The sequence below is a fragment of the Henckelia pumila genome, chromosome 4 (assembly GCF_033568475.1).
Source record: "Henckelia pumila isolate YLH828 chromosome 4, ASM3356847v2, whole genome shotgun sequence".
In the NCBI taxonomy this organism is placed as follows: Eukaryota; Viridiplantae; Streptophyta; class Magnoliopsida; order Lamiales; family Gesneriaceae; genus Henckelia; species Henckelia pumila.
In genome coordinates this window covers 216,548,649-216,620,737 of record NC_133123.1, presented here as the reverse complement: position 1 = coordinate 216,620,737, position 72,089 = coordinate 216,548,649, and the positions used below count along the sequence as shown (strand labels likewise).

The 72,089-nt window shown below is 35.1% G+C and overlaps 1 protein-coding gene across 1 annotated transcript; it reads left to right on the top strand.

Moving 5' to 3' along the window:
- Nucleotides 1–23,924: 23,924 nt before the first annotated feature.
- Nucleotides 23,925–55,828, top strand: LOC140894632 (uncharacterized). The gene is made up of 4 exons (XM_073303195.1): nucleotides 23,925–24,064; nucleotides 24,658–24,799; nucleotides 27,170–27,222; nucleotides 55,600–55,828. Exons 1-4 carry the CDS (start codon nucleotides 23,951–23,953, stop codon nucleotides 55,711–55,713), a joined length of 423 nt encoding a protein of 140 aa, XP_073159296.1. The 5' UTR covers nucleotides 23,925–23,950; the 3' UTR covers nucleotides 55,714–55,828.
- Nucleotides 55,829–72,089: the final 16,261 nt, after the last annotated feature.

Here is a 72,089-nt window from a genome sequence, read left to right as displayed (position 1 = left end):
TTGGATGAGATTCCTCGATTTCCTCCAATTCGTGAGATCGAGTTCACCATCGAATTGATGTCAGGTACTCAACCGATATCGAAAGCTCTTTATCGAATGGCACCTGTCTAACTGAAAGAATTGAAAGAAGCTTAATTAAATAAATCAAGAACATTACAAGAAACTAATTTTTTTTTTAAAAGTAAGCATCTCGCTCGCTTTGTAGTGACCCTTACCGAGATCACCTACTAAACAGAACTTAGGCATGCAATTAACTTAATCAAACAATAAACAAGAATTAAGCTGCAGAAACAATATTCAAAATACAATCCCAAGGAAAGGAATCTGAAAATACCCAAAGTTAAACAACCAAATCGAAAGTTGTATCAACTCAATACAATAAGAATAAACCCTAGGCGAAGCTTCCGCTGGCCAACCACTGTCTAGCCCCTCTTGGATCCACCCGCCTCATCCAATCGCAAACCTGCCCCATGGAAAAGGGTGTCCAGAAACACAGAGTACGAGACGTGAGCATAAAACGCTCAGCACGAGAGTATGAGTATACATGAATGCAAGTGTACCGCCTGAAAGAGTGGGTGCCCGGTTAGCCAACTTGTGGCTAAGGGCTTTTATGACTCTATGTATAAACAATCTTTGTTTAATATAATTTACATTCATTAATGGCATTTTCTTTGTCTTTCTTCATATTGTTATATTGTGATATACTATTGTTGCTTTGATAAAGACCTTGAATATACTATAGTGTAAGTAAGATGAGATAGTGAATAAAGAGAGATCACTATTATGAAACACATCTGATAGTCACTGTATATTCTAAACAGTTCCTAGTCAATTGAGTCGTCCGCTAATAAGGATAAGGATCGCTCGAGATTGAGACTATCATTTGTGATGCCAAGTACCACGTTTCATTGGTAATGGACATGGAGATGTTCAAAGCATGCAAATGGATATTCATATGATGAATGATCGAACTACCCTATTCGGATCCAAGTGGTTATCACTTATCGAGTGGATAAAGTCCGCGGTTTTGGTTGTACATCATTAGTCCTTACTACTTGAAACATCATTGAGACTCTATATGCTAGTACTATACTTTAACTCGTTTACCGACTCTATTGGGGTCATCAGGTGTCGGGATTGGGTACAGTTACAACACATATAGGAGTCGATGCTTTGTTGTCAAGGATTCACCACATACTTGCGAGTGTGGATATCCTATGTGATCTGAGGAGATATTAGTGTGACGAATCTCTGGCCAGAGTACATGATGTGTTTTAGGTTACTCGGTTTTCCTAGTAACACATGCGATGTCACTATTTGATCTCCAAGATGTAATGCATAGTTATCGAATCTCGAACGACTCTCGATGCACCAATGGTTGTTGATTCGATCGGGATATATGGATGAAGGGACCGTACTGTACGCTAACCAAAATCTACTGGTTCTTGCAGGCACTATCAGTGATACCTAGGGAATCATGGGGCGATGTTTCTAGGCGCTCTTACCATGATTTGATGGATAAGTCGGAAATTGTTGTGAGTCACAAGGAGTTGTGAGCCCACGACTAGCTGTATCCCTGAACCATTGAGGGTCACACAAGTAATGGATTACTAAACACCGTTGAGATAGTTAAATTTAAAGAGTTAAATTTAATGAAAGAGAAGTTGGACTTCTTAACTAAAAGGGAGTGGAATTTCCTAAAATGACATAGGGATGGGCATTTTTGGAAATCACTGAATTCGGATTCAGAAAAATTATCTTGACTTTAAAAGGTGCAGAAATGGTTTCTGTGCACATTGGTGAAATCGATTTATCAATCGGAGTCATGATGAATTTTATATTAATTTCAATAATAACGGGCTTGGCTTGTTGGGCTTAAGTTATGGATTATGGGCCCTAAGGAGTTAGAGTCCTAACATAATTATAACTTAATCTAGTATATAAATTATATATATATACGTATGTAGGGTTCGAAATTCTCACTAATTCCTCCTTGCAATTTTCGAGCACTACATAAAATTTCTAAGGGATTTTTCGAAAATTCCCTTCTCCCTTTTGAGAAAATTCGGTCTGTGATTTTTCCGAAAAATCACTTTTTGAATTAACAGATCAAATCTGTTTATTCTCTTCGATAAACATCTGATTGATTTCTAGTGCAATCAATCAGATGGTTTTTGTTTTCTGTTCGTGGACTTAATTCCGGAGGTTGATCGTGATAGTCATCGGTTCCTGGATTTACAAGAAGAGCAGATTAAATTCTGTTGGAGTCCATAATCAAGCCTTTGCTTGAATAGGTAAAATATTTAACTGTGTTTATTATTTTACTTGCAACAATTTTAATCGTTTGGATTTGATACCCACGATATGGAATCGTTCCATATCGAAAAATAAAATTTTTTAAACTTCCGCTGCTTCGGGTATCACATCCGTGTGATCAGAGAACGCATGTTCCAACAGTGGTTTCAGATCCAGGTCGTACTTTGATCAAACGATTAAAATTAATCGATTGTACAAAATTTTTAGCCTCGATTTTTGAAACAAAACAAAAAATTTTAAAATTAAATTTGAACAGGATCGCTGCCCAAAAGGGCAACATGATCGCTGCACAAAGGAAGCGAGATTGCTGCCCAAGGGCAGCGAGATCGCTGCCCAGGGCAGCCAAGGGGCTGCCCTACACCCCACGTGGGGGCTGCCCTGCCCCACGTGGGGGCGGGGCTGCCCGGGAACATCCCGGGAAGCCCGGAAAATTAAATTTTTTTATTTTTTCTAGAATTTTAAATTTTTGAAATTTTAGTTTTTGGTCCGAACGAAAATTGTTTTTGATTGGTCCGCGAGGCATCGGATCAAATTGTTAGAGTCCGAAATTTTTAAAATTGATTTTTGGATAAATTTGAATTTTTGGAAAATTTATAAATTTTATCCGTTAAATTAGATTTTATAAAATTAATTATTTTGGTACAATTGATGATAAGATATGATTTTATGAAAGGATAAGATAAAATTTGATTTTATCTTTTTAATTATGATGTCATTGCATGTTATCCAATTATTTAATTATTGAATTAATTATTAAATAAAAAGATGATCGATTGTCATGACCAATTTGGTAGGTATATGTTAGGTTATTTACATTTGGTTTTATTGTTGTTGGGTTTTATTAATGGGCTTGGTTTATAGCCCAATTTGAATTGTCATTTGTAATAAAAAGTGGGCCTGGTTTATGGCTCATTCCCATCCTTAAATATGTATCCCCTACTTGTCATCGAAATTTATTGTAAATTTATTAGACTTAGTGGGAGATAAAGATTTGAAGACAAAGGTGGGCCCAGCAGACAATAAAGACCAAAGAAATGTAAATTGAAAGCTCAATGTAATAGGATTGCATTGCATACTTGCATATCACCTAGGATTGGACTTAGACTCATGATTGGCAACCACTGGTCGATTAGTGATTGGGATCGATCATCCTTTAAATAATATATGATATTATTATTGTATGCATGTTTAGACTAAATTGTATGAATCCCGCAAGCATACAAATATTGCATGATGAGACAATTTTCAAAATTAAAAATCCCTCATTTTAAATATGATTTAAAATTGATATCAAGATAAACAAAAGGGAATTTAAATATTGTTTAAATGTTCCTACCTTTCATCAACGATCAATGTATGAGATGCTACCCACGGGCACGGTCCGTCTCATATTATTGGGGGGGGGGGGGGGGGGGGGGGGCGTTCGTCGAAAAGTTGTACATTGGATTGACACATGTTGTAAGTTGGGTGGAACTCCCATGGGATTGGCTCATATTATTGGGGATCCACATGGCGACTGTCCATCACAACTTAATATTGATGGGTTATCTTGACATGTCACAATAAACGACGTCATATTATTGGGCCCTTATTGGACATGAGGTAAAAACATGGGGATTGCTTTGGAAGCAATTGGGCTCTACCTTTTGAAAATTATGGTTGGCTGATATTATTCGGGACTATATTTTGTCAATTGAACTCCATGTTCCCACTAAGGAAAATAGTTTTCCGTTTTCACTAGAGGGTAGTGAAATCGTTAAAATAGTTGGAGTGAAATTCATAAAATAAATTTCTCCATATTTTATGTCTTAGTAAATTAATTAATCAATCATCGATTATTGTCTGTTTCATCTCAGTATATCATTATCATGAATCTTCGTAATCCACATGTTTCAATTCTCGAACAAAACAAACATTCTGGCGCAAACTATACGGAATGGTTCCATAAGTTAAGATTGTCCTAAGCTCGGAAAAGATTTTCTAAGTGTTAGAAAAGGCTCCTCCGAAAACAGCCCCGGCTGAGGTAACCTCGGAAAGGTTGGCCGAACTAGCGAAATGGTAGGACCATGATCTCAAGGCCAAATGTTACATGTAAAGATGGACAAGTCTAAATAAGTTTGCCATCACTGCAAGAAACCCGGTTACTGGAAGCGCAACTGCAAAGAATTTATATCGAGTAGTTACGAACTACAAAGGATATATTTTATAAATGTTTCACTTAATACTATTTCTTGGGTACCAGATGTAGATCTCACATTTGCAATGAGTTGCAGATGATGACAAGAAGTAGTAGGCTAAGGATGGGTGAGACCCAGTAAAGGCTCGGGAATGGTTCCAGAGTTGAATCCAAAGCTATGGGAAACATTTGTTTAATTTTGCAAAACAATTTTAAGCTATATTTTGAGAGATATGTTTTTTATTTGTGCCAAGATTTCATTAAAACATTATTTCTGTTTCTATGCTTGATAGAGATGGTTTTTCTTGTAATTTTGCGAATGGGATTTGCAATATTTACAAGAATGAATGTTTGATTTTAAATGGACAATTTAAAACGATCTATATAACTTAAAATCAAAAGACGTTCCAGTTGATTATGTTGATAAACCGGTAACAACAAATAAAAGGAAAAACGATAGTCAAAACCCAGCAAACCTTTGGCATGCTAGGCTAGGTCATATTTCCTCAAGGAGAATGAACAAGTTAGTGGGAGAGTGCATGTTTGATATTTCTGATATTAACTCTCTACCTACTTGTGAGTCCTGCCTAAAAGGAAAAATGACTAAATCTCCTTTCAAAGGGAAGCCTGAGCGTAGTCAAAATCTGTTGGATTTGATCCATACAGATGTTTGCCGACCGTTTAGTATCGGTACTAAATTTGGTCACACCTACTTCATTACCTTTACTGATGATTATTCTAGGTATGGATATTTATATTTAATGAAATATAAGTCTGAATCATTTGAAAAGTTCAAAGAATTCAAGGCTGAAGTAGAAAATAAACAAGGTAGAAGTATTAAAGCACTTTGATCGGATCGAGGTGGAGAATACTTAAGTACCGAGTTTTTGAGCTATCTAAAAGAAAATGGGATCCTCTCTCAGTGGACTCCTCCTATGACACCTCAGCTAAATGGTGTCTCGGAGCGTCGCAATCGAACTTTGTTGGACATGGTTCGATCTATGATGAGCTTCACTGAGCTCCCACCTTCGTGTTGGGGCTATGCGCTTGAAACGGCGGTATTGTTGTTGAACAATTTCCATACTAAAGTAGTAGATAAAACTCCATACGAGTTATGGAATGGCAAAGCACCTAAGTATTCGTACTTAAGAATTTGGGGATGTCCTGCTTACGTGAAGCAGACAGTGACAAAAGTGTTTGTTTTGAGGAATGCCACCTTCATGGAGAAAGAGTTCTTATTAGATAAGAAAGGCAAGATTATGGAACTCGAAGAAATTCGAGAAGAACCCGAGATACAAAATAACGACCACACACCTCAAGAACCTTCAACGGACATGCCTATATCTAGGAGATCCGAGAGGACTTCTAGACCTCCTGTTCGATATGGTCTTATTCTTGAAGGGGATCAAAGTGAACCCGAAATTGGATGTGATCCAAGAAACTTCAAGGAAGCAATTTCTGATGCGGATTCTAATTTATGGCTTGATGCTATGCAGTCGGAAATAGACTCGATGCATACAAACCAAGTTTGGTCTTTAGTAGATCCTCCCGATGGAATTGTTCCAATAGGGTGTAAATGGATCTACAAGAGAAAAATTGGGCCTGATGGCAAGGTACTAACCTACAAGGCACGATTGGTAGCAAAAGGTTATACTCAAAGACAAGGAGTTGACTATGATGAAACCTTTTCACCAGTCGCAATGTTCAAGTTCATAAGAATCCTTATTGCCATAGCAGCATGGTATGACTATGAGATATGGCAAATGGATATGAAGACTGCATTTCTTAATGGAAACATTAAGGAAGAAATCTATATGATGCAGCCCGAGGGATTCACATCCATGGGAAGCGAGCATAAGGTATGCAAGCTTCAGAGATCAATTTATGGTCTCAAACAAGCATCAAGAAGTTGGAACCAGAAATTTGATGAAAAAACAAAGGACTTTGGTTTCATCAAAAACCCGGAGGAACCGTGCGTGTACAAAAATGTAGTTAAGGATGCGGTGACGTTCTTAGTGCTTTATGTTGATGACATCCTACTCATTGGGAATGATGTAGGGATGTTGCAGTCAACAAAGATATGGTTATCAGGCAGATTCTCGATGAAGGATTTGAGTGAGGCATCCTATATTCTAGGGATACAGATCAATAGAGATAGATCTAAGAGAATGATAGGACTCACTCAAGCAACATACATCGACACCATATTGAAAAGGTTTTCTATGGATGAGTCCAAGAGAGGACATCTACCTATGTGTCATGGAGTTTCTCTATCCAAGTCTATGTATCCCAAGACTGACGAAGAGATAGAGAAAATGACACACATACCATATGCGTCAGCCATAGGTAGTAATATGTATGGGATGATATCTACCAGACCGGATGTAGCATTTGCTCTGAGTGTCACGAGCAGATATCAGGCCAACCCCGGTCAAATGCATTGGAAAGTCGTGAAGGATATTCTTAAGTACTTGAGAAGGACTAAGAATATATTCATGGTTTATGGAGGAAGAGAATTGAAATTGGAAGGCTATACCGACTCTAGCTTCCAAAGCGACGTGGATGACTCGAAGTCAACCTCTGGATTTGTATTCATGCTCAATGGCGGTGCTGTCTCTAGGAAGAGTTCCAAGCAAGACACCACAGTGGATTCCACCACTGAGGCAGAATACATTGCAGCATAAGCTGCTGCTAAAGAGGCCGTTTGGATGAGGAATTTCGTCCAAGAGTTGAGCATAATTCCTGAAGCTGTTGGTCCAGTTCCGATGTACTGCGACAACACTGGTGCCGTTGCTCAGGCAAAGGAACCAAGGTCTCATCAAAGATCCAAACATGTACTGAGGAAATACCACATCATCCGGGAGATTGTGGATAGAGGAGACATCACTGTCGAGAGAGTGGCCTCTACAGACAATATCGTTGATCCACTTACTAAGCCTTTTCCAGGACCATTGTTTGACAAATATTGCGAAGCAATGGGATTGCGTAGTATGACTAGTTGGCTTTAGGGCAAGTGGGAGATTGAAAGAGTGGGTGCCCGATTAGCCAACTTGTGGCTAAGGGCTTTTATGACTTTATGTATAAACAATATTTGTTTAATATAATTTACATTCATTAATGGCATTTTCTTTGTCTTTCTTCATATTGTTATATTGTGATATACTATTGTTGCTTTGATAAAGACCTTGAATATACTATAGTGTAAGTAAGATGAGATAGTGAATAAAGAGAGATCACTATTATGAAACACATCTTATAGTCACTGTATATTCTAAACATTTTCTAGTTAATTGAGTCGTCCGCTAATAAGGATAAGGATTGCTCGAGATTGAGACTAGCATTTGTGATGCCAAGTACCACGTTTCATTGGTAATGGACATGGAGATGTTCAAAGCATGCAAATGGATATTCATATGATGAATGATCGAACTACCCTATTCGGACTTTCCAAGTGGTTATCACTTATCGAGTGGATAACGTCCGCGGTTTTGGTTGTACACCATTAGTCCTTACTACTTGAAACATCATTGAGACTCTATATGCTAGTACTGTACTTTGACTCGTTTACCAACTCTATTGGGGTCATCAGGTGTCGGGATTGGGTACAGTTACGACACATATAGGAGTCGATGCTTTGTTGTCAAGGATTCACCACATACTTGCGAGTGTGGATATCCTATGTGATCTGAGAAGATATTAGTTTGACGAATCTCTGGCCAGAGTACATGATGTCTTTTAGGTTACTCGGTTTTCCTAGTAACACATGCGATGTCACTATTTGATCTCCAAGATGTAATGCATAGTTATCGAATCTCGAACGACTCTCGATGCACCAATGGTTGTTGATTCGATCGGGATATATGGATGAAGGGACCGTACTGTACGCTAACCAAAATCTACTGGTTCTTGCAGGCACTATCAGTGATACCTAGGGAATCATGGGGCTATGTTGCTATGTGCTCTTACCATGATTCGATGGGTAAGTCGGAAATTGTTGTTCCGAGTCACAAGGAGTTGTGAGCCCACGGCTAGCTGTATCCCTGAACCATTGAGGGTCACACAAGTAATGGATTACTAAACCCCGTTGAGATAGTTAAATTTAAAGAGTTAAATTTAATGAAAGATAAGTTGGACTTCTTAACTAAAAGGGAGTGGAATTTCCTAAAATGACATAGGGATGGGAATTTTTGGAAATCACTGAATTCGGATTCAGAAAAATTATCTTGACTTTAAAAGGTGCAGAAATGGTTTCTGTGCACATTGGTGAAATCGGTTTATCAATCGGAGTCATGATGAATTTTATATTAATTTCTATAATAACGGGCTTGGCTTGTTGGGCTTAAGTTATGGATTATGGGCCCTAAGAAGTTAGAGTCCTAACATAATTATAACTTAATCTAGTCTAGAAATTATATATATATACATATGTAGGATTCGAAATTCTCACTAATTCCTCCTTGCAATTTTCGAACACTACATAAAATTTCTAAGGGATTTTTCGAAAATTCCCTTCTCCCTTTTGAGAAAATTCGGTCTGTGATTTTTCCGAAAAATCACTTTTTGAATTAACAGATAAAATCTGTTTATTCTCTTCGATAAACATCTGATTTATTTCTATTGCAATCAATCAGAGGGTTTTTGTTTTCTGTTCGTGGACTTAATTCCGGAGGTTGATCGTGATAGTCATCGGTTCCCGGGATTTACAAGAAGAGCAGATTAAATTCTGTTGGAGTCCATAATCAAGCCTTTGCTTGAATAGGTAAAATATTTAACTGTGTTTATTATTTTACTTGCAACAATTTTAATCGTTTGGATTTGATACCCACGATATGGAATCATTCCATATCGAAAAATAAAATTTTTTAAACTTTCGCTGCTTCGAGTATCACATCCGTGTGATCAGAGAACGCATGTTCCAACACCGCCTACTGACTAGAGGTCAAGAATCAGATAACAAAGATAGACCGGACCCTGTTATGTAGCACGTTGTGCCGTCGCTTCAGGAGGTGGCTCATATATCGAAAATACCAGTGGATACGCCGGACCCAAATCGATGGAAGTCCATCCTCTAACAGGATAGGGTAAAACCCTACTAACAGACATCTCAAAAGAGATAGATCAAGATGAAAATGTATGCAGCATATAATCATGTCATATAAATCATGCAGTCACATAATACATGCATACTTAGTCAGGATATCTCGAACAGTACTTTCGTACCTCAAATACTAGGCAAGCTCTACCAGCTCTAGGTTCACGCCTACAATCCGCACTACACTGCCAAATGATACTAATATCATTAAAGTGCTCTAAAAGCCTTAACTAAGCTATTGCATACTCCAAAATATTTTTAGGAAGCAAAATCTATACATGCGTCAGTCGTCAGCCCGTTGTTGTCGCTTGCCTTAAAACTAGGCCATAGCTCTGCTGCGACGCCTAGATCGCTACGCCACTTCCGAATTCCCAATGGGACACCTAGAATGCCCTAGATCTAAGCTGGAAGACCAAGTAATTGAGAGAAGAGAGGAGAAATGTGCATCTGAAACTGAATCTCGGCACCTCTATTTATAAACACGAAACGGAACGTCCGTTCCTCATCGTTGCGTTCGTTTGTCTGACGAACGTTGCATCCTTTGTTGCTTCCGATGTCCCATCAAGTGCGTAAGCAATGACGCATTCTGATGGCACGAACGTTGCGTCCGATCCCCGGATGTTGCGTCCGTTCCTCCTAACCCTCCGGACCATTTCTGATCATTCTGGGTCTATTTCTGAACTCTGCTAATCCATTAGGAGTCCCTTTAATCATGTTTAATCTAAACTAACATGATTTGTTGAATTAAATAACAATTATTTACTAATTCTTGGTACGGGCTACTACACGATTAGTCAAAGATCACCGATCGAGCGAGCAAAAAATCACATTTCTTGGGTTTGAGCAAACATAGCCTCGCTCGATTGGTCAATCTCTACCGATCGAGCGAGCAGAAACATTTCAACTTTCTGTTTTGAACATAACATGTAGTAGCCCGTAACCAAAATCAGTGATTAAGAGATTAATCAACGCTAATTAAATAGATTGGGTACCAGACGAATCGGATGTTTTGATCGAGATCGGAAGCTCCGATGGTATTACGTCAGGCATGACATGTGGCAGGATCGGAAGCTCTGATCACCCCTATCCGAAGTCAACCAGTGATATTTTGACACATGGCAGATGAGGATCTTCGGAAGCTCCGATGGCAGAATCGGACGTTCCGATCGAGGAACGGAAGTTCCGATCGAGGATCGGAGGTTCTGATCATGGTTTATAAATAGAAGGCCGAGGCTTCATTTTGATTTTCCAAATCCGAGAATTCCCTCTCCTTTTAGACGTTTTCGAGTTGTTCTAGTCTTCTTAGGCTTGGCCCGGAGGTCGGAGAGGCATTCGGAAGTCTTAGCGGAGTTGTGCCCAAGTTCTGGAGGCATCGACATCAAAGGGCTAACGACGGACGAAGGTATAGCTTTTGCTTCCTAAAAATAGTTAGGAATATGCAATAGCTTAGTTAAGGTTTTTAGAGAACTTTAATTATAGTAGTATCATTTGGCAGTGTAGAACAGACTATAGGCGTGGACCTAGAGTTGGTAGAGCTTGCACTGATTTGAGGTACGAAAGTACTGTTCGAGATATCCTGACTGAGTATGCATGTATTATGTGACTGCATGGTTTATATGTCATTGATTTATGCTGCATTCATTTGCATACTGAGCTATCTCCTTCGAGATGTCTATTAGTAGGGTTGTACTCTAACCTGTTAGTGGATGGACTTCCATGGCTTTGGGTTCGGTAAATCCACTGGTATTATGGTATGGGAGCCACCTCCTGAAGCGATGGCACAGCGTGCTACATACCAGGGCCCGGTCTGTCTTTGTATCTGATCCTTGACCTCGAGTTATAGGGAGTTCACTTTGCATGCATGTATACTCATACTCTCGTACTGAGCGTTTTATGCTCACGTCTCGTACTCTGTGTTTCTGGACACCCTATTCCATGGGGCAGGTTTGCGATTGGACGAGGCGGGTGGATCCAAGAGGGACTAGGCAGTGGTTGGCCAGCTGGGGCTTCGCCTAGGTTTTATTCTGTTGTTATTGAATTGATACAACTATTCGATTTGGTTGTATTATATTTGGGTATTTATAGATTCCTTTACATGGGATTGTATAATGTTTTTGGTTTCCGCAGTTTTATTCTGATATCCGTTTAATTAAGTTAATTGCATGCCTAAGTTCTGTTTAGTAGTTGATCCAGGTAAGGGTCACTACATAACAAGCCTCGCTCGATAGGTGAAACCTTACCGATCGAGCGAGCACATTCTGCTCGAAAAACTGCAGAAATCAGTTGCTATCAAAAGCTATGCAAATCCTGTTTTTGTCTTCCTATTCAATACCAAAACATGCTAACTCAAAATCAAAATCATGTATAGACATATGAGTCAAGTCTAAGCACAAGACTCTAGCTTTCTTACAACCAACTACAAGTTCAAAGTCTAGCAAATGCATAAAATACAAAACATGTCCAAATTAAAATCAATTAAAACATGTCATAAGTTCTTTAACAAGTTTGATACTATCTCAAGTTCATCTTTCTTCTACAAACAACCCGATTCCACACCTCTAGACTTTCTCTCGAGCTACCCACGTCGATTCTGGCTAGCTCCTGCCCCATTTGTTGTCATGCACACATACAAAATAATACAATAGCCGGAAACATCCGGTGAGAATACAATTCTCAGTATAATCAACATATACATGCGTTAAAATAAAATCATGTCGACTCTAAACATCTCTACTCAAGAATAGAGTAAAATAATTCATATATAAAGAATTGATTCCTATCACACTCTTTGCCATCAACATTTGTATACGATTTTGATATGGATATCCATCTATCTTCGTCTCATCCGACTCGAAAATAAGGTCGTATCAGACCTTGGCATAAGAATCAATTCATATCTCATATCATATCATATCAAATAAAGATCCACTACCTGAAAAGTATCGACAAAATCAATAATAAATAATAAAGCAAGTATGTGGTTTATCGGGATAACTCAAGAAGCTTTATTCTTGAGTTTCAAATCTCTGACTCTCGATGTTGTCTTATACCTATCAATCTCTCGATTCTGAATGCTTCAAATTTCTTCTTCGAATAGAATCTGAAATATCGAGCTCGTCAACTTCAAGAACAAACTGAAATACAGTGATCACAAGCTGGAATTATCAGAAATGAACTCAATACATATTCCTCTCAATCACAAGACATCAAAAACGGCTTCAAATCGTAAACCGGCGGCGTAACAACTGAAAATAGACAATCCAAACTATATCTAAATCAAGATATCACCTCATACAACTCATAAAGATAATCATATCAGCATAAACACGTCCCAAACCAAAATTCAGAAATGCATATTTTCGAAAATAGCTTCAATAAATCATAACAAATTCAATCGACGTTCTTTCTTCAATTCGTCTTCGAATAAACAATCGATGCTTGCTCATATACATAATTACGCAATAATATTCAAATCCCATCTTTATGTCACAATTCAAAGTATCATAGAGCTTCAGAAAATATATACCAGAACGAAGCTCTCAGCTCCGTGATCCTAGATATATAAGCGATTCTGAATTCTGACGATCGGATATCGAAGAATCAGAGTTTTCACGGATCAAAAATGGTGTGAAGGTGTGTCTCGGCTTTCTTCTTCCCTTCTTCTCTAATCCTTACACGTTGAAATGGTGATAAATATAATAATACACAAGTTGAATATGATATATACAATCTATTTGCAGTTTAGTCCTTGACAACTTTAGTGATTTGCAATTCAGTCCTTAGCAAACCTTTAAATTAAATTTCAATCCTAAATAATTTAAGAATATTAGAATTTAAATCTAAACTTTATATATTCTCAAATTAAATAATCTTGGATCAAAATTAAATAATTTTGGGACATTACACTTTATTTGTGAATAATCATATTGTTGTGCCAGATGTTTCCGAGTTCATACAGCGAATCTTGTGAGAGGCACATTGCAGTCGATTAAGCATTCATCCAGGTGGTCAAAAGATGTACAACGATTTGAGAAATCAGTTCTGGTTGAAGAAGATGAAGAGCGATGTTACAAAGTTTGTGTCCCGATTTTTGAACTGTCAACAAGTGAAAGAAAAGAGAAAGATACCAGGTGGTCTGTTGCACAGTTTATCTATTACTGAGTGAAAATAGGATCACATTTCGATGGATTTCATGACGAAGCTATCACGATCAGTTCGAGGTTGCGATGCCATCTGGGTAGTGATTGACCAATTGACGAAATCTGCTTGCTTTATTCCGTACAGGATGAAGTATCGACACGATCAGATGGCCGATATATATGTCAGAGATGTTTTTAGATTGCATGGTGTGCCGAGATCTATTGTTTCATACCGAGACCCTCGGTTTACTTCTCACTTTTGGCACAGTCTTCAAGAGGCTCTTGTTACGCGATTGCATCTGAGTACGACATATCATCCTCAGATTGACGGACAGTCAGAGCGGACGATTGAGAATTTCGAGGATATGTTGCGAGACGTAGTGCTAGACTTTGGCACTAGTTGGCAAGATTGTTTACCTCTTGTTGAGTTTTCGTACAACAAAGGCTATTAGACGAGTATCGGTGTAACACCCCAAAATTAGCCTAATTGAGATTTTAGAAGATTAAGATTGATAATGGAGATTAGGGAAATTGAGGTTTTAATTGATATGACTGAATTGCAAATTTTGAAAAATTCAGGGACCAAAGAGCAAAATTGGGATTTAATATATATTCTTGGCCTTGACTTAGTCTCCACTTCTCCTTCCTTCTTCCCTTCACGTCTCTCCTCCATTGAAGATGAGAAAACTCCTCCCAAGCTTTCCAGATTTCATCCCGAGCTCGATCCGTCCAGTAGAAAATCAATCTGAAGGCATAATCCCGATCACGGCTGCGAGAGCTCTGTTATACCGTAAGTTATTCTTCGATCCAGCATGCTTCGATTTTTTGATGTCGTTAGAATTCAATGATTTCTGGATATGTTTTTCTTGAGCTAAGATAGATCGTATATTTGAAGTCGGATCGGAAAAAGAACGACGTTTGGATTTGTTAGGAATTTTGGAAGCATAATTAAAAATTTGGGTTTCTAGAATTGTTGGAATTGTGTTGTTTTAGATGAATTATTGATGTTGGGAGTTGTATTGGATCTATTTATTTCTGTCTGTGGTTTTCGGTTGATCATATTATAGCCGTTATGCCGCCGGTTTGAATTCAGATTTTGGGGATTTCGGATTTGATTTGAATTGATTGGTTGATATTGTACTCATTTATATCTTCGTACATATTGGTTGAAGATCGTGGAGTTCAGAATTTGCAGAATTCGAATCATTGAAGATTTGATCGAAAACGGTAACGAGTTGAATTTAATCGTTGAATTTCGATTGAATGGATTCTGATTTGAATTCTTACTCTTGTAGCTTATCCGGATTGCAGCTACGTCGAATCAAAGAAGAGGTAAGAGACGACTTAGACTTGAATGGAACGAGTGACTCGAATCCGACTTGATTCGAGTGTTCCGAAGAAATCACATACTTGTATGTCACTTGAAATATAAGTTTGATTGTTTTTCTGAATTGCACTTGCATTCATATTGAGCCTGAATTCTTGATTTGAAAGGGGATAGACGGCCCCGGAGAATTAGACGTTCTGGGGATTATAGCTGAGTGTCATTGGTAGGCAAATTACTACATTGACCGACTTTACTCTCTATAGTTTCCCCGGAGTCTAGAAGATTGAAATATGCAGCATAAATTGGTTTCAACATTTTACTCTCAGTCATTTGTTTATTCACAGTTTTTTCGAGTTCACAATTATCTCTCCTGCCTCATTGTTCCTTCGAAACCAGAAGCAACAACTACAAAAATAAATAAATTAATGAAGAATGTTTTTTTTTCTAAAACATGAAATAAAGGATGCTACTCAAATTACCTTGTTGTCTAACAAGTTTTTCTCCTCCGAAAAGGGATATATCGACAAAACCTGATCCGAAAATAAATATATAATGCTCTAGCATTCGAAATAGGATAAGTAATATAGAAGATACCTTGGTTGAAGATATGACATCAAAAACCGCTTCAGCTTTCACAGCATCCAAATGGATCTTGCTTTTTCCGAAACGAAACAGGCGGGGAAAGATATGGACACCACGTGGTACAGCTAATGACGGCACTCTTTCATACAACGATGCCTAAGCTAAAAATCATATAAGTAAATAAATTCAACAAATTAATAGCACAATAACTCATATAACTATATACTCACCATCAATCCAACCATGCAACCATCCAGATAAAGTTTAATTGCTTGATTATCTAACTATCGGTATAGAAATCGAAATGCAGCATCTCCCCAACCAAACTCAAAAAATGTGCTCAGTTCATCAATATAAGGAAAGATAAAACGAGGAGTAATGTAATTACCAGTCGAGAATATTATAGAATTAAATATGAACAAAATAAAAATTCAAACAAAATCATCAATGTCAGCTTGGACATTACTCCTCGCAAGTGAAACAAGCTTCTATTTGATAAAAATCATGTGAGTATTGCTTATTTTCCCTCCAAAGTGTCGAGACAGGAAGCTTGATTCCAACTTCAGTTCCAAATCAACTTGTTTCCCTCTATGATGCAAACCAAGCACGATGGAGAAGTCTTTTAAAGTGAAAGATATGGAAATATCACCATCAACAATGAACAAGCATGAAGGGCTATCAAATCTTTTAAAAAGATAGTTTACTCTGCCACTACTCATAGGTAGAACTTGTAACCAACTGGAGTATATTTTATTCTACTCAGTAGTTCATTCCCTATAACCAGCTTCAACTCCTCCATAATTTTTTTACAATAAGCAGGGGAACATCATGTAAATATTACCTTGCCACTTTTCATCGACTCAACATCATCACATATTTCCTCCTCATCAGCCATTTCTAATATTTCAAAATCATTACAAAATATTTTCATTATAAAAATAACATAATGAAATATTGCATGGAAAAGAACAAAAACTTCAAATTTGGAAACAATTGGGTACTCATGTAAAAAAATTTGTCAATTGTATTCAACAATATAACACTACTGAATATATATTTGAAAAATCAAAACCATCATATTTCATAACAATATAACATTCATTTACCAAAATTGATCCTACTTCACCAAGATATACTTTGATGTAGCAAAAAATTGATATTAATCGATTAGAGAAAATCTGGGTAACTTGTGGAGATCTAGATAGCCGAATTAATACTCGAACTATTCCAAAGACCGAACTTCGTGAGTTGTCACATGCATCACAAACAAAGTGAGTGGCGTCGGGGATTGCCCGGCAAAAACACTCCGAATCTCAAGTCAGAATTTGCCCAACAAAAGTTTTAGAGAACTCGAGCATGTGATTATAGAGTGCATACCTTAATAATGAGAGGAATTGAGCTATTTATAGATAGTCGGAGAGTTTCATGGACTTGAGCCTCTTATGGGCTTTTTGGAATTTATGGGCCTTGATAAAGTGTCCAAAAAAATAACTAAATAATATGGGACCCAAATAGATTGAGTCACTGGGCTTGGGCCCGGGAAAAAGTCAAATTGGGTAATAACCCATCATAAGCCCCCCACTCTCGAGCATGTCGTGTTAGCGAGATTACCGAGAGTAGAAAATTTGGAGATACCATTATGGAGTAATTGTAGTAGGAATGTGTTGCAATTGAATTGCAGATAGTAGGAAGCAAAGTCCTAATTGAATTGAAAATTGTTTGATTCACAGTCCTATCAGAATAATGATCTTAGAATTGCAGTAGGATTGTTGTGTAATAGGATAGGAATCAATGTTCTTCCAGAATAATAATTGTAGAAACTCAATGGAACTCTGGCTGGATTACCATTATAAATTCAACACCGTAATGTTTTCATCACAACTTACTAACTCAAAGTTTTTTAAATTTTTTATTGCAGTATTCGTGTGTTGGAAAATTAATAGACCAAAGATAGTAGGAGTAATCCACATGGCAGGTAAAAAATTTTCCCTTCACACGTAGCTTTAATTTTGATAGTAGATGAATAATATTCACTCTCTTCTCTCTTGGTGCCTCTCCCAACGTTTTGTATACTATGTGTATCTATTTGTGTAAATCCCAATCTATCAGCTCTCCACCATCACCAAGGATCATCGACGTATGACGAAATCTACGGTGGTGGTGTTTACCGGCTATGGATGTGATAGTAGAAAGGAGATGCGGCATCTCTCGGAGATCGACTTCCAGCCATGGAGCATCCACTATCGGTGGATGCATCCAGATCTGGCTCGATCGATGCTGGTCGAGGAGGGTGGTTGGCGGTGCGATGAAAAGGTGGCGATGGGCTCCCATCGATATCCAACTATGGAGTAGCTTTCAAGTTATCCTGATCTGGCTTGACGGAGGTGGAATCGTTCGTGGCGTTTCTGTGCGATGGAGAAAAAACAGTGCCAGAAGTCGATTTCCAGCATGGAATGTCCACCGCCAATGGATGCTCCATTTCCTGGCTTGATCTAGGCTCCGTAGTTGCGGCGCGACTACGACCATGGTACGGCGGCGATGATAGTGCGATGACAATGGTGCGGCGATGAAGCGGCGATGAATTTCTTGGGCCGTGAGAGGGATGGATAGATGCATGTATATACACACATGTTATTTGTTGTTGATAATAATTATTTTATTTGTGTTTAAATGCATGGTCTGATTCACCAAAAAATTGTGAGAATTTTGATTGTCTCACTTTCACAACTTTTGTCTAATATTTTAAAAATATTATGACTTGGTTATTTGTATTGAGTGGTAATGAAAAAGGTTTACTAGATATATATTTTTTAAAAATATATATATTTGGTGGGGTGTCCATTCCATGATAAGGTATTGTCCTTTTGGGAGGTGAAGCGAAATACCAACATGTTTGTTGATCTAGCGGAACCTTCTACGTATTAGTTTGAGTCTATGTCAGGACCTAGATTCCAAGCCTTCGTTCGTTGATGTCGAAACCCTGCGTTCGAAATTATATCCCAAAACTTTGAAACAAGTACCAACAACTAAACCAATTCAACCCAACACCAATCGGCGGCCGGCGCGGTGACGGCGGCTGGAAAATTGGTTTCTGGGAATCGCAATAAAACTTTGCAAAATTGATATCAATATATAGCTCTCGTCGAGACGATTCCAACGGTATATTTGGTTTTGTGTTTCGACGACCGGACGCGGCCAAACGACGGCAAAAACGTGACGACTGCCGGAGTCGGGTTCGTCGGAACGCGATTAAAATGGGCAAAATGGGTGTTCGTGGATAGCCCTCGTCGCGAGGAGTCCAACGGTATATTTAGTTTTGAGTTTCAATAACTGGTGGCGGAGTTACGGCGGTTTGGAATTCCGTTGGAGGAGAGAGAAAAGGATAAGAGAAATTGAAAGAAATATGAAAGATGAAGATGATGAATAGTGATGTGACAGGGCGTGATATACATATGTATATCTCAATGTAATATTGTACATATGTTTACATGTGTGTTCTTTTATTTTTTTGGGGATTAAATCTTGATCCAATTTTAATTATTTCAATTTTTCGTGTGGTATAAAAATCAAATGTGTATTTTAATATCGTTTATCACTCGATATTTATTAATACATATTTTTAACACACAACTCAATTATTTTTAACCTTATTTAATCACTTGATTGCGTACTTAGTAACCCTTGAGCACGGTCAATATTTAATTAACTTAAAACTGGGTACGGGTTACTACAATCGCTTTTTCCCACATATGGGAATTGGACTGCAATTGCTATTCTGATGGTGTTTTTTATTTTTTTATAGTGATGGATTTTTCACGGCCACTGACAAAAGTCAGTGATGACTTGTTTATAGCCCACGACACAAACGAGTTCCTGATGGTACTCACTGGAGTTGCGAATGAAGAAGTCATAGACGTATGACGTTCTTGTAGTATTGTGTGTGTTGATTTGGAGGTCATGTGATAGGACCGATCGCACGATGGGTTTTTTAGGGAGCAGATGATCCTAACCCATCTTGCCGGTTTAGACCACGACAATACTTCCGAACAATGATTTTTTCTAACACTTGTGAGAGGGAAGATGCATTAGGATCACTATGTATAACATTGTCGACGGTCACGTTTGCTAATGCCTTGGGGATTGTCTTTTATGCAATCTCTCAAGGAAATGCGTCAACAATCCCTTGGAGTAGTATTTTCGATGAAAACCCTTGAGTTAGTGCATTTCATGTAACCTCTTAGGTTTGTGCATTCGATGTAACCCCTTGGGGATATGATTATGTATAGTCTTTAGGACTTGGTGAATTTTTTATGGTCATCATGACTTGTTTAAATTTTTTTTATAGTCACTACGATTTGATAAATTTTTTATTGTCGATATGACTTCTTCTGAAAAAAAATTTATAGTTGCTATGATTTTTTCTGAAAATTTTTTTATAGTCGATATGACTTTTTCTGAAAAAATATTTATAGTCGCTATGACTTTTCCTGAAAATTTTTTTTATAATCATTATGACTTCATCAGAAAAAAAAAATTTATAGTCTCTATGACTTCTTTTGAATTATTTATAGTCTCTATGACTTTTTGTTGCGCTCTAGGAGAAATAATGTGGTGCTTAACATGGAGTACTTAGGAGTGGATCAAGTTTCTAAGATTTTGTTTCATGGAAAGTCCTGAACCCACTATATTTGCTAGGTGGTGAGGTATCCCGGGACTGTATTTTTGTCGTCTTGACCTCTTACAGCATCGTGTCTTAGGTAGTTCTACAGGGCTGGCCAAGCCACTATTGGATGGGTAGCCTGAATGATTGCATGGGTCGTGACGTATAAGTTAAGCATTTGTTGATGGAGTTGTGTTCTTTCTTATATAATTAAAAAAAATTAATGTAAGTTTATTATTAAACTTCAAATAAAAGAGAATTAACTAAAAAGTTTTGATCTGTAGATCAAATAAAGTAGCGGCAAGCAATTTATTTTAGCTTGCAGGTGTGTTTTCTCCATGAGTATAGAGTTTCTTTAATTTGGCATGACTCTCCATCTTCGTTATATTTCGTCGTATTTTTCTTTTTGTTTTATTTTTCTGAGGAGTGCAACTCATCAGTTTCCTCGATGCGTATGTATTTTTTGACTCTAGAAAATAGCTCCTCCAAGGTGTTCGGGGATTTTCCTGCTATAGATTCTTTGAACCTTCCAGGGCGCAAGTTTTGCTGCATTGTTCCAGCCAGCAAATCGTGGTTCACGTGTAGGACTTCGTGAACTGCGTGAGTAAATCGTCGAACATATTCTCTCAAGCTTTCTCCTTCTTTCTGAATGATTGTGAACAGATACGCTATTGTTCTCAAGTATTTCTTGTTAATTAAGAATTGTTGGATGAAGCACATGGTAAGTTGCTCCAAGTTGGAAATAGATCCGGACGGCAGCTTATTGAACCATGTGAGAGCTCGCCCAGATAACTTTGTTCGGAATATCTTGCAATAAGCAGCATTTTGTGATGTCATACAAATCTGCTTTTGCGTAAAATTTGTTAATATGATCTTGAGGATCACTAGTTCCATCGAATTCAGGTAAGTTGGGGATTTTGACTTTCTTAGGCAATGCTTCAGATAGAATGGCGTTAGTGAATGTGCTCCGACGTGCAGGCAAGATTGCTGAAGAATTCTCTCCAGTTACATATGTGTGAGATCCCTCCCCACGGGTTGGATTAGTGGTTTTGTTTTCGTCAGAGACGTCGTAAACTATGTGAAAACTTATTTCACCCTCTTTATGAGTAGAATTTTTCTTGTTCCCCTCAGGATCTTTGTCATTAACTTTAAACTTAGTTTTCTTTGGGTCTTATTTATCAGGGTCACGAGATGATGACCCTATTTTATGATCTCTCTTGTCGGTGCTCTGGCGTTAACTAGATGCCATGAACTGAGCGCCTGCTTCAGTTGCTGCACGTGCAGTTGTTCCTTCCATTAAAGCTGTCAACGTTTCTTGGGTGAAATTAAATCCAGGCAGTGGTTTGGATATTGGAGGTGAGTCTCCATTGCGATTATTTCCTTGATTTGTTTGTGATGGAGTATGCATTCTCAATTATGCAGTGAACAATTTCCCCCAGACGACGCCAAGCTGATGTAGAAAAAAATTTATATTACCCGATTAGAGAAAATATAGGTAACTTGTGGAGATCTGGATAGCCGGATTAATACTCAAACTGTTCCAAAGACCGAACTTCGTGGGTTGTCACCTGCATCACAAAGCAAAGTGAGTGGCGCCGGGGATTGCCCGGTGAAAACACTCCGACGTTCAAGTCAGTATTTGCCCAACAAAAGTTCTAGAGAACTCGAGCATGTGACTATAGAGTGCGTACCTTAATAATGAGAAGACTTGAGCTATTTATAGATAGTCGGAGAGTTTCATGGACTTGAGCCTCTTATGGGCTTTTAAAAATTTATGGGTCTTGATAAAGTGTCCAAATAAATAACTAAATAATATGGGATTCAAATGGATTGAGTCACTGGGCTTGGGCCCGGGAGAAAGTCAAATTGGGTAATAACTCATCATACTTCAAAAACAAATTCAAGAACAAAACCCTAGAAATTGGAGAAAAAATATTTAAACTGAGGAACTGTAAAAAAATAAATACGAAACTTAGGAATAATGATGCGAATATTTCGAAAAATATATGCAAACAAGAACGGTAGCAACACATTTGACCTACAAAACCCTAAAAATAATGGAAACATATAAATATTAAAAATTCATACAATGAGGAATAAAATTGTTCATCTAAACGATAAATTTTCTCACTTACTCGAGACAAATCATATATAGTGGTCAATTTCAAAAATGGAAAACAGGCTCCTTCAACTGATTTATCTTTTGAATGTCTGATTCGTCTCGTCATCGAGGCCATTTTCCGAGCTAAAAACCTTGTCGCCAAAGATCACTGCTTTCCTGCGAGAAGAATCGGTTGGGTGAGGGAGGAAAACTACCTATCGTCCCTATTTTCTGGTTTTTTCTTTATTTGAAAATTAAGTGTTAGGGGTAGATTAAATGATTTTAGGGACACTTTGGTAAATTGATCAAAATAGGGAGTTGAAACAAAGAGCAGAATTTTGTCATCTGAAACAGAGACTAAAGAGGTATATGTGTTTGCTGTTGGAGATTTATCACAAATTTTCCTTTTTTTTGAATTAAAAAAAAATCAAATCTATTAATTAAAGATAATCACAAGTCTAGAATGATTGATTTATATGACGTGGCTGGCTCCATTGGTCGGAAACATAATAAATGAGACGTACAATTGATTTTAATTTCAATAGCGTCCCAACAGAGTGTCGTCCTTCTTTAAAGGCCTTTGATTGCGATCACTGTAGATTAGGTCCTGAAGATACTGTAGGATAATGTGCGCAAAGGACACCTGAATTTATTTTATTTTATGTTAGTGCTCAATCACATTCACCAGTCATGTCAAACACTTAACCGTATGTTTCTTTGCTACAGTTATATAATATATATATTTCTCATCTATTAATTCCAACACTTAATTTTAGATATATGTCCATGTTTTGTTTTGTCTCTCCTCAACCCAATAAATTAAACTTGCATGCATGTGAGATTATTTAGAATGGAGAAGTTGAGCCTAGATTTCGATATATATTAATTACTTTTTGTTTCCTTTTGCATTAATATAATTAGGGTTTTTCAACGTTTGATCATATACAAGTCTCGATCAATCTTAATATATGGAGAAAATTCTTTCCTTAATGTGTGCTTACATTGTTATTGATTCGACATCCAATTGAATCAAAAATTGTGATTATAATCCGATTTTCACGAGTGTCCATCATATAAAAACTCATATATATTTGTATGTGTGTGTGTGTGAGAGAGAGAAGTTTTAAGTTGCCCAACAAATTTCTGTCCACTTCATTCTCGATCACTAAAATCCGGTGGTGAGTTTTAATTGTTTTTGTTTTTGAGTTTTAGTGATCGGACATGAAGTGGGGAGACATTGTTGAACAGCTTAAAATTTCTATATATATATATAATTAATTTATATATATATTTCATTAGATTATAATAAATTAATATGCGGAACCATATATAAAATTATTTTACGACTGAGGTATGAAAGCATGATTTCCTTAATTTTGATAAGACGTTTCAAAATGACTCGACCCCGACCAAGGGAACGTGAGGTTTATTAAATGCATTTGTATGCTCTCGATCTTCTCTCATTTGGCTCTATAAATTTGTGGTTTAACAGTTATTAAATACTACCCACATATCATATGAGAGTGACGAATACAATATATATATTTTTAATTAAATATGTTTGTCAAATCTTATCTTTTGTTCATCTTCTTCATGAGTTTCTTCAAGCATGCATGCAATTTTCGACATGACTTTGGGATCACAACCCCCAAGAGATCTCCTCTGAACAAGGTTTGGGCAATTACATATATTGGTCAAATTTTGTTATACATATGATCTTTTATTATTATAAATTTTATATATATTTTTTATTTCGACATTAGATCGGGCTTGTAATGTACATATAAATTCGGACTAGTACTATATCTTTAGAAAATTGAGATGATTTACAAAAAGAAGGTAATTTTTTCAATAGAATTCTGTTAAAAAATTTCTGTAAAACTCACACCAAAATTCGCAAAAGTTTGAAAACCACGTGTTAATTTGAAAATTTACTCTAAATATATATGTATGTCTTTGGCCACTGATATTTATTATGATATAATTTTATAACATGGGAACATGCGGCCTCTATTTTTTGGTATGCATTGGGTAATCTATGAGCAATGTAATACCCTGTAAACTAAGCATTTTTTCTCTTCTTTGAACTTTGGCTAGAAGATGCTTCAAATTAACTAGAAATGTGATAAAACTGAAACTTTATGATTAAAAAAAAGCTCCATGAAATTAAATGCAGAATTTTTTGTTCGAAAAAGACGAAGCTATCGTCATGAGATAGTGTGACGAATGAAGCTTATAAGGTGTTTCATTATTTCAATATGCAGATAAAAGAGAGAGTCGAAATCACCAAGAGTTATATCCCAAATGTGAAGGATGCAATTGTTAACAGTATCCCAAACAATTCACTGCCAAAAGAAGCAGAGGCTCCTAATTATTCCATGCAAATGAAACACTCAAAATCTGCAGGTCTAATTTTACTTTCAATTATTATTATAAATTTCAGCTAATCTCTCAAAATATATATACATATAATGCATGAATAGACATATAGCATTTTAACTGTTGATTATTCCATATGATCCTAAACAAAGTACCTACCGCAATGTTCAAAAATGCTATTTTTAATATTAGTTGTTTGGTGGTGGACGTATCGCATGGTACTGTCCGTATTTTTTATTTTTTGTAACGAACCAAAAGAATGAAAAAAGTTAATGGTAAAATAAAATTAAAAAAAAATGCAAAGTCTTCTTAAAATGCAATAGATTTACATAAATTTTATAAATGTGGCATTTTCATAAGCAAATAATCATCAAAGGACCAAAAAACAAAAAAAGGATTAACAACGTACCAAAAACACAAAATAAAATCTGATTTTATTTTTCATTTGTTTATATCAGGTGAAGTCTAATTATTCTTAATAATTTAATAAAAGTTAAAATAGAGAATATATATAAGAATATAATTACATAGAGAAAATTTTATTACAGAAAAAAAATTTAAGATATTCCAGAAAACATTTAAGCTCACAGTAAATAATTTGCTTAACATGTAATTTTATTTATAATTAAGAATAAATAAATATTCTAAATAATTTTTTTGTCCCATAGCTTCTAAATTCTCTATCCTGCTGGCATAAGAAGAACAAATTATGTAGAAAACTTGCCACAGTATCTTATAAAAGAATGAAAATTAACAATATTATTTTTTTATAATAAATTATTAGGATTCAATTTTCTAATCAAACTTTCGTCAAATTATTTAAAAAATAATTAGTTAATAAAAATTAAATTGAAATTATTTTAATATTTTTGCATATTTAAATCAGGGGCGTGGCGAGCAGGGCCCATACCCATGGAGGGACCCCAATTTATTTTTTAAAAATATTATATATATTATAATTATTATATATTAGTGGAGTTAACTAATTATTAAAAATTATTTTATTATTATTACAAAAAAGAATAAAATTGAAACACTCGCACAAGAAAATTGAAACACTCACTCACAACCCCGATTTAGAATTATAAATATTGCAAGAAATGTTACTTCTGAAAGTATATGACGCAAATAAATTTTGGATATCCATTGAAATTTTAGAATTCAAAATGAAAATAGATGTTTATCATATTATTATGGGTTTGTATCAAATTTTATTGACTATTTATATGATTACTGTGGTGATTAGAAGAGTTTTTTCAAGTTAAAATTATTGAAATCTTATTTGAGAATCACAATGAGTCAAAAGAGGTTAAATATAAAGGTTTAGCGATTCTTTTCATAAAAAAACATATTGAAAAATATCTCATATGAATACATAATTGATTATTTTGCTTCAAAAAACGCAAAAAAAGTGTGTTTTAAATAATATTATTTGTTGAATAAATTATTTTAAGAAACTATGTAAAAGATTCTTCTCGATGCATATAGTTTTTTATTTACATTTTGTTTACTTTGATCATGCTATCAATTTTTAATAAAAATATATATTTAACTTTTCAAGTTAATATAGGAGACTCCATATTTTAAGCAATGGTTTCATAATCGGACCGGTAATCAAATTGATAAACCCATAAAAAAGGTTTGATGTGTCGGATTGGTTCAACCGGAATATTGTTATATTATATAAAATAATAATATAACATAGTAATTGATATTTAATTAAAAAAACCTTCAATATATATATATATATATATATATATAATATAATATATATATAAACTTACCAAAGTTTAAAATCTAAATAACAATATATACATATGATCAAAATATGAAATATAATTATTTATATATTTTATAAAAAAAATAAAAGAAAATAAACTTAAATACTATTAAAATACTATTTTGAGTTAAGAAAATACTATTTTTATATATTTAAAACCAAATAATCATTATGTAACCAAAAACAAATATTTTAAATTTTAAATATAGGAAATATATTTTTGTATGGGAAATAAGAAATAATTGCACTTTAAATATTTTAATTGTTTTAATTTTTTAAATAAATTAGGTGAATTGGTCGAATCGGCTTTGAACCGGTTCACGGGTTCAAGGCTGGTTCAACCGATTTTTGATCAAGTTTAACCTGTTCCGAGCGAGTTAATTGAAAAAACGATTTTTAGAGTTATTCCGGATCGAATCTGTGACCACTTCGCAGTCAAACCGACCGGTCCTATCTAATTTTATAAACATTGATTTTAAACTTCACTTAGGGCCGGGACTCATTTTCCTTATGACTGTCCCTGATTTAAATAATAATCTAAAATTCAATATAAAATGCTTACTAAAAGAAACAGATAATTTTTATTAAATGTCGCTGATAAATCTTTTGGTACGCAGGAGATGAAGATTTCAATGCTTCTCTTCACAGAGACTTATCAATCAAACCAGAGGTAAATTAATACTTGTTTTCGAACTTTATTTTCTTGTTCCCTCAGTTTCACGTTTCTTGTGACGTGTATCCTTAAAATAAATTCAAAATTTTAAAATACAAGTACAAACATGATAAATTGATAATTGAACTGTAAAAAAAATGTTGAACGTGTTTAGATTGTTAAATATTTCCATTATTGGACTACCAAATAGGGGTGCAATAATAAGCTGAATTTTCGTGCGGATCCTCTGCAGCATGTTGTGCCATCAAACGACAGCGTTTGATGGCACAACCTCTTTTTTTTTTTTCTTTTCCTTTTTTTTTCCTTTTTGTATTTTTTTAATTCTTTTATTTTAATTTGGTTTTTTGGTAAAAAAAAAAAAAAAAAAAAAGTATGTTTCTTTGGTGTAAAAAAATAATTTTTAAATTTTGGTTTGTTGAATTCATTAATAAAAATAAAATTAATAAAAAAATTTGATGACCCAGCCTCTTGTTTTTTTTAGAAAAAAATTTGTTTATATTTTTAATTTGATTTATAAAAACTTGTGTCCTTAATTTTAGTTTGTTGAATTAATTAATTCTGATAAAATAATAAAAATAATAGTTAGTCTCGGTACACGTATAATTAGCATATTAATTATACAAAAATTTCGATACAATATCAGTATATATTGTTTAAATGAAAAAACTTAAATATCTTTTAATTTATAAATGCCATATATTTTTTATTTATTTATATTATTTTGATATTTAAATATATACTCAAATTTTCAAATTTTATATCGTTGTCGACTTGTCGTATAGAAAAATTCGATATATAGCAAATTAATTACTAGTTTAACTTAAAAATTAAATTTAAAAAATATTTAATTAAAAGATAAATTTTAAAATAATTATATATATATTAATTTATTGTTAACTTTATTTTATATGAATCATATATACTGTTATAATGTTAAATTAATATTTTTTAAATCAATTAATATTATTATATTAATAATAATATTTTTATCAGTTAAAAATTTTGATATGAATAATTTATAGAATTTAAAATTTTTGGTACATATAAAATACCAAAAATATGTAAATAAAAAATATAAAATATTTTTAAACAATATATTTATAATTTATTAAAAAATATTTAAGTTTTTTTTCAATACGAACTGTATATCCCGGTGATACATTCCGAAATTTCAGTATCATAAATATGCAAGTTATACGTATTAAAAATTTTGATATACTAATAGTTATTATCTGAATTTCATTACAATAATCGATATTAATTATATATAGAAAATATTTTAATATATCAAAGATAATAATTATTTTTATTGATTTTATTTTAATTAATGGATTCAACAAACCAAAATTTAAAACTTATGTTTTTACCCCAAAGAAACATATTTTTTTACCAAAAAACCAAATTAAAATAAAAAAATAAAAAAATACAAAAAGAAAAGGAAAAAAAAGGTTGTGCCATCAAACGCTGTCGTTTGATGGCACAACATGGGGTGTGATTTCTTTTGCAAAGCAGAGGATCCGCACCCGAATTGAAATACATTAGAGAGAACAAATAATACATTATGACATGGTTCGAAAAAGGGAAACGTGTATAGGATCAAACACTTGTTTTATTAAAATTTTTAGAGGATGGTAATGTTATAATTACTTTAATATTTAAAATCATACAATATCTTGAATGTTATATTTCGATTATTCTTCTCACAATGATACTTTTTGCTCTCACACAATCTTTCTCTCATTAATTAGCTTTACTGAAATCTATGATAATTGAACACATTATCTTGGCTCTAATCTCAATTATAGAATCAAGTGATTGTTGTTTTACCAAAAATTATGTTTAATGATAATATATAGTTAGAGCTGTCAAAACGGGTCTTTGGAGTGATCCAACCCGTCTATTTGGCGGCGGAGGCGGGTCGACGCGCTAATTTTTAGTTATATTTGGCGGGTTGGGACAGGGTGACCACAACCCCTCACAACCCACCGCTTGGCGGAGCGTGACAGACCGGCCTTCCGTTGAGAGGATTACAAAATTTCCAATCCAACCCGCATATTTAGCGAGGCAGGGCGGATCATCATAACGGAACTAACTTACTTTTATAGCTCTAATAATAGTTCAACAAATTTTAATTGTCTCAATCTTCATGCATTGTTGCTCTCTTGAAAGGGACAATTATTGCTACACAATACCATGTGAAACCATAACCAAATTCTAATGTTTTAAAGATTTATTTATTTTTAAGGTCAAAATTGTTTTTATAGGGGTAAATAAACATTGTTAGGATCGTGAGCGTGTGTAGAGGGGGTTAATACACACTTAAAATAATTTTTACAACTTAAGCTGATTTATCAGCTCGAATTAAAAATATTTTTGCATAAACAATTTTTTCTCGAAAGAACTGATCTAGTCAGGTGGAATATTTCTTCTTTACAAAATTGAACTGGATAAGGCAGATCAAGTAACTAAATGCAGTAAGTAAAAGTACGGAACAAGAGATTTTTTATGGAAGTTCGAAGATAAAACTTCTACGTCTCCCCTTATTCTGTTTCCAAAAGGATTTCATTAGAAGAATTTGATTTGCACAACAAATTGTACAAATATGATCTGATCAATCCTTGGAAGGAACTTCTAGTAACAACTTCTCAAATCATATCACTATAGTCTACGTAGCGTAGTGAGTGCTTCCCAGGTGGGGATCGTGAACCTATCTATTTCCCTGCTAGTGCACTAATGGAGCAATACAAAAAACAAGTATTTAGAGGCCCCCTGGGGACATTAAACAACCTAAAGGTTGGAACAGACGGCAGTTTTTTGCTGACGCATCCCTTGTCGCGTAGAAAGACAGAGATATTCCGATTCGTGGATCCTCAAAAAAAAGAAATAAGCAAATAGAATTGGGTGGGCAGAGTTGGCTTGCTTCCCAGAGAATAAACACCTGGCGACTCGAGAACATGATGTCAGGCTTCCTTCCTCCTTATTGGAATAAGCTCTCCACGCTGCTAGCAAGTGAAAACGACAAACTTTTGCACCATCACTTGTGCCTGTGACATACAGGAGCCTATTGTGCTCGCTCGATTCGCAGATTGGTCCGACTCGTAATTCACTTCTGACCCCGTGTTCTGTGTTACAACTTGATTAATATGGGATATGCTTCAACAAGCTGATCTAAATATATATCACAGAATGATTCCAATCAATCGATCTGATAAAGCAATAAGCTTTAATTCTGAGTTTGATCTTTGATCTGATTCTTGTCTGTTTGTATGATCTCAAAGTTTTCTTATGAAGGCTTGATGATCGTTAGATTTTGAATTACGAGAGCAAGAGATGTTGAATCTTTGAATGTCATCAAGTATTTATAGGTGACCTTCCTTCAACGTTAAAAAAAAATGGCCGGTAGAATGTTTGTCTCTAGTATGTCCGACATTCAATCAGAAGATGCCACGTGTCCTCGTACCCTTTCCAAAAATAATGGAGCATTTGAATCGTTGTCGAGTACGGAAGATAATGTCTTTATCACCAACAACTTTTCTTGTCTTTTAGTCTAACAATTGGATTGAGATTGAGCTGCATAGATTGATCTTGTCTGACTTTGATCTGGTCTCATCTTATCTTGTTTGATTAATGAGTATTTTAGAAGAGTGATATTCAAACATTTTAAAACATCCAGATCAGGGGCGGATCCAGGAATTTTATGAAGGAGGGGCAGCCGGGCAGAATAAAAGATCATATATATATATATAAATACATAATCACCACATAACAAAATTTAAATATAGTACTCTCATTTAAATAATATTTTTAGATTTCAAATTTCACTTACAATTTACCCCTACGACTTTTCATTTTATGAAAATAATTAATAATAACTTCATTCGATAAACTAATATATATATATATATATATATATATATATTTCTGTATAATTAATTAATATTCGTAATAATCTTTTCGGCAAAAATTTTTTTCTTCACTGCCGTTGTTGCAACTGGTAAAATAAAATTCAAACTCACAAGCTTGTAAGTTAACAATTCTTGCTACAACAAATTGTTTTTAGATTTAAAAAACTTAAAACTCATTTGTGTTTAAGTTTAAAAACTTAGTGATTGGACTACAATTTATTAAATCACGGGCTATAAATTTTCGGATCACTTTGCACACATTAAACAATGTAGATTAACTTAAATTTTTTGACCTATTTTTTGTATTTCCGTGTTTGATTCCTAATTTATGTTCATAAATTATAATTTTTAAAATATAAGGGTAATTTAAAAAATTTTAAAAAAAATCAAGGGGGGCAGCTGCCCCCCCTTGCCCTATACTGGAACCGCCAGTGATCCAGATCAATATATCAAACCGAATTGATATCAAACCGATTTGAGATTATGTACTTTGTTCTTGGTTTTGTTTTATCTTATCCAAATGAACCGCTTATCATCACCGAAATTAAGAAGTATTCTTCAACAAACACTTTTAAATTCTTAGAGCTACACTAACTCATTTTTTAAATGATCAAAATTTAACCGAGCAGTGAAATATTATGTTGAGTTCATTTGTGAACCAAGAGGAACATACTCAATATAACTGAATCGAGGTCTTACAATTTGTTGTAAGACTAAAAGTTCTAGTGATAAACCTTTCAGTGAGTGGAAGAAGGGGTGATATAGGAGTGACTGAAATCTCCGTAAGTACATCCATAGACATATCTTGTGCACTTACTTTCAGTCAACTTAACTTTCTAGCCATTCATATATTGTTCTAATATGTCAATTGATTTATTTTCTCACATAAAATTTGTTAGCCAATTTACATCGACAACCGAGAAAGAATAAACTTCAGTTTTCAACCCAACTGAAGTTATTCATTGAACTAAAGAAGCAAAATTTGTCCTATCAATCTCACACACTGGTCTAGATAAACATAGCTTATGTCTATGTCATCATGGTAGCTCCCAATGTTAGATCATATCAAGAATGTAGGGTTTCACAACCCTTGTAAAAAGGCCATCTCGAACGATATACAATCACAACATATATATACACATGCAACATATGTATAAATAGTAAAACATGTATCATGACACATAAATGAAACATATAAGAACGCATAATCGCTGGATATCTTATTTAGTACTTACATAGATCTACTAGACATGTCGAGTGTACACAGGGTCTAGTCTATGTAGTGACCTGTCCCGGAATCACTAATTAACCAAACCTTAAGTATGCAATTAAAACTTACATAACAAAAACAGAGAAAAACTACAAAAACTTAAATCAAATACTAACCCGGCAGAATACAATCGGTAAATAACTGAAACCCATAATAATAATAATAATAATAATAATAATAATAATAATAATAATAATAATAATAATAATAATAATAATAATACAACCCAATTGAATATCCAATACAAAAGGGTCAATCCTATGTAAAACTGCTGACACCAGCTGAGTTTCCAACTCTCTGGTTGCCAACTATTCACTGGTCCCCGAACCTGGGAAATCTGCAACTGTCCCGTCGAATGGGATGTCCAATAAAACACACGGACGTGAGCAAATAACGCTCATCGCGGAGATATGAGTATGCACATGTTATAAATGCAAATACAAATGCATATGGGTACCGAGAACCTATCATAGATAAAACACTGCTCAGTCAAAGGCGACATGGTATGTAGTATGCTAAGCCGTCTCATCTGAAGGTGGCTCCCATACCATAAAACCGTTGACATATCCGGATCCAAAACTATGGTATCCATCCACAAAATATCATGAGGCTGAGCGACCCATCTACTGGTAATATCAATGAAATACAGGCTCAACGTACCAATGCATGCAACATAATATCCGTGAACATAATAAATATATATATAACCAATTCCACATAAAACATGCAATCATAGAAAATAAATACTCAACCAGGGTATCTCGAATAGTACGTCCGTACCTCAAATCATGCAACTCAAGCAACCTAGCCACCCGGGTTATAAGCATATAATCAGTATATGACTTATAGCTTACTAAAAGACTTAAATAGACTAACAGATACTCACTTAAGCTAGTCCTAGTCTAGTAATATACATGCGTCCGTCATCAGCCCACTGATGATGATAGCCCCAAAACTTGGGCAAAACTCCTCTACATCCCCGGCAGCGCCCCGTTGCCTCCTGGCCCTCGAGAAGAACACCTAAAAGTCCTTAAAAGATAATTAGAATGGCAGAGGAAGAGGAAATGGTGCACTTTGAAATGAGGCTCTCGGCCCCCATATGTAGACCAGAGATCGCATGGTCCGATCCCCAGTTCGGATCGTCCGATCTCCTCCAATTAACCCCCTCCGAACACGTGTCCTATCTTCGGACAGCTGTCTACCGACCGAGTTTGGATCGTCAGATCCTAGCTTCGGATCATTCGAATTCCTGATCGTGTCCAATCAAATCTCTTATCCTTTATCCGAACAAAATCGGATCATTCGATCTTCACCTTCGGACCGTTCAAACGCTTTGGAGCTTCCAAACTCAAATCATGCTTTCGAACAGTTCGGATGGTCCGATCCCTTTGCATGCATTAGTTCGGATCGTCCAAACTCCTCACTACTTGGGATCTCTCTTGGACTATTTTCGAACATCCTGAATCCGATTTTTCACTTTATTAAACAATTTGAGAATTCCTTAATCATGTTTAGAAAGTGGATTAGCTTGATTAGTAGTCGAGCTACTATAGTCCTAGCTCATAGTCAAGTGAATATAGTATGACTATAATTGGTCCAAAAGCATTAACTAACTCACTAGCTACTCCCAATAACTATTAAGAATCTAAGTTTATACTTGCGTCCGTCGTCATTCAGTCATTTTCTAAATCCCAAAACTTGAGAATAGCTCCTCTACAATCTCGGTAGCCTCCTACTAGTTCTCGATCCTCGAGAGTATGGCTAGAAACACTCAAAGTATAGAGTTAAAGGCTCGGGAATAACTGAATTTGCTCTTAGAAAATAAAAATCTTGTGGCCTATATATAAGCAGAGTTCATAGTACGGTCTGATCATGCATGTCTTGAAACGTCTCTAGACACTTTTCTTAGGATGTTTTGATCTTGACTTCGGATGTTTTGATCGTTTTCGGATGATCCGATCTCAGCACTTGTTTGGAAGGTCCGAAGTTTTTCAGAAGATCCGATTTGTTTGCTATGTCCGAATCAGTTTGGCTGGTTCTGAACTACTCAGGCCCTCGGGGATTTTTAGACCATTTTCTGATGTTCTGGAGCTAATTTTTCCTCCTTTTCTTCTTAAATATGATCCCTTAATTATGTTTTAACAATTTAAACACATAAAATAGAACTCATCAGGTCACTACAATTATTTTTATGCTTCCCGGTGTAAGTAATAGATTCCAAGTTTCTGAATTCATATTTCTAGCCACTCATTTCAAATATGAATCTAAAATGCAAGTATTGAGAATGCACAATTGCCAACTTTTATATATACAAGAAAATTAAGAATCATAATGAAGTGAACAGGAGTCTATAATCATCCCATGATTACTATTTGTCCACATATAATCATCATATGGTTTAATTATAATTTCATATTAGTAACAGAATGTATGATAAAATTTATACCTAGATATCTCCACATTGACGGTTCGTAATATAAGACGGTCAAATGTATAATGTTCATGCTTTAATTATTTCATCACATACTTAATCTAAGTTTATTATCTATAATTTCACACTCTTGTATATATAATATAACTATTATATATACCAAGATAAATGTTCTAAAAAGCGGTAGGTGGTAAGCGGATGGTCACCCACCGCCTAACGCCTAGACGGTTTTTAGCCTAAATATCTAATTATTCTAGTCCGATCCATCTTAATATTTCTCCAATATTTCTTCTTTATCTAATTTACCTGCCTAAGTGGTGTTTTTTCAAGTCTAAATATCTAATTATTCTTGTTCATCTTAATATTTTTCCAATAATTCATCGTTATTGAATTAACTTGAAATAAATGAAATATTTCTCATTTTCATTCGATACAACTTGATGGAAAAATATGTCAAATAATAATTTCAAAAAAATAAAAATAAAAAAAATAAAAAATATTTTATGTTAATCTAGGCGGTCGTCTAGACGGATTTTGAGTCGTCTAGGCGACGATTAGGCAGCCTAAACGGCCAATTAATGTAATAATTTTCAAAAACTTCAACTGTCTAAAAATTGGGCGGTGGACAACCGCCTAATGCCTAGACGCCACCTTTTAGAATATTGACCAAGATTATGGTTACATCCTATAAGCCAAATTTTTTTTAATGATTTTTATGACAATAATATGCAAATATATTAGATGATAAATATCGCTTTTATTAATAATACAAATATAATATTGTTATAATAATGCTTTAAAAGCACTATCGCAATATGTATTGCCACATCATTATTTTCATGAAAAAATGACTAATTGACTTCACATAATCAAAATGGTAAAATTTCATTTCGATATCTCTTACATAATTAAAATGGTAATTTTGGACACATGATGGCAATAGTAAAATTTAAATACTTTTTGAGCACTTTTTAAGTCAGCTTCTTTTTCCAATTACGCACCCCTATATATTATTCTATTTCAAATATTATAATTTAGAACATATATAATTATTGGCTATAGGATGCTATTAGATATATTTTCCTTTGAATTAAACAGATCGCGCTTATTGAATTCCAAACTTGGAATGCTTAACAAATCAGATCGATTGAATCGAATCCGGCATGTATAATGAACGGATTTCAAAAACATATATAAAATAGATATTTAATTAGTAAATTAAAAATTTAAATGTGAGGATTGGGTTTATTACTTTATAAATTTAGTTTTGTTGAGTAGGCCTATGATGGTTGAAAATTACCGATACGGTTCAATTTGTTTGAGATGAGTTTCATCACCACATAATTCAAAACCTGTTGAGTATTTAAATCCGAGCACAAAATAAAAATCAATTTACTCGCTCCGTTATATTTTAATCATTTTACATATAGTGGTGACTGTTATACTATGCTAAAATTCTATATTAAAATCATTTCAATTTTTATACCTATTATAATAAAATATGAAAAATAAATAAAGTTACATCATAAATATGAGTTTATTTATCATATTAATAATACTAATAATACTTTTAGCTTCTATTATTTCAGTGTAACTTTCTAGCCCCAAGATTTTTTAAATTTTGATTTGTTCAGTCTTTCTAGTCACTTTTATGGTTAGAGTTGTCTTCTATAAGACGATATCACAGATCCATATATGTGAGATAGGTAAGATCGATCCATTTGATCAGTAAAAAGTAATAATTTTTTATTATTTAGATCGGGTCAGAGATATGTCTCATAAAATTGAACTTGAGACCGTCTCACATGAGTTTTTTTTGTTACGGCTTCGGTAAGTGTTACGTTGAAATTAAAATTTAAGAATCAAAAGTATTTTGACATGAAAATACTAGAACTAAAATCATCATTTCCATTTCTTGTTCTCTCTACTTGGAAATTAAATGAAATTGCGATAAAATGTTGTCCCATATTGGAATTCAAAACAAGTCTTCCCTTACTTATTACTAGTTCTAAGTTTGGATTATGAGATTGAGTCTTTAACACTAGAAGTTTTTGGAAGGGGGAAGCCACATGTGCGGCCGTTTGGTGCAGTGCGATATCTTGACCATATTATTCTTTTTTGACAATAGAAGCATTGTGTTCTATGGACCGGGCCAATCGTGCACTTCCATAGATATTGCTCCCGCTCATATTGAAAAGTCATTCAAAGTTACTGGTACAAACCTAAAATGTTGGCAGTAGAAAATTCTATTTTACCTAACCACTCTCAACCTTTCTAGATTCCTGAATGAGGATCCCTCTGTTGTTACAGAAGGCGATACGGATACCCAAAGGAGGACTGTGTTCATGTTTGGAACCACAATAATTTTCTCTTAGTAATTACATACTGAATGGGCTCGATGACACACTGTACAATTTATATAGTTCTTCCAAGGCTGGCAAGGAGTTGTGGGACACTTTGAAAAAGAATACAAAACAAAGGACACCGACACTGATAATTTGGTTTTCGAAAAGTTTCTGAACTTCAAGATGATTGACACCAAATCAGTGATAAGCCAATGGCAATAAATTGATAGCATTCTTCATGACTTACTAGCCAAATGCATGAATTGAATGAACCTTTTCAAGTCGCAGATATAAGAAAAACCTTTGGCCAATAACTCATGAAGAATGATTTAAGTGCTTTAATTCGCCGTTGTTGAAAGAATTCAATGTTGGTCCTAGGTGCGACATCACGAGATAGAAACTATGAAAATTGAAGAATAAATAGACACCAAGATTTACGTGAAAAACCCCCAAAAATTATTAGGGTAAAAACCACGGGCAAGACCAAAAGATTCCAGTATAATATTTGAAGAATTACAACCTCTCTTTGTATTTCCAAAGAGACACTCACTCTCTTATACAGGAGAAAACCTATCTCACAAATATATATAGAAATAAACAAGGGAGATGAAGAACACTCAAGCTTAGAATGATATTGCTCGAGGCTGAGGGGTGATTTCTTCTGAAGAAGGGGAGCTCTATTTATAGAGCCCCCTCCGCGCATAAACATCAGAAGGAAAATTCTTAATTGAATTTTCCTTCAATATTTATCGTACACTTGGCTTTAATGTATTGCCAGCTTCTCCACATGCATTTAATGCATGAATTATTTTGCCAACACGTTGTCATCCTTTATGGCTAATTCTGTCGACATTTCTCCTACTTGGAGATTTGATTGAGAATCAAACACATCTCCACACATCCTTTCAATCTTTCCATTCCCACTGCTTACGTTCCTGCTAGGCCACTTGAGGATCTACACCATTCAAACTTGCCTGTACTCACTGGCTTGGTCAGAATATCAACAATGTTATCCTTCGTATGGATTTTCTGCATATCCACACTTCCTTCCTCTACTACTTCTCGTACAAAGTGAAATTGAACTCCAATGTGATTAGTCCTGGAATGAAAGGCTGGATTTCTTGCAATGTGCAAGGCACTTTGACTGTCACAAAACAGAGGAATATTTTCTTGTTTGTGCTCAAGCTTCTCCAATAACCTTTTAATCCATATTGCCTCCTTGCAAACTTGAGTAGCTGCCATGTATTATAAACACATAACCAGTAGTAGATTTTCTATAATATGGATCACCTGCGTAATCTGAATCCGCATAGCCCTGAGTGTAAAATATGATCCTCCAAAACATAATGCAGCATTCGAGGTACCCTTAATGTATCTAAGGATTCTCTTAACTGTGCTCCAATGCTCTTGTCCAGGATTCGCCATATACCGACTGACTGCTCCCACTGCTTGTGCAATGTTTGGTCTTGTACAGATCATAAAGAACATTAAACTTCCTACTACTGATGCATGAACTTGCATCCCTAGAATCTTGTTTGCTGGTCCCAAGTCCTTCATATAAAATTCCCTAGCCAACTGTGCCTTCAATTCTTGGACCCGATCTTTGTTGGGGCCTGATACTAACATGTCGTCCACATACAACAGAAAAATGATATAATCATTATTACCAGACCTCTTGAAATACGTACAAAGGTCTGCACTGAGTCTGTTGTACCCAAGGATCATGATATAGGAATCAAATCTCTTGTACCAACACCTCGGCGCCTGTTTGAGACCGTACAGATATTTGTTCAACCTGCAAACCAAGTTCTCTTTGCCCTTTTCTGCAAAACCTTCTGGCTGGAGCATATAGATTTCTTCTTTAAGATCGCCATGAAGAAATGCCGTTTTCACATCTAGCTGTTCTAGATGTAGGTCAAACACCGCACACATTGCCAATACTACTCTGACTATTGAAAGTCGAACCACAGAAGAAAATATCTCATTAAAGTCAATACCTTCTTTCTGAGCGTACTCTTTGATAACCAATCTTGCACGATACCGCTCCACTTGTTATTGTCATCACGCTTGATCTTATAGACCCATCTGTTACCAATAGCTTTTCTTCCTCGTGGTAGTGTAAAAAGATCCCTAGTTTTGTTCCTGTCCAATGCTTCCAATTCTTCCTGCATCGCTGTCATCCACAGGGACATATCCGAGCTTTGAGTAGCCTCATGGAAACTCGATGGCTCACCATCCTCTGTTAATAGACAATATGCAATGTTGCTTTCAGTGACATAATCTGAAAGCCAACCTGGTGGTCTTCTCTCTCGAGTTGACTGCCTCACTTTGGAAACTTCTGACTCAACTAATTCTTGTACCTCGTGCTCTGGTACTGCTTCACAAGAAACTTGATCTTCATCTGTATTATTTTCCACCTGAATGATATTAGTTTTTGAATTCAGTGTGCCTTTGTCTCCCTTCACTTTATCTTCTTCGAAGATAACATCTCTGCTGATGATAAGCTTGTGGACAATAGGATCCCAAAAGCGAAACCCCTTTACTCCATCAGCATAGCCCAAGAAGATACACTTTTTGGATTTGGAATCCAACTTCGATCTTTCTTGTTCATTGTACATAACGTACACCGGACATCCAAATGTATGTAACCGAGAATAATCAGATGGCTTGCCAGTCCACACCTCTATCGGAGTCTTCAAATCAATCGCCACTGAAAGAGAACGATTGATGATATAAGAAGCGGTTCTGACTGCTTCTGCCCAAAATGACTTTGGTCGACCCGCAGTACTCAACATGGCCCTTGTTATATCCAACAAAGTTCTGTTCATCCACTCCGCCACTCCATTCTGCTGAGGCGTGTAAGCCATCGTGAATTGCCTTTTGATGCCTTCATGATGACAGAAAGCATCAAACATCACTGATATATTATCCTCCATTGTCAGTCCTCAAACACTTGATTTTCTTGTCAGAATCAAGTTCAACCCGCACTTTGAAAACTTTGAAGATTTAAAAAACATCTGACTTCTTCTTGATTGGATACACCCAACTTCTCCTAGAGAAATCATCAATAAACGAGACAAAGTATCTCGCTCCTCCTAGGGATATCACCGGTACTTGCCAAACATCATAATGAATCAGCTCCAATATTCCTTTGCTTTTGGAAGTAGATGTGCCAAACATTAATCTGTGTTGTTTACTGGTAACACAATGCTCACAAAATGGTAGAGTCACTTTTTTAAGCCCCGACAACATCTTTCGTTTTGAGAGAATCTTCATTCCTCGTTCTGACATATACCCGAGCTTTTTATACCACAACACTGTTGATTCTTCCCCCGAACCAATTGATGAAACAGCTAGTTCCGCCTATTTGTGTGTTTCCCCCAACAATACATACAGATTTGTAGCAACCTTTTTTGCCTTTATAACCACAAGAGCGCCTTTCACAATCTTCATGATCCCATTCTCGACACGGGTTTTGCACCCAATATCATCCAATTGTCCCAAAGACAAAAGATTCTTTGTCAAGCCCTTCACATGTCGTACCTCCTGTATGGTGCGAATAGTACCATCAAACATTTTTATTTTAATGGTACCGACCCCAGCGATTTTCAAGGCATGATCATCTCCCCTGAATACAGTTCCTCCTGAGATTGGTTCAAAATGATCGAACCATTCTCTCCTTGACGTCATGTGCCACGTCGCTCCTGAATCCATAATTCATGCATCACAAAATTTTTGTCTGCCTTCCGCAACTGTTGCTGCTTTGCTGAATAATATTTCACCACTGCCTGAAGTATTGGCCACATTTCCTTGAGATCCCTTTTCGATGATCTTTGTACACTCTCTTTTGAAGTTCCCTTTACCACATTTAAAGCAGTAAATATTCTTCTTCTTACTTCTTGGCTTGGATCTACCATATCTGTGGCTCCCACTGGAGTCACGCCCCGTCAATCTTTCTCTCGTCATCGGTAAAGCCTCTGCTTGCTTCGACGTTGCCAACCTATCTTCCTTGTTCCTTCGACGACTCTCTTCTCCATGAACCGCAGTTAAGACGTCGTCAAAATTTAAATTATCCGAAAGAACATTGTTGGTAACATTGATGATGAGCTGAACGTATGAATCTGGTAGAATTTGAAGTAGAAGCTCCGCACGTTCTTTTTCCTCTATTTTATGCCCCATAGACGTGAGCCGAGAAAATAGAGTATTCAGTGTGTTGATATGATCAGTCATCGATGAGGATTCTGCCATCCGAAGAGTATAAAACTTTTTCTTTAGGAAAATTTTGTTGTGTAGTGACTTGACCTCGTACAGTTTTGCCAAAGTATCCTAAATAAATTTTTCTCTTTTTATTTTAGAGATACTTGACAAAACTTCATCCGTTATAGCCAAGTGCAAATTGACAACAACATTGTGATTCATCTCATTCCACTTTTGATCATCTGTGATCTCCGTCGGTCTATCTCCAATAGCTTCCAAGAAACGCTCCTTTGTTAGAACTGCTTGCATCTTCAATTTCCACAGCAAAAAAGTGCTCCCATTGAACTTTTCTATTTCGTATTTTGCCGTCATCTTGACTACAAGAATCCTGCCTTATAAAATATTCAAAAAAATATTTTCTGATGTGAAAGATCAGTCAAAGCTGCAACCACAGAGCATACTCAAAATTTTAAGAAATTTTATGTCAAGACTTTGATACCATTTGTTGGTCCCAGGTGCAGCATCACGAGATAGAAACTATGGAAATTGAAGAATAAATAGACACCAAGATTTACGTGAAAAACCCCCAAAAATTATTAGGGTAAAAACCACGGGCAAGACCAAAAGATTTCGCTATAATATTTGGAGAATTACAACCTCTCTCTGTGTTTTCAAAGAGACACTCACTCTCTTATACAGAAAAAAAACCTATCTCACAAATATATATAGAAATAAACAAGGAAGATGAAGAACACTCAAGATTAGAATGATATTGCTCGAGGCTGAGGGATGATTTTTTTTGAAGAAGGGGAGCTCTATTTATAGAGCCCCCTCCGCGCATAAACATCAGAAGAAAAATTCTCAATTGAATTTTCCTTCAATATTTATCGTACGCTTGGCTTTAATGTATTGTCAGCTTCTCCACATGCATTTAATGCATGAATTATTTTGCCAACACGTTGTCATCCTTTATGACTAATTCTGCCGACATTCAAGAACTACCTGCAAGCATAGGCAAAAGGAATTAAAACTAGAAAACTAGATTTTGAGACTTCGGATAGAGGAAGACAACCGCTACTCCGACACAAAACATAAAAGATAAATGGAGAACAAGGCCAAAACCAATCTAGCAGAATCAAGAAATAGTCACAAGAGAAAGCACCCTTCAATGACAAGAAACAAGGTAAGGCCAAAAAGAACTGTAGAAAACCGAACCATATGGACAATAAAAAAGGAAAGCAACGGAAAGACAGAATTGTTGAGGGCATGTATGTACTAAAAGACCTTTTAGAACTCGATCTATCTTCATTATATTTGAAGCCAACTTGGTAGACAATCCAAGAGAATGATGGATAGATATCGGATTTTCACTCCACATTTGTTGCAAAAAGGAAATGTTTTCTTCCTACACTCCCATCAGTGAATTTTTTTATGGGAAACTTTACCACTTCAGATGTAGTACTATAACATGGAAAAGTGGTGCTCAAGATGACTTTTGGCAAAGAAGTAACGCTTAATAATGTGTTGCGTGTCCAAAAATTCGTACAAAATTAGTTTCTGGTTCCCTATTGTGTAAGACCGGATTTAGGCTAGTATTTAAATCGAAAAAGTTTGTATTAACTAAAAATGACCTATTAGCCAATAAAAAAGTTATTAATTTTGGTTACTTGATTAAAAATTCTAATTTATGGCATGAAAGATTAGGATATATTAAATTCAACACTTTGCAAAGACTTGCAAATCTAAATGTAATACTTACATTTAAAAAAAATCCACAAGGTAAGTGTGAGACCTGTGTTGAAGCTAAGATAGACAAAGCTCCACTTATTCTATGAAAAAAAGTTGAAAAATGTTAATGGTACATCTATTTATCATTATATCGATATTTATAATTATTATTAGAAATGTCAAAATGGACTAGGTCCTTCGAGTTGGCCCGTTTTGCCATACAAAATAGATAGATTGGGTTGACAATTTTCTAATTTGCCTAAAAGTGGGCCATCCCGCCCCGCCTCACCAAATGGTGGGTTGCGGTGGATTGCTGATTGACCCGTCAAAATCCACCAAATTACACGTAGGCCCACTAGGTTGACCCGTTCTGTCAACTAAAATAGGTGGGTTGGGTTGGTGTTTTTCCAACTCACCTGAAATATTGGTCGGTCCACCCCGTTCTGTCTAATGGTGGGTTGCGATGGGTTGTGGGCCTCCCCGCCCCACTGGCTTGTTTTGACAGCTCTAATTATTATTTTGTGATAGTTTATTCAAAATCTCTCAATAATATTGACTAAAATAAGTTTTTCTTTAATTTTTTCAATTTGCATAAAATAATTTTCTCCTTATTCTAAAAGGAATGTTAAAAGTACAATATTAGTTCCAAGTTGTCTACCTTTTGTACTATGCTCCAAAAATAGAAGACGAATAAAACTGACGTAAATTGACTTTTCAAGATGCTAGAGTTCATTGTTCTGTATAGAATTAATTTTTATCAATTATATTACCATATTTCACTTGCAAGATCAGGGACGGATCCAGGACTCAATGTTCGGGACGCGCGTTTTCATACAAAATGATGAAAATAATTATTATATGTTTGAATTACTTTCAATAACAAGAATATAATTTTTTTAAAAATAAATATATATAATACATAAAGTTAATATTAATTTTTTTCTAAAAGTATAAAGCAAAATGTTCCTTAAAAGATATTATCGATTATATATTAAAATCTATCATTGTAAATATTAAAGATTGTTGTTTTTTATATTTTATAATTTTTTTCATCTATAACCAATAAAAACATGTTAAACGACAATCATGATCTCAATTCACATAGATGTTTCATTCTATATATTAGCAAAATAATAATAATAATAATAATAATAATAATAATAATAATAATAATACGTAATCATTCATTCAATGTATTAAGATTTTATTTATTTTTAAATTTTGCATGCACCAGTCGACATGACTTTGTTTTTTGTCCAATTATCGATGAGTAAGTTTTTCAATTAGAAAAAAAAAAACTATCACAAGTTTCAAATAATTTAATAACATCCAAAATCAAAATGATATAAGTAAATAAAACATATCATAGAACAAAACAAAAACATTACGAAATAGATTAAAAAAATTACGAAACATAATGAAAAACATAACCAAATTTTGATGTTAAGAAAAATCGAGCAAGATGTATATATATTGAAGCTGAGTAAAATAAGAAATTAAAAAAATTAAAAATCAATCTTATTTTATTGTTTTAAATAAAATATGGTAACTTTTTAAATAACAAAAAATAAAAAAATTTGTAAGAGAGTTTAAAATAAAAGGTGATAACATTTAAAATTATTTAAAAAATTGGTAAGAGGATTTTTAAATATAGTATAGGTGTTCAAATGTGAAATACGTAATAATAAAAAAAGAAAAAAAAAAAGAAAAGATGGCCTTTCAAAGATTCGAACTGAACCAAGTGAAATTAAAATTTGAAAAAACCCACCACTACACCAAATGCCAACTACTGTCATTTTAAGCAGTCAAATATAATATATAAACTAAACTTAAAAAATACTATATGCTAAAAAAAATTTCAAAAATTTTCGGGGGGCTTTGGCCACACACTAAATCCGCCCCTGTGCAAGGTGCCAAGATGAATACACGTTTCTGTCTCTTAGTCTTAGAACATAGATGAATTGGCCATGATGCGAAAAATATATATATAAATGAATATTGTGATTGAGAAAAATTCTGTACCATGTTAGAATTTTTTTTTTTGTTGACTTGAAATACAAGATGATAGTATAGTAAAATATATATATATATATATATATATATATATATATATGGAAAAAGTGTATCTTATTTTCTATAGTGGCTTCCGGAAAAACGAGATATAATTGTTTGGTTTTTATAAAGTAGTTTGGTAAACTTAGAGATGAATGTAAAATTTGATGTACAAACACGTGCCTATAACATCACTCTAAATAGTTATGCCTACAATAAAATTGAAACGTCATTCTTTTTTTTTTCTTTTTTTCTTTTATAAAAAATTACATCAATTAATATTTAAAACAATTAAGAACCCAAAAAGAAACAAAATAGATTTTATTAAAACAAAAAAATGTAGATATATAGAGTAATATTATATAAAAATATAGAATTTACTCGAATTGTTATAACGAATATTTTAGCCAAACTGGTGAATAAACAAAATGATGTACACTAATAAAATGTTTGTGTTTGAAATGATTGTGTAAAGCAGATGAATGAATACACATGTATTTTATATGAAATTCTGAAAGTCAAATATTTCTACATCTCTCGTTATTTTTGTTGCCAAAAGGATTCTACTGAAACACTTTGATTTATACAATCATATTATACAAAGCCTATCCAATTAAAGTCATACTATCAATTAGAACTCCTAACACACTCAGTCAATTAAGACGAGAAGCCTCAAATGACCTACACCCGATCATTCTGACCACAAGTCTGAGATCTAATCTACTCTAACTTCTACAACCATTTTACTTAATCTACTGAGCTGAACTAGAATGAAAGTCGATGAGCCAGTTGCTGGACATTGAGCACATATGGTCGATGAACGATCTGACATCCATGGTGATTAGAGAATTTATAGTAAATCCTTTAGAGGATACTGAATTAGTTTTTTTTTTGTTAGTGTGTGTGTGTTCTCAAATCCCCCATCTGTTAATCAGGGTTTTCACATTCTGGCTTAGGCCCGCGTAAATTTGATTACATAATGGACTCCTATAGCAACTATACTTCGTATTTGTATTTTTTTATGAATACTATTAACTCAAAATAGAAGTCTGTTTTATCACATTATAAATCATCATTAGCTTTTCAATCTAACCAATGTGATAGGGGTGTCACAATCAACCTTCATTCAGATAGAAAATTTTTCGCGACCTGATCATTCGATCTACCAACATTAAGATTTTATAGGTGGCTCTTATAGGTTCAAATGGTGACTCCCATGATATACCACTTTTCCGCATAGTTTTAAGAGGGGTCTCACATCTGCATAGCACTTTACCTTCCATAACACTTATTTGATGGTATTCCTTCTGGTGAACGTGTCTGATATCATTTAGTCACGTTCCGAGCCCAGGCTCGTGCCAGCTCGAGTGCACAATGAGTTTCTATAATAACTACTTTGTATCCGTCCTGACTTTACCAAAGTCATTCACCTAAGTTGTTATTGAAGTATATTGTAACCTATTATAAATCATTCATAATTTTTCATTTTAAACTAATGCCAGATAGTGACATCACAAAGATAATCATTAAAACCTCTTTGACCTTAAGTGCTCCAAGCTATTTATAGAAGCTCTTAGGTAAGTTTTAGGTTTAAAAGGTTTTACTGTTAGCTTCAACATGTGTCTTTTTACAAATTTTTAACTTGAATCCTGGTTCAAAATCTTACAACACTCTGTAATTGTAACATTCCAAAACTCGAGAACGCTACTAAATATACATTCTTTAAAGTTTGAGAAATTTGCGGAATAAAAAAAATATTTATTTAAAAGAGTTAATTGTGCACCGATAATTTAATAGAGTACTCTAAATTTACATTAATGTCAACAAAACCAATATTTGAACATAAATAAAACTTGTTTTTCCTTCCTCTAAAATTAAAACAACCGTGCACAATAAAATTGTTCATAAACGTAGCGCTCATGCATCGCTCGGCGACCCGACTGCCAGCTCCTCTTGATGCCCGAATCCATACTCGTCTAGGAAATCGTCAATAGAGTCATTACCTGCACCATTCAAGTATAGTGAGTCTAAAGACTCAGCAAGCAAATGCATACAAAATTCTCATATAAAACTTGTAACATAAAATAATGTCATAACATGAACATATAGTAAAACTCGACATTTATGGGTGATGAGATACATGAATTTGTGGAAACAGTCGTTATGAGCACATATTTTGGAAAAGTCATCCCCGGAGCTCATCTCAGGGTGCCAATTCCACATTCTCTTGAGCACGTATTTTGGAAAGGTCATCCCCAGAGCTCATCCCAGGCGCCAGTTCCACATTCTATTGAGCACGTATTTTGGAAAGGTCATTCCCGGAGCTCATCCTAGGGAGCCAATCCTCTCATTCTCGTGATTTCCGTCTCGTATTTCCACCACAAAATCACATAGACATCAAAATATTTTCATGCATCAATACATAATAACTTCATCATCTCATTATCGTAAACTTTCGTGATAAACATCATGCATGCTAAAACTGATATAAAATCCAATCATACATCTAATACTACATAACATTTCGTGACTTTCATGATAAAATAGCTTTCATGAAGAAATTTCACATAAAAATACATTACATAACTTGACCATTTACGTAAGTCGTTCCGTCCGTCCCGGACATTCAAATTTGAATTTTTTTCCAATAGAACATCTTAAAAACACTTAAAATAGTTCAAAAGATCATAAACTTGAAATTTGGACTTCAAATGCGAAAATAAAAAAAATTGGGCAGAACTTTTTACCGCCTGGGCGGAAAATTTTTTCCTCCCTGGCACCCCCCACTAGCGCCAGATCTTCGACTCTAGCGGCACATGAAATATTCTGGCATCACCTAGGCGCTCGTCTGCTGCGAAAAACAACATTAGACGCGCGATTTGGTCATTTTCTTCATCCTTTTTGCTTTCGATTTTGATTGTACACTTGAAAAACTTCAAAAAATTGCAAAGGATTAGATCAAAACATCATGAATTCAAAATGTTTTGAACCAAAAACAACTCATCATCAAAGATTTGCATCAAAATTAACTCAACACCAAAAATATGAGATTAACACTTCTCATGCCATAAAATATCAATAAACTTTCATAAAAAACATTGAGAATGATTCACGCTTCACCAATCATCATCATGATCTAAAAAATTTACATATACATCTCAACATACATAAATTTCATATCAAAATATCTATACCCTCGAATGGTAGTTTCAAAACATTTAAAACTTGCCTGAAAGCTGATGTTTGGATTTAACCTGAGACTTGAGAACATCCTAGCCTCGAACAGAAGAGAATTCTGCCCTAGATTTTGATGCAGTTTGAACGTGAAGGGAGTAAAGTAGGGATTAGGCGGCGCTTAATTGGAAGAGAAGAAGAATGAAAAGTTTTTTGAACGCCTACTTTGTCTGTGATTAATGGGTTTGAAAGTCGACTCATTAGTCTCAAACACTAAATTTTTAAATTTTTCTAACATCCAACTAATAAAATACACTGCATCAATTTAAAAATTAAAATTAAACATAATAAATTTTTCTTAACTTGTTCGAAGGCTAGTCTCGTTCCTTCAATCCAGAATTAAATTCCAAATCTGAAAACATTAAAATAACTTGCAACACATTAAGTAACAGACATATCATATCATCAGATAAAATTAAACATAGCAATTAAATTCCATGAATAAAATGCATAAAATCATATAAATCATTTAAAACTTTTGTGATTAAGTTAGTGTACTTTTGGACCTTATAGTAATACTTGTGAGAACTCAAAAAATACATTTTCTATTGCATACAAATTTTGATTTAAAGGTTCATTTTTTTTAAATAAATCCACCTATTGTGGCAGAGGGTTAGGCAGACCCCTACCTGTTTATTAAAAACATAAAAAAAGAGAAATACATGAGAGGGGAACTAGACCAAAACCTCTCTATAAATCATTAGAAATCAAAACATTTTCGAGCTAATTCTAACATAAGGAAAACCAGGCCTATCTAGTCTACAGATTCTTCGCAATCTACCCTGAATCTGATCTGGAACAAAGATGGCCGTACCGTGAAGTGCTCCCAAGTTGGCAAGCTCGTCAGCCGCATCATTAGCTTCCCTGTATATATATGAGATTTGTAAACTTGGAAACTAGACAATATGTCTTGAATTTGAACCAAAGTGTTGGTTAAGTCCCAGCAAGTATAATCTGCATCAATGATATTGAGGGAAACCAACGAATCCACTTCTAACCAAAGAGGAAAGTAATTATTCTATCTACAAATAGTCAATCCACGATGAATCACCAACATCTCTGCTCTGATGTTGGATCCTATCCCAATACTCTCATGAAAATCCAAGACAAGTAGCCCCAAGTGGTCTCTAATGATTCCCCTAATGGCCGAAACTCTTCCTTCCTTGGAACAACCATCTGTATTAAGCTTAAAATCACCCACCAGAGGAGGAAGCCATTTCACCACCTTAATGGTCATTCTTCTAACGCAAGAGTAATTTATCCCCAATGATACAACGACATTCTCCACATATTTCCAATGCTGACCTTGAATAACTAGCATGATGAAATCATTAATACTTTTAATGATCCTGGCCGAAGACACCACACTACCCTTGTGTATGAAATTATTGCGAGTCTTCCATAAAAACCATCTAATGATGAACGAAATAAGTTATCAAAAGGGTCCAAGAGGAATAAGTTATCAAAAGTTTCTGTATTTCTGCAGCAATGACAAGAAGAAGCCAACGCCAGACCCCTAGACTGTAAGATATCATACACAGGTAATCTACGGTAAAACCAACGCCAACAAAAGAAAGAGATTGAAGCCCTGAGAAACTTCGACCAACCTCCATCTAACCACTCAATAGTTTATTTTTCATTACGTACCAATTCTCATGCAAAATTCGATGAGAACACTCCATTAGAAGTGTGTTTCCAGACTTCCCGATCTTTCGCCAAAGTTTGAATACCAACTCTCGTGACAATGCCCATGATATCAGGAGGCACCATTGACAATAACCGATCTCTATCCCATCTTTCATAAATGATAAACCAGCTCACAACTTTGTTGGCCGAGCTCTGTGGATTAACCAAAGAAGATAACGGACCCTGAGGTAACACCATGAATCAAACCAGAAACTCAATTCTCCAGCCCCTATCCTCCAACCAATACCACTTTTTGCTAAAGCTCGAACCTTCAACATCCTCTTCCAAGTAGGCGAACTGCTTGCTTCAGTTGAACCATAGCTGGCCAATCCTTATTACTATATCTCTCATGAAGGTAACTGCTCCAGATTGATTCCACTGCCCGGAATTGATACCACAATTTGATAGAGAATGCAGTGACCGAATCATTAAGTCTTTTGATTCCAAGACCCTCTTCTGACACTAGCAGGAAAACCTTATCCCAAGCTATCCAATGGGTTTTCAAAGCTCCTTGTTTTGACCCCCATAAGAACTTGGCACATTACATTTCAAACTGATGAATAATTGTACACGGAGACTGTAAAATATGAAACAAATAAATAGGAAAGGATTATAAAACACTTTTAATCAGCAATAATCTGCTCCCAAACGAAAATGTCGCCACATTCCATCCTTGTAACTTTCTGTTGACATTGGCAATGACACTTTGAAAATAAACAATTTTTCTCGGCCCTAAAAAAAGTGGGGTCCCTAAGTAGCAGATAGGTAAAATACTTTCTCCAAAACCAGTGATAGCATAAAGCTTCCCTTTCACCGCCGCACTACAAGAATTCGGATTGATCACCACGCTTTTAGCATTACTAATCAACTGCCCAGAAAACTCCTCATAATGATATAGAAATTTCCCCAACCGTTGGATGTTCCTAATCGCACCATTGGAGAAAATCATGATGTCATCCGCATAAGCCAAATGTGAGATTCCACATGCACGACCAGTATGATATTTCAAAAATGGATATCTATGAAAAATATTATCCAAGCCTCTCGAGAGATATTCCACTTCTACGAAAAATAGAAGAGGAGATAATGGATCACCTTGCCTCAGACCTCGATGAGAACGAAAGAATCCAAACAGGGAACCATTAATGCTGATTGAAAAACAACAGTTCGAAATGCATCTCATAAACAAATCACACATCCCACTAGAAAAACCAAATGCCAGCAGAATGTCCGACAAGAAATCCCATCTGACTCTATCATACGCCTTCGCCATATCAAGCTTCAAGATAATATTCCCACCCCACCCCACCCCTCACCTTATACTTAATTTGATTTACCATCTCCTGAGCCATAAGGATATTGTTAGATATAAGTCTCCCAACAACAAATCCACTCTAGGTTGGAGAAATAATTCTGGAAAGAATACCTCTCATGCGATTAGCCAACAACTTTGTGATAATTTTAATTATCACATTACAAAGACTAATAGGTCTTAAATCTGTCCAAGCCTGAGCATTCACAACCTTCGGAATGAGTATAATAGTTGTAGTTGTGATAGCCCTCGGCAGGACGCTCCCAACATGAATTCCTGAATGGCGTCCTTCAGATCAAACTTGAGAATGTCCCAACAATGTTTGAAGAAACCCGTAGAGTAACCATCTGGACCAGCCACACTATCTGCATGCATAGATTGAAGGCAGTAGAATACCACCTTCTCGTTTATCTCTCCCGTCAACAAGTTATTATCCGTGAGCTCTCCAGTGAGAAGATTTTCAAAAAAATTGGCACCCGATTCTTGAATTTCCATTAGATTCTCCAAGGCTACTCCATTCTCCCAAATACGATAAATCTTATTGTTCGATCTCCTCCTATTCACCATATTGTGAAATAATTTAGTGTTCCGTTCCCCTTCAGCTGCCCACTTACAGGCCGCTTTTGTTTCCAAAATGCCTCCTCCATTGAAAGTCCCATAGCCAGATTCGCCTGAGCTAGAGAAAGAGCCGATCTGTTATCTACAGAAGGCACCCTATCAAACAGGTCTTCGGCCTCTGCTGCCAAATTTTCAAGATTACGGACTTTATCCAACACATTACCAAAGAAATCTCTATTCCACCAGTTGAGATGTTGTTTAAGGCGTTTCAATTTGATGACCATACAGGACAGACCCCTTTCAGAACAAGGAAAATGCCAATTCAATCTCAACGTCTGTAAAAAACCTAGATGTAACACCCACATATTCTGAAATCTGAACAATGAAATAGGTTTTGGAAAAAAACGGGGCCGAAATTTGCAACGGTCAGTGATCGAAAGAACCTTGATAAAGATGTTAAACCTTGAAAAACTTAAAATATTCTGACCTCGTAGACAAGATAATAACTCTATCCAGCCTCTTCCAAACCCTCATATTAGTCCAAGTAAATTTAGAACCCACATATCCTGCATCAATCAACCCAGAATCCACAATAAAATCAGAAAAGTCATTCATACCTGCTGGTCCGCTGACAGAACCTGAAGAATGTTCCTGCGGGTCTGCAATAACATTAAAATCTCCTCCAACAATCCAAGGGAAGCCCCATTATGGTTTACAATCCAACAAACCCTCCCATAAAGGAGACCTCTCATTCCTATAATATAAACAATCGACAATAAGATATCCACTGGAAAAATCAAATATGACATCTTCAAGTGAAAAAATTGCTCATGATCAACCAAAACTTCAATGTTAACTTAGCTATCATAAAAAAACCAAATCTTGTTGCTGGAGTTTGCTATCTCATTCGAAAAACCAAACAACATAGAAATCGATACAAAGTCCAACTGTCTCATCGGTTCAATGATCGCCATGCATAGGAACCTATGAACTTGTTTAAGAAGCTTGATTCTTCTTCGATCCGATTTATTACCAATACCTCTCACATTCCATATCAAACAATTCATAAGGAAATATCAGAAGAAGCTTGATTCAAAGTCCAACTGCCTCATCGGTTCAATGATCGCCATGCATAGAAACCTGTGAACTTGTTTAAGAAGCTTGATTCTTATTTGATCCGATTTATTACCAATTCCTCTCACATTCCATATCAAGCAAATTCATATGGAAATATTAGAATAAATGTCACCAAGATTTTTTATGTTACCTCTGGACGTCGTAACAGGCACCGACTTATTTATTTTTGGTGGTCTCCTACGGCCATGTTTGCTGGCACTTTCCATTGAAGCAAGGAACTTCCTGCCAAACTCAACATGCTCGTTGACCTCAATGGTTTTGATCACTGTGTTCCCTACACCAGCTGCCTCCGAACCCTCAACACCAACACAACAATCTGCACAAACTTCTTCTGTGTTTTCGAATATCTATTGATCAACAAGAACCGTGTCCTCATCATCCCTACTTTCCTCGAACCCACGACCAGGATCCTCCTGATCATTCGTCTGGAACTTATTTAAGGCATCATGATCATATAGTATTATCCTCTGCTCTGCAACTCTTTCTCGCTACCATGTAACCCCAACGGATTCTCCTCAAGAAAAGAATTATCAAAAAACTCTTTGATACCCTCTTGAGTAGATGAATGGTTCGTGTGAGAAGACTTACCAAATTCTAGAATTCTTTTGGGCATGAAAACACCATCTACCTACTGAACCTTACACTCTCCATTTCAGTCCCTACCGTGATTAGGCTCTCTAATATCATGGGACTCTTCTACCACTAACTCATTAAGATAAGCAATAAGAGGATCAAATCTGTTGGAGCTCTTCAACCCCTGTAGATTCATAAGATCGACTTTGAATAGCCTTTATCTCCATCTCCATATTACGCTTCTCCTTGTCTTTCGATGGTTTCACTTGTTTCCATTCCATCCTAGGAACTTCCACTGATTTTGAAATACCAGCCCCTACTGTCAATTTCTCAGGATTATATTTTTTGATACTTTCAGCAGACCGTATTTTCGGAAAAGGTTTTTGATTCTTTCCATTCATATAACATTCTTCTACATTGTGACCAAAGTGGAAGCAGTCTAGGCAATACTTAGGTAGATTCTCATAAAGTACCCATTGCTCAATGATTTTTTCACCTTTCCAGTGTAAATTTTCTCATGCAAAGGTTTGAGAAGATCAACTTCGATGCACACCCTTGCTAGCGTGAGATGTTCTATCTTAGATGTTAATTCATACAATTTTATTGGCTTCCCAATCAGATTCGCAACAGAGAATAAATGAACCTTGTCAAATAAAGAAATAGGAAGGTCCGGCAGCCTCACCCACACGGGAACAATCGAATACTCCTTCTGATAGTCAAAAGATGACGTCCACTTGAAAACTCGAAGAAAGATATCCCTGTAAAAACCATCGTTCTTTACTCCAAAAACGAGCCATATCTTTTTCTAGCTTAAAATCAATGAAGAGAAAACCTTGTTGGAGGAATTTGTAAAAATAGGGACCCGAAAATCCCACTACTCCGTAAGCTTTTAGAGTATTTTCCTTGGTCGGCCACCCTCCAGAGAATTTTCCAATCAATGTGTGAGGGTGCTGCGATCCCATGTCACTGACCACTTTCTCAGAAAAGAAAATACTCTGTGTGTTCTTATATAGGACCGAGGGTTTACTCACGATCGGTTGATCTCCATCAATGAAGCTCTTCCGCAAGGTACGAGGTGATGAATCCATGAAGACAGCGGCATAAGACAGCGGCTTTGGCTCGATCGCCGGCGATTTATCTATCTAGGGTTAGGGTAGTCGCCGCCATGCTAGAGAGAAAATTCTTAAAAAATAAAAATAGAATTAAAAGTTGGTGTTTATTTTTAATTGATTTAAAGGTTTCCTTGCAGGAAAGGATCCGATTTATTTTCTAAGTTTCAAATCCAGAAAAAAATTGAAAATTTTTAACAAGAAAATTTGAGTTTAAGAAAAATTAAATAAGGACTTGAGATCATGATAATTTTGAACAATATACTATTTATAATAGTCACAAACTCCTTCCATGTAACCCACAAATTAAATAAATAATTACGTGTGAAACTTGATTAATGGTTTTTTTTTTGACAGTTTGATTAATTTTTTTAATTATTAATATAGAAAACAAGTAGTTGTCCTTACTAAATTGGAGATTTGGATGTTTTAATATTTTTTTTTTATGTGACTAGTATTTTGATATATGACCTCCTAGATTTTTAAACCCTACGGGAGTATGCGTTTTTCTATAAACGAGAAGATCTTATAAGGATTATAAATAAAAAATTATTTGACTAGGATTATAAATCTCTAACCCAAATCAGGTCAAGTTGAAGAAGTTAGGGGAAATTTTAAATTAGCACTTTTTAAGTTGTAATAATAATAATAATAATCCTTGATTTGATTTTTTTAATTTATAGATATTCAAAGGCTAATTTGAAAATAATAATAATAAATAAATAAATGAAAAATTTCAAGGATAAAAGAAAACTAGTTGACCAAAGTCATATATCAAATAACAAACCCAAAAATTAAGTCTTATATTTTGATTTTGTTCTTGTTTTATCAATGTAGGGTTCAAGAAGTGCCGGAGAAAAGGTTGATCATTCCTCAATTTTGAGTGAAGAAGATTTGCTAGTGACAGACTATCAGCCCCCACATCGTAAATCTCCGATTCACAATAAATAAAATATTTATTATTTATTATTTTTAATATTAATCCATCTGTATTCAAGAGCACAATAATAATAACGTTTACAGAAGCTTATATATGTATATAGGTAATTAATACATGGTATTTGAATGTGTGACTAAATTTTAATCCGATTTAATGTATTTTATCTTATTGACTTAAAATTGATGTTATTTTATTTGATATCTTATGAACTTCTGAATACTTATTAACATTAGGGAAAATTGCAATTTAAGGTAAGCTGGTATTGTTTAGGATTTAGGTAGTGTTTGCAAATGTTTCCAGGAAGCTAAAAAATTTTGTGAATAAAAAATTTAAAAAATGCTTCCTATCTAGAAGTAATCTCAAACACTATCTTAGTCTTGTATATAGTCAATTTTTTATTTTCATCCAACAACTTGCATTGTATCTTTCTTGGTTTTGGTCTTTTTTTTCATCCGAAGCCACTAAATCAACAAAATAAGTCACTGATACTCTCATACATGACTCATAAAGCGAAACAAAACCTATATTATACACATTAAATCTATCTAAGCAAAAATAAAGATAAACGATGTGTCGTAGGTGTGAAGTCCCGTATTTTTAAATATTTTCAAGAATTAAGATGCGGAAAAGAATGAAGAAAATTTTCAAATGCAACAGTGCAGGGTATGCATCGTGTTTGTAGGTTCAACGACTCGAGATTTAAATTAAAATATATGTAAATAACACTTAAAAATCTAAATGACTCTAACGTGCATAAAATATTTGAAACAAGGATGCATCCCTACAGACAATGACCGGTTCCTATACGGGCACGTCAAAAACTACTACTACTAATATAGCAAACCTGAACCGAAAATTAAATTCTTTGGAAAGCAGGTGAACTATGAGTTTAATAAAATGAAAGTAGTGCGGAAAATATTTTTTAAAATATTCAAGAAACCAAACATAACCTATCATTATGAATTAAACAACATAAAATGTTACTACTTAAAATAATTGAAACTCTTCGACACGAGACCGTCAATGAAAATAATTAAATCTAAAATTCACTTAAAATTGACTTTTAAAGGTCATGCATAAAAATAATTTAATAACAAAAGAACAATCAACATATTCAAAGCTTCATGCTTTAGAACGCCAGAGATTCGAACAGTCGTGTCATGCAATGCTTTTGCCTCTTGGACTCTTCAGCCTTTCCATCAAAGCTTTTAATTCATTTACATCTCAAATCTAACTGCACCAATCAAGCATAGTGAGTCTAAAGACTCAACAAACATATACATACATATATCGTATATGAAACATTAAACTTAATGCAATGACATAACATAAACATATCGTAAAATCTTTTCATTTAGGGGTGATGGGATACATGTATTTGTGGCAACCGTCGTTATGAGCACATATTTTTGAAGGGATGTAGCGACCATACTCAGATCCACTACCTAATCAGAGTTAATAAAGCACATGCAATAATATTAAAAGCATGCATAGCGGATTACACAAAATACAACAAATCTGATCGGCAGAATACAACCGACGATAACAAAAGTGTATAATACTTATACAACCAAATCGAAAGTTCATAGGGTCATAACCCTACCGCTAACTCTCACTTCCTCTGGCACCGGTCTCACTCCTGGTGCAAGCCTCCTGGACCGTCTAGCCTCAAACCTGCCGCGCCACAAGGTATCTCAAGAACACCAAACACATGGCATGAGCGAAAACGCTCAATACAAAAGCAATGATATATAAACTAATATGCATCAAGCAAATGACTTTAAAATCCGGGGTAAAACAGTCTGCTCAGGGCGCTACCGAATATACAGTACCTTTCTAGAGAGCAACTCCGCGGGGTACTCGTATATTCACCCTATCAACTATAGCGTCTACTCCACCGTCATGGTCGCTCCTAGTGATAACAAAACCAGGGGCTGAGCCTCCCCAAAACCAGACCCGAATCCAAAACAGGACACAAGGCTCGCATGGAAACTGACAATCCCTGACTCGAGTCCATGATGATTTACAAGCTCCCTATGGAAACTGTCAATGATTCTCATATCACAAGATGTAGTCCCGAATAAAACATGCATGTGCTAAAGCAGTAAATCAGGGAAAACATATAGCACATACTCATGCAATATATAAGCATATATATCATGCTGGCTATCTCGGTCAGTACTTACGTACCTCTAACACTGCGGGTCATATCCTAGCACCACTGGTCTAGATCCCATGCCTACTAGTCCACACTACGGCGTCTACAATGCAAATACCCATGCATCAATATTTAAGCTCTAAAAGCCTTAACTAAGCTATTTCATACTCCTAAATATTTTTAGGAAGCCAAAGCTATACCTGTGTCCGTCGTCAGCCCTTTGCTGTCGCTTGCCTCAAAACTAGGCCACAGCTCCGCTACGACGCCTGGATCTCTCTGCTACTTCCGGATTCCAAATAAGACGCCTAGAATTCCCTAAATATAAGTTAGAAGGCTAAGGAATACAGAGAGAAGAGAGTAGAGGTGCAAGTGAAATGAGCTCTCGGACCCTCTATTTATAGACGGAGTTCGGACCGTCCGAACCCCATTCGGAGCCTCCGAACACGATCGAAGCATCCGATCCCATCATCGGGTCATCCGAAGTCCCATCAATGCATCAGCCATGATGTCATCTTGCTGATGTAGATGATGACATAAGCCCTAGTCCTGATCGGACCGTCCGAACCTGCCGACGGATCATCCGATCACAATCAGAGCCTCCGAACTCCACTTCGGAGCGTCAGATCGGCGCTGGCTCACATTTCTTACTTTTTCTTAATTACTCCTTAATTACTTCATTTGGTTATGGGTTACTACATTTGTTGGAACACATTTTCAGATCAGTCAGATCTGATACCCGAAGCAGCAAAAGTTTAAAAAATTTTATTTTCTGATCTGGAACGATTTCAGATCATGGGTATCAAATCCTTACGATTAAAATAAGCAAGTAAAATAATAATAACAATTATAATTTTACCTCTTCAAGCTATGGCTTGAACTATGGACTCCAACAGATTAAATCTGCTCTTGTTGTAAATCCCAGGAACCGATGACTCGCTCGATCAACTCCTGAATTAGGTTCACGAATAGAAAACTGAAACCCTCTGATTGATTGCACTAGAAACCAATCAGATGTTTATCGAAGAGATTTACAGATTTGATCTGTCAATTCAGAATGTAATTTTGGAAAAATCACAGACTGAATTCTCTCACAAAAGGGAGACAGAGTTCGAAAATTCTCCTTAGAATTAATCTAGGATTTTCGAAAACTGTAGATGTGTATGTCTTTGAAAATCCCATTGTGACGTCCCGTATTTTAAAACATTTATTTAAAAGAGTTGCGGAAAAAGAGTGAGGAAATTTTTCAAAACTTTTTAAACTATGATGGGAGTGCATCGCTCTAGTAAATCAACAAATTCATTATATGAAACACGGATGCAATCCTACACTTAAGTCCATCTAAATTACGGCACGTCAAAACCTGCTACTAACATTTTAAGAGGATAGGGGAAAGTGAGTTCAATTAATTAACTATGTATATAAAATACATTTGAAAGATGAAACATTTGAGATCCTCAAAACTCATCTTTAGAAGACTGACAATGAAAATAATTAAACCATTACTTTTGAACATCGTAAATAAAATATTGTAACAACATAACATAAATAAACATTGGTAAATATTTTCTTTTTAAATACATCAGAGCTTTTGAACTATTGTGCCATGCAATGTCTTCGCCTCTTGGACTCTTCAGCCATGCTGCCAAAGCTTTTTAAATCAAAACTGCTAAACCATCTGCACCATTCAAGTATAGTGAGTCTAAAGGACTCAGCAAGATAAAAATATACATATCGATTTCATTATAGCTTCAAAATAATTTAAACTTAAAATGACTTGAGCATACATAACATGATAACCTTGAACTTGAAGAATTTTAACGTAAACATCATAGAACTTTAAACTTAAAATCTTGAACATGAACTTCAAACTCTTAAAAGATCCAAGGAACTTGAACATATACATTAACATACTTAACTTTAAATCTTGAAAATAGGCTTCATGCATATTCCATCTCAAAAACTTTACCATTTCCTTCTTAAATAAACATTTGCACTTAACATCTAATAAATAAAATCATGCAACTTGGACAACATCAAACCGTGAACATTAACCATGAACATAACATAAAAACTTATCATTTTGGGGTGATGAATTATGTGAAATTGTGGCAACCGTCATAATGGGCACATTCATCTTTTCTTATTGATCAACAATCATATGGCATTACGCCTCGTAACATTCTTTTCATTTTCGGAGGGCCCCTCCGGAGCTCATCCGGAGGACCTAACCCGTACATTGAGCCATATTTGGAAAGGTCCCCCGGAGCCCAAACCGGAGTACCAGTCCCGTATTGCCACCACAAAGACACATAAAAACATCAAAATATTTTCATGCATCAACATATCATATCTTCATGCTTCATCATAAAATTATTCATTCATGCTTCATCATCTTTCATTTCATCATCATATCATTATAACATATCATTTTTTTCTTATGAAGCATCATCATATCATCGTAATTTCTGTCATAAATTTCATTTCATTAACATTAAACTTTACTCGATAACTTCATGCACGTCATAAGTGATAAAAATCATACTTTCATATTGAACATAGGTTTCATGAATGAAACATAGACATGTACATGCGTCACATAACGTAATCGATCCACGTAAGTCGTTCTTGACTTAAAACTTGAAACTTTTTGCATAAGAATTCTTAAATATATTTTATAAGCCTTTAAAGATCATAACCATGAATTTAGGACTCCAAAATAACATAAATAAAGCTTCAAATCAGAAGGCCATGCGCGGGGGCGCTACTTTTCGGGCGCGGGCGCGCATACCCTGCTGATGGGTCTGCTTGTTCATTCTTAAACTCTATTTTGCAGTCGGAATTAGGAAAAGTCGTAAACAGGAAAGTTTTAGCCTTGATCTTGGCTTTCTACGGCCGAAAACCTCACCTTAATTGGAATTTTCAGTAAAAAGTTATGCTCATTCTACCCAGATGTGTCACTGCCGGGAAATCAAAATACTCGACACACTTTGGGATGATTTTGACCAATCTTCCAAAATGATTTTGACAAAACTCAAAACATGAAAGTTGTAGATAAATAAGTTGTTTTTCAAATACAATTGGCCTCATATCATTTGGATCATTAAAATAATTTTGATCTTCAAAATAGTAACAAGTGCCGCTAATCCAGAACAATCCAACATAAGTAATATTTCAAAACTTTCACTCAAACTAATTCAATAATTCAAAATATGATATTTTCTACTCCTCCAGCTATATCCTTTAAATAAAACATCCCTTGAAACTTCAAGAACACATAAAAACTTTGATGAAACATGTATCTCTTGAATCAATTCAAGAACATGACAAGAACGACTTATGCTTCATGATTTTATACCATCACATAACATGCTCTTCAAACCCTTAAAATCAAAACTTCATGATCTTGAAATTCTTGAAAATCATGCATACATATCTCAACATACATCTTTTCATATCAAAATAAATATATTTTGAATGGTGGTTTCAAAACCTTTAAAATTTGTACTTGCCTTGTTATTTGAAGAACGGAACTATCTTGGATCTTGGTAGAGATATAACCTTACTCAAACGGAATAGAGACATGATAAAAAGGTAACCAAAGGAAGATGAAATCCAAGAGGTTGTTAAGCTGTTCCTAAGATCAAATAACACTTTTATAATATGGTGAGAATACACCAAGAATCAAAGAAAAAATACAAGAAGAAAAGGGAATAGAAAATCTGTGCAGAAATGTCTTACAAAATAGCTTCGATCTAGGCAGAAACAACCACCAAAAATAGCGATTCATAGCTCAAATCGAAGATACGGATGTAAGAAAGATGACCCTTCAAACGGAATGAATTTTGGACACCGGATGAAGGAGTTATGAGCAATATACGACAGCTGCTCATAGGATGGCGAGTTGGAGAGTTGGAGATTGAGAAGATTCGGAACCTTGACAACGGACTAACCTTAGTACAACCGGAATTTGGAAGCTAAACTCACCTTGGATATACATGACCGAGGGAGGAGGAAGAAGCATGGAAATGAAAGGAAATTAAGAATTGTAGGAGAAACTAAAAGAAGAAGGAAGAAATGTAAAAGGGAAGAGAACCGTGTGATTGATTGAGGGGGGGAAACAAAGACAAGAATTATAATTGAGATGGGGTAGGAATCATAAAGTGAGAGGTGGTGGTTAGGAAGACTACATCAAATGTAGTTTGTCCAAAACACATCAAACTCGACTAATAAAATTTTCTCCTCCCGATGGTTAAAATAAAATCATAGCAATATTATACTCAAAACACTCGTAGAATTATTTTCTACGATATCGTTCGTAGGCTAGACTTGTATTCTCAGTCCAGAATCAATTTTAATAAAATCATTTAATACAACAACTAAATACATATTTTAATACATGAAACATAAATTTTTAAATCATTTAAATAACACATAATATTTAATTAAGAATAACGTTTAAATTATAAATAATCAAATGAAATAACTTAAAATAATTAAAATTTATTGTAATAAATCATGAATAGATTTATGGATTTTTCAGATATTACACCTATCAACTCCTATATATAATTTCTGTACTGGACTAACTTATATGTCTAATAGGACACTAACACCTTAGGGCCCATTAGTCATAACTTAAGCCCAACAAGCCAATTCTCTGTTTGCATATTTGGCCTCGCTCGATCGGATGAACTCGTCCGATCGAGCGAGCCCAAAAACTCAATTCTCTGTTTCCAACATTTAAAGGCCACGCTCGATCGGTGGAGTTCACCCGATCAAGCGGGCTCCAACTCAAGAAAATCTGCAGAACAAATTTTTGCTGTCAAACTTGGAACATGTATAAATATACTCTTTGACAAGCTACAAAATAATATACATGCATTGAAAAATAAATCCTAGCATTTAAATACATCAATTCTTGGATATAAACTAGGATTCACCAAGTAGAAACATGTACAAGGTTCCTTGTTTTTAACATGTTTACCTACAATATATGTCATCTACTTAAAAAACCGAGTCACCACTTCTAATCTTTCAATCTCGTGCTATCCAAGCTATATCTGATTCTTATTATGCCCCAACCTGATGCAATGCACACATACAAACAAAGCAACAGCCGGATAGCTCCGGTGAGAATAAATCTCAGTATGAACGACATGCATATACATCATTTAAGCATAATAAATCTATATGCCAAATTAATCTCAAATCTCAAAACATGTAATAACAGGTAAAGCATGAAAGTATATATTCGTTCATCTATAATAAAATAATACCAAGCATATAAACTCATTCAAATCTTGAATGTCATATGATAACATGCTAGCATTTATAAACGCATATTCTAAACCATAGAAATCTCTAGGTTAATGCATAAATGCAATGAATTTATCAAGAAATAGGCTATCACATCTGATATCAATAAATCGTAGTTCTGGGATCCCGGGGAAATAAAATCTTTAACTAACCACCCACTCCCCCAATCGAGGTGGTGTTAAATATCTCAATTTCCCTGACTTTGGTGCAACTATAGTGAGTCATCTAGCTTTGGAATTAAATCTATATTTCGTGCCATGAGTCATCTGACTCTGGAAGTAAATCTATAGTCTGTGCCACTCAACTACAGTTCTCCAAATGTCATCTGCACTCTAGGCTATTCAGCCCTCTGTGCTTATCAAGGTAGGGTTCAAGATGAATGCAACAATATCTTGATGCATCAAATCATATATAAGCTAAAAAAAACATCTTGAACACATCAATCATATAATCATATGATCATATAATCACTCAAGGCAACAATATCAATTAAATCTAAACAGATATTCTCTTTAGATACCTACAAATCTGTAAGCATCAATTGAATTAAGAATAATAGATTCAATAGAAAAATCATATAATAAATCAAAGAAAACAAGTAAACATTTACATAAATGTTCTGAGAATTCAAGACGATATCTATCTTGAATATTCTATCTTATTTATGCAAATGTGAGCAAATAGACATATAAACATGCATGTATGTAATTTTAGGCAACTCAATAATCAGAAACAATCTCGAGTTATTCTGCCCATCTTATTTATGTCTATTCATACCTTTGTCTGAATTTGGAAGTATTCTAATCCTTGCAAAAGTTGATCACAAGTCTTGTAAAAATTCTGCTCTTCTACTCTTGCTAGTTGAAAGTGTTCTTGTTCAACTTCAACCTTTTTAAATTATTCAGACTCGAATTCGTCGATTCGAATTCGGTAAACTTCCACATCAATTCTGAAATGAAGTTATAACATAGCTTAACATCAGCTTTCACTCCCATTGCAATCTCATCTAATCTGAAACAACTACAAGACTTGATTGCTCAATCAAAACCATGACCCGCGGCGTAACGGTTTGACTTCGGTAATTTCCAAATGCATTAAGATCAATAATACAATCATCTCAAATATCATCACCAATTACAGCATCATAAAACGTGAACATCAGCTCCCAAAAATCAGTATTGAATAAAATCTTCAAAAATCAGAAACATGTTCAAACGACGATCTTTTCTCGATTCGTCTTAGATATGCTATCGTCGTATATACTAGAACATGTTTATACAATCAAATCTTAATTCTAACAACATCATAAAATTCAAACATGGTATAACTTCATAAAACTTACGTCAAAACGTAGCACTCGACACCGTGATCGTAAATATACGATCAATCGGAAATTCTACCGGGCGGATCAATTTTTATCGAAGCTTGAAGCATAAAAAATGGCTTGGAATTAGGTTTTCCTACCTTCTCGGTTTCTTCACTGAAATTTCTGATGAATTCCCACGTCCTTAAACATTTTTATAGCCAAGTTTCAAGGAAATTACATTTTGGCCCCTGAACTTTGGCCTAATTGCAAATCAATCCCCGAACAAGCGATTTAATTCAATTTCAATCCAAAATAATTTAAGAATAGTAGAATTTAATTTTAAACTCTAAATATTCTCAAATTAAATATTCTCGAATTAAAATTAAATCATTTCGGACCTTATCGCATTTTAGTCCTTGAATTTCTCAATATTTGCAAATTGACCCTTGCTCTGATTTCATCCTCAAAGTCAATCCTTGATATTTATAATCTTGGAATTTACGTATTAAATTCCATAAATATAAATTCAAATATTTGTAATCTTTTAATTTAAGAATTCTGGATATTAAAATGTGAAACTCCAAAAAATCCTCAAATTAAATATTTTTGACCCGAAATTGAAATCACAAATTTCCATAAATTCTTACATTCATCTTTTCTCTCTTATTCGGAATTTAAATCTTAAATCCCGTCATTAAGAACTTAATATTTTCGGGCCTTACACGAGATATCCAATTCATGATCTTGAATTGGCAACCATCGTCTTTGCATTGAAGATTTGGCGAAATTATTTGTACGGAGAGAAGTTCGAAATTTATTCTGATCATAAGAGTTTAAAATATCTGTTCTCGCAATCTGAATTGAACATGAGACAACGAAGGTGGTTAGATTTGTTGAAGGACTTTGATTGCGAAATCAAATATTATCCAGAAAAATCAAATGCTGATGCTGATTCCCTAAGTAGGAAGGTATGTCCTTATCTACTATAGGTGTATCTTGTTTGATTGAAGATTGTTGCATTTCTGGATTAACCTTTGAGACAGATATGAGGCCATTCAAGTTTGTGATATTCGAGCTGAGCCGGAATTGTTGATTCGAATCAAGGAAGCATAGAAAGAAGATCAGGGTATTCAGAAATCTGTTGAAATGATTAATTCTGGACATCAATATGAATATAAGGTAAGTGCTAATGATATTTTATATGTGAATAACCGACTTGTTGTTCCAAATGTTTCTGATCAGAAACAGCAGCTATTAAAAGAAGCGCATTGCAGTAGATACAGTATTCATTCTGGTGGCAGAAAAATGTATAATGATTTGAAGAATCATTACTGGTGGAAACAGATGAAATCAAATGTCACTGAATACGTATCTAAGTGCATGAATTGCCAACAGGTGAAGGCTGAGAGAAAGAAGCCTGGTGGTCTGTTACAGAGTTTGTCAATTCCTGAATGGAAATGAGATCACATTTCTATGAATTTTGTGACGACGTTACCACGTTCGTCTCGAGGTTGTGATGCGATTTGGGTAATTATTGATAGGTTGACAAAATCAGCGTGCTTCATTCCATACCGAATGAAATGTCAACATGATCAGATGGCAGAAATATATATCAGAGAAGTGGTACGATTGCACGATGTGCCTAAATCTATTGTGTCTGATCGTGACCCTAGATTTACATCTCTTTTCTGGCACAGTCTGCAACAAGCTCTAGGTACTCGTTTGAACTTGAGTACTGCTTATCATCCTCAAACTGACAGACAGTCAGAACGAACGAACGATTCAAACTCTTGAGGATATGTTGAGAGTTGTAGTACTTGATTTTAGTACTAACTGGCAAGAGTCTTTACCACTTGTGGAGTTCTCGTACAACAACAGTTATCAAACTAGTATTGAGATGACTCCATTCGAAGAATTATATGGTAAGAAGTGAAGATCACCGTTGTACTGGGATGATGTTACAGAAGTACCTGATATTGGTCCTGATATGATTAGAGACATGACTGATAAAGTGAAACTCATTCAGAAGCGAATGAAGACAGCTCAAGACAGGTAGACAAAGTATGCAAATGTGAGACGTAGACCTTTGAGCTTTGATCAGGGAGACAGAGAATTCTTGAAGATTTCACCTTTCAGGGTTACTATTAGATTTGGCAAGCGAGGAAAGTTATCTCCACGTTTTATTGGACCATATGAGATTTTGGAGAAGATAGGCGATCTAGCTTATCTACTTGCATTGCCTCCAGCTTTAACTAGTATTCACGATGTATTCCATGTTTCGATGCTGAGAAAATATCAGCCTGATATATCACATATTATCCAAGTAGATGAAGATAAAATTGATGACACTATGAGTTATTTCGAGAAGCCGATTCAGATTCTCGATCGAAAAGAAAAACAACTCAGAAACAAGACTATTTTGTTAGTTAAAGTTCAGTGGAGTCGACATGGCAATGAAGAAGCGACATGGGAGACTGAAGAAGAGATGAGACAGAGGTTCTCAGATCCATTTCACTGATGTGAGTTCTTATTTAGTATTTCTGTTATCTCTTTATCTTATGTGCGTACAGATTGCTTATGAATTCGAGGACGAACTCATGTCTCACTGGGGGAGAAATTTAATGCCCCAAAATTATTTAATTTTCATTCGAGATTATTTAATTTGGGAATATATGGAGTTTAGATTTAAATCCTAATATTTTTAAATTATTTAGGATTGAAATTGAATTAAAAAATTTGTCGAAAACTAAATTGCAAATCACTGGAGTTATGAGGGACCAAACTGAAATATGCTTATATATATATCATCTTCCACTTGCTTTGTTATCATTCCAACATGTAAATTAGAGAAGGAAGAAGAGGAAGAAGCCGATATCATCACCTACACGCCATTTTCATCTTTTAAAAGCTCCGATTCTTCGATATCCAGCCGTCAGAATTCATAATCGCTTATATATTTGTGATCACGGCGCTGAGAGCTTCGTTCTGGTATATATTTTCTGAAGTTCTATTATAATTTGAATTGTGACATAAAGATGGGATTTGAATATTGTAACGCCCTCAACCGATGAAGATGTTACAAAACTAACATAACCTTACAGAACGCGGAAAAAATATATATTTTTTTTTTTTGAAAGATGTATGCATACATCAAACCTTACTTAAAACATTTCAGAATAGTTTACAAACCAAATCCAAACCTTAAAATTTATAAAACTTGTTTACAACCTTAAAATACATCATAAAGTTACAAATAGCTCAAGACATAGCATATCACACTCAACACATAACACACTCATGCATCGCCCGCCGGTCCGACTCCTTGCTCTTCTTCATGTCCGACATTAAACTCGTCAACATATGCATAAATGTCATCCTCATTACCTGCACCATTCAAGTATAGTGAGTCTAAAGATTCAGCAAGAATATGCAGTAAAAATCATGAGATATCAATTATCAATTAAACGTAACATAACATAACATAACATAAACTTATCATTTGGTGACGAATTATGCGAAATTGTGGCAACCGTCATAATGGGCACATTCATCTTTTCTTGTTGATCAACAATCATATGGCATTACGCCTCATAACTTTCGTTCATTCCTTTTCGAAGGCTCCTCCGGAGCTCATCCCGGAGGACCTAACCCGTACATTGAGCCGTATTTGGGAGGGCTACTCCAAAGCCCAAACCGGAGCACCGTTCCCGTATTGCCACCACAAAGACACATAAGACATCAAAATATTTTCATGCATCAACATATTATATCTTCATAATTCAACATAGCATTATTCATTCATGCTTCATCATTTTCATTTCATCAACATATCATTTCATCCATCATGAAGCATCATTGAAACATCATAATTTCCATCTTAACTTTTGTTTCATGAACATAAAACTTTACTCGATAACTTCGTGCATGTAATAAATGATAAAAATCATACTTTCATATTGAACATAGGTTTCATGAAAGAAACTTAGACATGTACATGCACCACTTAACGTAATCGATCCACGTAAGTCGTTCTTGGCTTAAAACATGAAACTTTTTGCATAGAAACTCTTAAATATATTTTAGAAGCCTTAAAAGATCATAACCATGAATTAGGACCCTAAAATAAAAAATAAAAATCATAAATTTCTAATGAAAGGGGCACCCGCTCAACTTCTAGGCGCGGGCGCGCCTGACCTGCGCAACTGGTTCATCTTACTCGCTCCAAAACTCTATTTTTTAAGTCAGAATCTGAAAAAGTGGTAAACATGAAAGTTGTAGATCTTGATTTTGGCTTTTGAATGCCTAAAATTTCACCTAAATAGATTTTTCGGTAAAATGTTATGCTGATTCTCCCGAGATGTGTCACTGCCGGAAATTCAAAACATTTGACACACTTCAAGGCAATTTTGGTCAATCTTCCAAAATGATTTTAAGAAAACTCAAAACACGAAAGTTGTAGATAAATAAGCTACATTTCCAATAAAATTGGCCTCATATCATTTGGATAAGTACACTAGTTAAAATCGTAAATAAAGTAACAAGTGCCGCTAATCCGAAACAATTCAGCACATGCAGCATTTCAAAGTTTTAACTCAAACTAACTCAAGACTTCAAAATTCAACACACACCTTCAAAAGTAGTCCTTTGTCAACTCTAAACAATAAGAATCTATCATCACACATTATTTATCAAGAATTTCACAAGAACAACTTACATATCACGATATCATAAACTTCATGCTTTTATGCTTCTCAAATCTTTAAAATCATGCTTAAACTCATCAACACACATCATTTCTTATCAAAATAGATATATCTTGAATGGTGGTTTAAAATTCTTTAAAAACTTGCCTTGAATGGAGGAATTGATCCGGAACTTCGGAGACGAACTAACCGCGAAGAGGAGCAAGATTGAAGTTTAACTTTGAAATTTCTTGAAGGAACCGTGTAGTGCTCAGAGAAGAAGAGAATAAGAATGAAAATAAAAGAAAGAAGAAGAAGATAGGCGTGAAGGAGGGAAATCATGGGGAGACAAGTCCATAATGTTGGAGAACGCGGCGATCAGATCAATTAGGATTGATACCCGGTGCAGCGGAAGTTTAAAAATTTTATATGGAACGATTCCATAATGGGTATCAACCTTACGATTAAATTGTGTGTGTAAAAATTAAATAACAATTATAAATTTTTACCTTTAATCTCGAATCGAGATTTTGGACACCAACAGATTTCTCTGCTCTTGTTGTATATCCCTGGAACTGATGGACGAACTGTTCTTCAATCAGGTCCACGAACGGATATTTAATCCCTCTGATAGATTGCACTAGAAAATCTATCAGAAGTTTCTACGAAGAGAATTAACGAATTTGATCCGTTAAACCAGACTGTAATTCAAAATTCACAGGCTGGATTTTTTCGACAGAGAGAGGGAGGGGGCGGCCACCTTTTGAGAAAATACTTAGGGTTTTCGAAAATTGTGACCTGTTGTATGTAATTTCTGTACTGCAATAACTTATTTATAATGTAGGCCACTAACAGCTTAGGGCCCATTAGTCATAAGTTCAAGCCCGACAAGCAAAGCCCGCATGTTCAGAAATTAATATAAAATTCATCGTGACTCCGATTGATAAACCGATTTCACCAATGTGCACAGAAACCATTTCTGCACCTTTTAAAGTCAAGATAAATTTTTCTGAATTCGAATTCAGTGATTTCCAAAAATGTCCATCCCTATGTCATTTTAGGAAATCTTACTCCTCTACTCATAATTAAGAAGTCCAACTTCTTTGTTCATTAAATTTAACTCTTTAAATTTAACTATCTCAACGGGGATTAAAAATACATTACACTGTGTGACCCTCAATGGTTCAGGGATACAGCTAGCCGTGGGCTCACAACTCCTTGTGACTCGGAACAACAATTTCCGACTTGCCCATCGAATCATGGTAAGAGCGTCTAGCAACATCGCCCCATGATTCCCTAGATATCACTGATAGTGCCTACAAGAACCAATAGATTTTGGTTATCGTACAGTACGGTCCCTTCATCCATATATCCCGATCGAATCAACAACCATTGGTATATCGAGAGTCGTTCGAGATTCGATAACTATGCAATACATCTTGAAGATCAAATAGTGACATCGCATGTGCTACTAAGAAACCATTTCTTAAACCACATCATGTACTCTGGCCAGAGATTCGTCACACTAATATCTCCTCAGATCGCATAGGATATCCACACTCGCAAGTATGTGGTGAATCCTTGACAACAAAGCATCGACTCCTATATGTGTTGTAACTGTACCCAATCCCGACACCTGATGACCCCAATAGAGTCGGTAAACGAGTCAAAGCACAGTACTAGCATATAGAGTCTCAATGATGTTTCAAGTAGTAAGGACTAATGGTGTACAACCAAAACCGCGGACTATATCCACTCGATAAGTGATAACCACTTGGAAAGTCCGGATAGGGTAGTTCGATCATTCATCATATGAATATCCATTTGCATGCTTCGAACATCTCTATGTTCCTTACCAATGAAACGTGGTACCCCGCATTGCAAATGCTAGTCTCAAACTCGAGCGATCCTTATCCTTATTATCGGATGGCTCAATCGACTAGGAACAGTTTAGAATATACAGTGACTATAAGATGTGTTTCATGATAGACATCTCCATGTTCTACCACATCTTACATACACTATAGTATATTCAAGGTCTTTATCAAAACAACAATAGTATATCACAATATAACAATATGAAGAAAGATAAAGTCATTGCCATTAATAAAAGTGTAAATAATATTAAACAAAAGATTGTTTATACAAAGAGTCATCAAAGCCCTTAGCCACAAGTTGGCTCACCGGGCACCCACTCTTTCACATAAATAAGTGGGGAACGTGATAGAAGAGTGTTGCTTTCAACACTTAATTCGCATCGTGGTGACTAATTAAAATGAAGTCTACCACTCTTCCTTGACTCGACTGATAAAAATACTATCTCCGAACTCTTTTATTCAAAGTATATCAATATTATACTTAAAATAGTCGTGAAAATACGTTCTAACACTTCGTTCATAAGTTAGCCTCGCCCGGAGAGTCTAGAATCAAACTCAACCTGAAATCATTTACTTAATCAAATTGTTAAACGTAAAATAAACATAATCATGAAATCATAATCATTAAATCATAACTTAAACAATTTAAGGCATAAAATCATTAAAAATTTATGTTTAAATAATCGTGAGCAAGTTTAATGGATTTTTGGACTTTACAATTCTACCCTCCTTAAAAGAATTTCGTCCTCGAAATTCGACTTACCAAATATTTCGGGGTATCGGTTACGCATATCTTGTTCGGTCTCCCAAGTAGCCTCTTCCACTAATTGATTGCGCCATAAGACCTTTACCATCTTGATCTCTTTGTTTCTCAGCTTCCGGACTTGTGTATCCAAACTTTGGATAGGTATTTCTTCATAAGACAAGTCTGGTGTCCATATAACTGGCTCGTGTCGAATGACGTGGGAAGTATTTGAGATATACTTTCTCAACATCAAGACATGGAATACGTTGTGTACACCTTCCAAGTTTGGAGGCAATGCTAATC

Bases quoted from the DNA above. Each gene is read 5' to 3' on its own strand.
- LOC140894632 (XM_073303195.1), top strand. From the start codon at position 23,951: ATGTTTGTCAAATCTTATCTTTTGTTCATCTTCTTCATGAGTTTCTTC. The intron at 24,065-24,657 runs GTTTGGGCAATT...TTCAATATGCAG, and splicing joins AGAGATCTCCTCTGAACAAG to ATAAAAGAGAGAGTCGAAAT. The intron at 27,223-55,599 runs GTAAATTAATAC...TTATCAATGTAG, and splicing joins ACTTATCAATCAAACCAGAG to GGTTCAAGAAGTGCCGGAGA.